Source organism: Amia ocellicauda, chromosome 15 (genome assembly GCF_036373705.1).
Source record: "Amia ocellicauda isolate fAmiCal2 chromosome 15, fAmiCal2.hap1, whole genome shotgun sequence".
NCBI classification, from domain to species: Eukaryota; Metazoa; Chordata; class Actinopteri; order Amiiformes; family Amiidae; genus Amia; species Amia ocellicauda.
This window is the reverse complement of record NC_089864.1, coordinates 11,787,780-11,859,868: the sequence shown is the minus strand read 5'-3', so window position 1 is coordinate 11,859,868 and position 72,089 is coordinate 11,787,780. Positions and strand designations below refer to the sequence as shown.

Here is a 72,089-nt window from a genome sequence, read left to right as displayed (position 1 = left end):
AATACTTCCCATTATTTATTTGTTTCAAGTGTTTGTCTATTTGTTTTTATGAACTACATGCAATTTACATAGCTTAAACTAAATGCAGCTAGGTTGTCCTCATATTCCAAATCCCATTAAAGTGCATCAAACACTCCAATTGTAATCCCTTTGAAATGAATTAATCTTCAACATAGATACCCATATAGAGCTCCAATCTATGAATGCTATTGAAAATAGTATCAGCGTTTGCAGGGACATTCCACTCATTCACCTCTAATTATTTTAGATTCAGTTCGGCCTTACATGTCATACCATTCACTGTAGGTGTCATGCTCAGTTTCATTTCTAAATTGTTAAACTTTTTTAGTCGATTATATTAGTTGAGGTCTCAAATTAAGCTTTTTAAAGGTAGTTGCCCTTTTTGTACCTATTACTAATTGTCTTTAACAATTGTGCCTGAAGTTACACAGTTAGAGTGTCCTTGCACCCAAGTCATTTGTAACACAGTAGGACCTTTTGGGTAATTCCAAATAAATTGTCAGTGGCATTTTGTCATCCCAGTATAATACAGAAAGAAATGGCCAGTCTAATTTAATAATTAAATAAAACACATTTTTCTTCACTAATTACATTTTTAGAAATGTTAATTCAGTTAATATAGTAAGAATTGAATTGATCATGATGTCTGTGTTCCTAAATATGTTTAAATATATTTTCCCCAAAAAATTGACAGGATTAATTGCCTAACTTGAAGGTGCTATCGATACAATAATTACTTCCCAGCCAAATTACATTAAGGTAGGCTATTGTAAACAACTATGGCATTAAAATAGATATTATCATTTTCTCAATACTATAAACACATTTATTTTCAATTATCAATTATTATTATTATTTATATGTTCTTATGTGTTCAAAGGAGTGTATGTGTCAAATACCTGTGATTTTTCACAGTTTTTCGTCACAGTTGGTTGAATAATATAGATACAGAACAGGAACATGAGTTATGGAAAGACATGGTTTCACAGTGTGGTCAAACATTATTCTTATACTGTTACTGAAATTCAAGTTTTGATCAGCTTGACTGGTTCCTGCTGATTTCACTGTAAAATATGTGTTTCTTGTTTTTCTAGTTATTAATTGAATATTTTGGCTTTTATTCAGGATAACATAATTACAGCTAATCTATGTCAAACGGTGTCTATGTATGAATTTATTGTGTGATCCTTAAACAGGTAAAATCCTCCATTATGAAACACAAATAAGAAACAGTTATAAGCTCAACTGTTTGAGTGAATAGCATAGTGTGGGAAATCATGGTTTATTTAAATTATTTAGCTGAAATAAATGTAAATCAGAGGACTGTGGCATATTGTCATGTTCTTTTTGGTGCAGGTAATGGCACTTAGGATAACCATTTGTATCATAAGAATTAATTACCCGTTTCAATGTACTTTCAAACCTATCAATAATGGCCATGCAATGAAGTATCAGGGTCATTATTCTGCCTTAATTTAACTTTCATGAAGATAACCGTAGCAAAGAAAAATGACTGTTCATCTCCAACAAAAAAACTTACTTTTTTTTAAGACCAAACCGTAGTTCATTTTGATCATACCAACCACTGACTGGCATTTTCTCGAATAGAGGGAAATGTATTGTATTCTCTCTCCGTGATGAGAGGAGGTGGGCTAAAGGTTATCACTGCCCACTGCAGGTGAATGCTCAGTCTTAATTTACTAAGGAAAGAACTGGAGACAAAGAAAAAAAAAAGAACAGTGTGAGACCTAAATCTTTTGCAAGTGTCAAATTACTTCAACTCACCTTTTAACTATAAATAGTCGGTGCTGTAATTTAATTCCTTCTTTAAGTAAAAAATAATTGATTAAATAACATACTATGGGTTTTGACAGAAAGGAGAAAGAGCACCTTTCAAATTCCGTCCTCTATTATCCCCATGTTTCCATGAAAATACAATTATTCTCTCATAATCTTAGAACTACTATGACTTAGATCATCAGCACATGTAATTTATAATGTTACACAAGGATTTCATTAATGCAAATGAAATTACAACACGTTTTCTAAGTGAAAAGCAGATGAAATTAGCAAAATCTGCTCCTGAGCAATTCTGACCTTGGGCTGGATTTAATGAATACAGTGAATTGTTGGCATTACTTGCTGTCCAGTGTGGAAGAACCTTTAAATGGAAATATATTTGAACTATGTGGAAAGAAAGAAAGAAAGAAAGACAGAAAGAAAGAAAGAAAGAAAGAAAGAAAGAAAGAAAGAAAGAAAGAAAGAAAAACAGTTTGCAGATTCTAGGCTTTTCTATCCCAGTGGTCCTCAAAGTCGTGCCTAAGGCCAAATCTGTACCCATGAAGCTGTGCTCCTGGCAGCAGTGTAATTGGCCAGAGTGGTTATTCTTTCCCCACAAATGTGTATGTTTAGTCAGTGTAGCATGTCCTTGTTATTTTTGTTCTTTGTTGGTACCTGTTTTGTCAGGAAGATTACTAACAGTTTCCATATTTCTAGATATAATAAGTTACTATACAAGATTTCTTTCCCACTCTCCAAAACTCACAGAAAGATAAATATGAGCTTGCAGAGAAGTTCTTTAAGGACAATTGGAAGAGGATAAAAAGTGTTAAGTTTGCTGAATGTGAATGTTGAGTAGACCTTAATCCTGCCAGACTATACAAACAATGTGCATTGAAAAATATAAAGTATATTATTTTATTTAGTTTTTCACCAGTTCTATCAGCTATAGATTATGTCCAATATTCTATTAATTATTGATTAATTGCATTAAATATTAATTAATTGTATTGGATATGTGGCTTTTTATTAAACATCTGTTACATTTGATGATCTTTAAAAAATAATAAACATTGAGTACTGTACAAACCTGCAAGATAGTTAGCAAGACAGTAGATTTATATCTTGGACAACATTGTAATTGTAGTAATACTATTTTATAACTAGAATTTAAAGTGACAGTACAGGAGTAAGGAGGATCTTATATAATGTGATGCATATAGACTTCCAAGCACTCCTTTATATTTATTTTATCAACACAATGGTTACTCTGCGTCAAAGACACTGTGAAGAAACTTTGATTCTTATTTTCTGTAAACTTTCTGCTACAATACTGTGTCTCTTAACATGGGGGTGTATTGAACTTTAGGATTACTTTAGACTTTTGTTAGGGTTGTTAACTTATTTTCTAATTATCTTGTGATCATATTAGTTATGGTATATTTTCGGTATTGTAAGTGATTTTAAATTAGTTCTAATTTTAGCTAGCTTTCCACTCCTATTTGTGGTCATTGATGCAAACTTCTTGCTCTGCATTTTATAGACACATATCATGTTTCATAGACACATTTAATTATGAATTAAAATAAACTGTATTTTTATATCCCTGAATCTGTTGGGGGTGTCTGAGATCTGGTCGAACTTGTGTAGGGGCGGGTGATTAGAGGTTCCTGGCATCTAGAATAGATATATTTGGGGTGGCATAGTCGGATCTGGGTTATAATCACCACCGCCCAGGTCACATGGTGCAAATAATTATTTTATTGTGTATTTTCTCCAGATCAATAATGCTATTCTATTGGTAAATTAAAATAATATGACTGTAATCTGAATATGTATCAGTTATTCATATTTCATACAAAGTAAACCATTTTACTTGTCCTTTAAGCTGCCAGAGGCTTTCCCATTAGTTAAAAATGCTGTATATGTTGAAAACAGAGCTGAGGGTTTTGCCTACAGGCTGTATCTGTTGCTGTGGATTTTATTTTATTTTTATTTTTTTACATAACTGGATTTCTCTGATCCAATCCCTGCAGATTTTTAACAACTTCCCTATCCTTTAATGAACTATGTTAGAACAACATATCCACCTGCACACACAAAAATAAATGTCAATCTGTTTATTGCAGTTAGGCTTTGCACAAAATACTGAAAGGAGGAAGTGTTATTGGATTTTCACTTATTTTACATGTCAACAGATGAGAAGTATTACAGTCTAAAATGGCAATGCAATAGGTATCACTTGTTGTTATTGACATTACAAATTCATCCAGAAATCTGTACAAAATTTGAAAGGAAGAAAACACACTGCAAATGTTGTTTTGGTTTTCATAGTAACCTCAAAGGATCAGTCTGTTACATTGTATATATAAACTGGAGAAGTTACACAGCAATTCCAAAATACATCAATCGAGGAATGCCTAAGATAAACATATAGGCCTACATGTTTGTGAAAGCAAAGTTTGTATTTCCACAGATGTTTTATATTGCGGTGTTGCAACACTAGTTATGTTTCATGTTAGTGCTATTTTTACTTGCATCAATGCTTAAATATCTTGATATATTTGACATATAAATTATACACATTTTTGTAGTTTGAAATTGAAAAATATGCTGTCAAGGCAATTTCAAGTTTTATGAAAGACAAATTAAATGAGAAAAATACTAAGGAGGATATCTGACCTGATAGAGCTAATTTGTTTAAATCAAATCACAAACACAATCTCTTCAATGGAGATTAGTATGGTTAAAATATTATTGTTGTTGTTGTTATTATTATTATTATTAGTAGTAGTAGAAAATATGTAAACCAATAGGCATGTTTTTACATTGCCCTTGTTTTCTTCTATATATATATATATATGAGAGAGAGAGAGAGAGAGAAAGAGAGAGAGAGAGTTCTGTTTCATCATTTCTTATCAGTTAAAAATGGATTCTGTGAGCCCTGTTTGTTGTAAATGGAAGGATGGAGTCACCCTGACTTTTGATAAAAGCAGCCTCGGCTAAGTCTCTTGGGAGATCTTTAACCAGGAGTAATGGCGGTTATCCCCACTGCAGATTGAATGAAAGTAGTTTCTCTGTCTCTGGGGGTTCTGGTCAGCCTTTCTCATTTTATCTAGATTTACTACTTTGAAAGTGCAACTTGCAGTGAAGGAAAGAGTGGATCTTTCAAAAACAGGCATTTTGATTGATTGTAAAATAAGCAAAAATATGTGTATTCCTGAGAAGAAGGAGTATACTTTATGAATATTTTAAACTACTGTTTTATAGTTGTTGTTTTTAACATTTTAACTAAATTAAAAAATAAATACACCTTTTTCCATGTGCACATACAAGTCCTTTATTTACTATCAATTATGAATTAAAACTCTGAGACACATGGTAAATTAAAGTTGACGTTCATATTTATGCTTCACCACACTGTGGACGTTTCACATTCTGTCTGGAGCAGCCTTGGTCATTTGTATGCACCTTTAGGCAATAGTTTTGATTTGGATCATGATTAATTTCCTGCTTTACACTTCCATCAGTTTTCAGTAGCTATTGCCTTGAAGATTGAAACAAATAGCAGACAAAACATACTGTTGATGGCATTGAAGCTACCAGTTCAATATAGAGCTCATGCTACCAAATGCTTCATTGAAGTGTGTGGGTGATGCAGTCAAATATGCAATGCCTCATGAAAATATATTTAGTTGTCTTGCCAAAATAACATCAAATATGTATTTTGTTACAGGAACAATCCCAATGAAAGGTGAAAAGAGAATAGACTACACATGAAAATAAACATTAGGCTGTGCAAACTTAACATTTTTATAAAGGTTTCCTCAGTGCCAACTTAGGTTTTGTGTATCTGCTGGTCCACACATATTGAAGTGTCTCATTTACCAGCCCTGCCAGATGGGAAGAGTGTACAGCAATAAAAGTGATAGCTTGTGAGCTAATTAAAATTGTCACAAGAATCCTGAGACTAAAACCTCTTAATTGAGCCTGGAACACAAAGTTATTAAAATCTATCGAGTTAATGGTAATATGATGTTGTTTGTGTGTAGTGCTATTGTATAGTAAGAGTTGGTTTTCTCCAATTAAATAACTCTTGTAAGACATTTGACTAGTAGAGACACAATGCAAGTTTAAAAGCTACAAAAAAAAACCTTATTCTAACACAAAGGTTTGCCGATTATGCTGAATAAATACAAACAAAATAGATAAAATGGGCAGTTAGATAAATTGTAAGACAAAGGGATCAAAGTTGCTTTCAATATTGATTATAACAGTGAAACTATCCTGCTTAAGAGGAAATATGCTCTTAATATTCAGTATTGGGTAACACTTTACAATAATGGGCATTAATTCCGATAGTACAACACAGGAAAAACACATGAATACATAACGTAGTTCTTGTGAACTCAGATGAAATTCATTTGTAATTCAATTATGTTAATTCGTAATGATTTAAAGGCTCTTATTCATATGGAATTCATTTTAATAAATTAAGTAGATCATATATATATATATATATATATATATATATATATATATATATATATATATATCATGTCTTCACACACTATCGGAATTCATGAGGAATTAATGCCCATTATTGTAAAGTGTTACCCAGTATTGTTACTCCAGTCCTTAGTTCATATGTAAGTGTTGGTCAGTTATTTCCAACTGCATTACATATAGATCAGATATTAATCCACTATATCATTAGCTAATACTGAATTTGGTCTCAAATAGCTAATGTTTAATAATTAAAATGTAAGAAAGTAACATTTCTAGGTAGTCAACATGGTATTACACATATTTATATATTTAGATTTAATGAGAACCTAAGTTAACTTTTGTGTGGTAAACCACGGAATTATTCCTACATGGGGAAGTGATCAAATACCTATTCAAATGTTTCAAAGCTACATGAATTTATCAAAGCGATAAAGGATTCAAAGAATAGCCAGGATATGAGTAGATTGTGAATTAATGCTTACAGTATACACAAACACACACACACACACACACATATATATATATATATATATATAATACCCCTTACAGGGCAGTAACTGTTTTTGCTGCTGGGATACATATTTTCTTATTAGCAATGACCCCTTTGGTGGATTTGATGAACAGCCATATAAAGGGCAGCTTCTTATGGGTTTCATTTTCAAAAGAAATTAGCATATCTAAAGGTCAATGCCAGTTTTATTACAAAGCTCTCCAAAAAGCAAATTAATCTTTGGAAGTTTGTCATAAAGGAGAAATACCTTAAAGATTTTATTGTACTTTTTTTTCTCTTTTTTATTTTATTAAACTGTGAGCAACTAATGAAGGTGGTCAAAGAATGGCAGCATTTACATGCAAGATGAAACTTTCTTACTATCGGTCATGCATGAATGATGCTGATTGGGCACATTACGTGAATGCATGGTGGTAAAAACTGTGTGACTTGAAAGTCAACACACTTTGATAAAGCATAATAGAAATCAGCACCAATCGACAACATGAGTGTGTGTCATAACAAACACAGACGATACATTTATTACAAAAATATTATACTTTGTTTCGTCCACAGTTGCTTTAAACTTTTCCAGCATAACACCTCATACACAGCCCTGTTATTTGAACAGAAACATTTATCATGCCTGACTAGCTAGAGTACCTTTTTTTATTTAGTATGTTTTGTCATTTGCATTAGGAAGGCCAATTTTTCTCCCTCAAATAAACTTGCTTGTAAACAGGGGTGCAGAACTGTTAGGACCAAAAACATGCAAGAGATCTGTTAATATTATTATTATTTTTATTTCTTGGCAGACGCCCTTATCCAGGGCGACTGCTGTCATGCTTTTCAGTTTTTGCAGGTCAACACCATCAATGTGAGTCTTTTTCTGCATCTCGTAAATCACTGTGACTAATATCTGAGTGCTAACTTTGATTTTCATCTGAACATCTCTACCTCCATAGGTTAGACAGACACAGACGGTTAGACAGGATAGACAAAGTACGTGGGAATACGTGGGCTTGTGCTGGCAGTCAGCTCGGCAACAGCTATTAGGACAAGAAAAAAAATGGGAAAAAAATATTTCTATTAATTAGACAAGATTTATGGCTGGCTGTGCTCCAATCCCCAATACTCATTTAAAACTCAATTAGGATTTTTCTGAACTCCAATTTGAGCCCTTGTAATCTTGATTTGGCTCAGGAACATTGAACAAAGCAATCTTTCTTTTATAAACTGTACCAGGGACATTCAACAATAATGTCAATCTTTATATGGTACAGTTCATTGGGACTTGTCCTCAAAGCCTTCCACAGAAGTCTGTAATCCATCCTTATGTTGCAAAAAGTGAAGAAATTGCACTTAAACAACACAGTAAAGAGATTTTTTAAGTGATGTTCTTTTTGTTCTACAGGAGTATTTTATAATGTACATCATTAAAATGTTATTATTAACACAGAATGGGCCTGGATCTTTGTTTAGGATAAGAAGCCAACACCCTGACATATGACATTTCAAAAGAAATAGTTAACAGTAAATTGACCAGTCAGACAATACATAGTGATTGGCTAGTGGGTGTAAAGCCATGATTAAAACGCCACATTTTTAGATTCAGAAAGAATTCAGTTTGAAGCAGTGATTCAAGATCAGGACCAGTAATTAAACACATCCATCTCTCTTTGTATTGATCTGAGAAATCCTAATATAGATTACGGATATAGATTACCTAATTAAGATCAATAAATGGTTCTCTTAGTCTAATGACTTATGACTTTTCCCAGTGTAATACTTCTGAACCTTGGGTAAAGTACACACACACATTGATTCAGTCTGCATGTATCAAAAAATGCTTGAATCTTCCTAAAAGTTAATTAGCACCATATTTTGTCCCCCCTCCCCACAGGCCAGCATTACATTTGACACAAAATTAAATAGTTCATGTCAAGAGGAACATCATAACCACTGAGAAGCATGTAAGCAGTCCTGTACTGCTGTACTGTGGTTTTTCCATCATCCAGTCATGCTTCCCTTGTTAGAATCTCAAGCCTGGTTGCACATGGACTTTGTAGCACAATCTGATTGAACTGAAAAAGGCAACTCACAGCTATGAGTGCTTGATTATCCCTCCTGAGAAGCTGAATATATTAAAAGGCCAGAGCAGCTGTCACAGGTGGTAATGACACTCAATTCCTTAAATCTCCAACTACGCCACCCCAAGGTTTATCAAGGATGTATGAGCCTCAAAACTACACTTATGCCCCTCGAGCAGGTTCCAACCGGATCTCGGTGCCCCCAAATCCACAGACATCAGGTAAGTATAAAAGTATTTTATTTATCTGTGAATAGAGATCTCTATACAGGGAGGCAGGGAAAGAAGTCTGAGCTCTACTGTTACACAAGGGGAAACTACTGAAAACTAGACATTTCTAATACAAAAATCACCTTTAATATGGTAAAAACCTCTAAATCACTAAAGAGAAAAACAAGAAAATAATAAATCACTAAATCTAAGTCTTTCAGTCTGTAACTTGGCTCAGACAAAGAAAATGTGCAACACCCAATAAAGCAATAAACTGAATGCAATAATCAATAACATAATTTATAAAATCTAAAAACCTAAATAAATCATTAAGAAACACAATATGAACAGTAAGTAAGTAAAATTAGGACTGAGCCTTGTCACTTCACATGACATTAGCTCCTCTTCCAAGGTGCCAGAAGGCGTATTTGCAAAGTACTTATTTGCAAGGGTATAAATACATTTGAACATTGTCTATCTGGTTTTTATGCATATGCTGGCCATACAGTATTTTTAGTTATTAATTTCTTAACTTTTTAGTTTTCTTACTAAATCATCTTTTAGTTACTCTTCGTCCCACTGTTCATCAGTAATGTATGTATTTCTTGTCAGGACAACATTCTAATAATATGTTTTACTGAAGAACTTGTAATAGTATGTCATTGAATGTTTGTTACAGTGAAACCATTCACCATATCCCCCAAGTATCCTTGATTTTGAATGAATTTATTAAGCCTAAATGACTACTCTGAGTAATTTCTGTGACAAACTTTTAGCCCAGATTATGGAATTAGTGCTAATAACCCTCTTTCACTCCTGCACTGCTACGACTACTACTCACACAACGTATTTCAAAAGTAAGAGTAGTATTACCAATACTCTTCTCTGTAAAATGTGAAAAAATGGCTATTACTCACATTGTGTCATTTAAGGATTATTGGTTGAAATTTCTATGCAGATTCTATCCTCTCATCCTCAAAACCAAAACAGGAAACCTAAAGAGTCTCTTTATCTTGACAACTCTGTGCTAAAAGACCTCTAATGCTCCTTGGGAAACAACCTTGACTACCTTTGAAAGTGCTTTTCTAAGCGTGAGCAGGCTCCTGGGTTATCTATGTCTGTTGCGGCATACATTTATTTAACGAAAAGAGCCCGGGCTGTCGAAGGCAGTATTGCATTGTAAAGGCATAAAGAGCACAATTTCTACAGCGCCGACCTCATATCTGCATGGTATTAATTGATTTTATTCATCTGAACTGTAATATGTATTCCCCGTGTTTTCACTAATCTCTTTTGTGTTACATCTCCCTAGAGAAATATTAGAACCAGTAAACAATTTAAATAATAATGATTTGCATGCAGTTAATGGCACGCTCACACAGAAGACCTGATCCAATTAGTATGTGATTAATCACAGGCTGCTGTAGGACTCAGTCTGATCACATCAATGGCTAACTGAGTAGAGTACCACTGGGAACAAATACTTCTAAACACAAGGCAACAGGGAATAGTAGCAGTGAAGAAAATACATTTGGGCAGGACAGGGCAGAGTAATATTTATTTAGTTAATTCTTATTGTCATTCCACAACAGAGTGCTGCAAAGTAATATTAATTACTTGCACTGCCTGTTTATTACTTTGTCACTTTCTTTTAAATGAATGGATATTTTAATGAACACACATAACATTAGGTATTTGATATGCATAGGAATGTTTGCACTCAGATTCACTAATCAGAAGTCTTTAGTTTCTGTGAGAAGGAGGGAAAGCAGCAGCTAAAGCAACAGCAGTCGGTTTTATCTTTAATCAGCACAATGGCTCCTTGCGGAAGTCATATCAATGAAACTTTCCATCTTATTTTTAATATAGCAGACAGCACAGATGAGGTGAGTGCTAAAAACACATTCTTCCACTTTCATGGCACTCCAATTGATAGAAAAATATAACATTGTGGTGTTCAATAATAGAAAATACATTGTTTACAGAAAAACAATGTAAGGTTTAGCTGATAGTTCATTACAATCAGATATTGTCTCGTTATTTGTTAGGAAATCTGAATTGATAGCATTTTGTTTAATATATGCATTTATTTTATCATCAATTTAATCAACTTGGAGGATGACACCCTACTAATTAAAGGACATGCAAAGGCTGTGATTCATGCCTGATAGGATGTATCTGTGCCTCTTGACTTGACACCTTAAACAGTAGTCAGTCACCAAAATTCCCAACACACGTATTCAAATTTTTACCTGTAAAGCCATGAAATCTGCGGTTGGATTTCATAAATGGGATATTGGCAAGGTATGGGACATTTATATCCCAAATACTAAATGAAAGCCTAAATTAGTTTGACACCATTTGTGTTTCTCAAATTATATGTACTCTAAGAGATGTGTTTAGAAATAGGGGAAAAGGTCTTTATATAGATGTAGTCTCAGAGGAAACCATTAATCACACGAGTATTTGGATGTAAGACAAAGGAATTGCATGGAATATTGACATTGCTGTCGATTAAAATAGTTTCCAAGAAAATCCTTTCAGCAGTGCAAGATAAATGAAGTGCCCATTAACCATTCTGAATATAGTGCACATCAAACCTGTATGCCATTAATATTGTGATCATCTTGCACATTAATGAGGTAATAGTTAAAGTATTGTTAACTGCATGGCAAAGGCTTATGTTTAACTGACATCTGGTGGTTGTATGACTCAATTACATTTTTGTTCTGCCCCAGCAAACCAAATACAAAATATGAACGTATGTGTGCCACCTAAATCAATAATCAATGCGGAATAAACCGTGCTTGTCTATAGTGATACTACACAAATCCATTCCTAAAACGTAATAATAATAATAACTATGTGATACATTTGTCATCCAGTGATCAGCTACACATACATACTTAAGCTCTGAAATGTATATCCTTCAAAGAATTAGCTTAAGCTTGAGAGCAGGGATCTATGCATTGACCCCAGTTATCACACCAATCACCCAATCACTCAATTAATTAATGTACCCAGAAAGGATTATGCTAACTTTGCATACCTCTACATCATGCATTGGGAAACTTGTCTCCCTCTCTTTCACACCACCTTTTCCATCATTCTTCCAGTAAAAAATTAAATGAAAACAAAACAACAACCCTATGCACCCTTGACTAAAGACTCAAGTTTCTTGAATCAGCGCACCACAAATCTGTGGCAAAGTTTGGAAATACAGAAAATGAATAACCTTGCAAACTATCAACATATTAAAATGATGTATTTCTAATCTTTGACACACTGCATGCATATCTTACAAAATAAATATATGCACATGTTCTTATTTCTGAGACAATTTCTGTTAACAATTATCTAAACATAGAGGCTATATTAAATGCTTTATGTGCTTAGCTAGTTCTATAAATAAATAAATAAATAACAGAAGCTACACTGTTGAAATGCAGACGTAGAAAAAATCTAATTGGGATAGAATGCATGATAGAAGCTGATAAAGGATTTTAGCTCACAGGCTGTCAAACCATCTCATAAATCATCCTCAGAAAAATAACCTTTATAACAATGCCACTAAATATGGTTTTCTAATTAAAATTCTGTTCTGTTTTTCTACAAATGCTAATTCCACCAACCCACCTTCCCCCCTCAACTGCCCCACCACAAACAAACATAAAACAAAACAAAAGAAAAGGCGATTTTATAGAAGAGTTCATTAGCTTTCTTTCCCTTAAGCTCCTCTGTGGAGATTTACAAAGCCTTCCAAGTGCGGCGCTTTCCCCCAGTGCAGCTGCATTTATTTCACACCAGTTTTCCTTTACATGAAAATAGCCTTCCATGTGATAAGGTTTGCCCATACACAGCTGAACGCCTCCGTCTATCCTGCTAACCTGGTTCAAGCCTCTGTCACTTCTCGGAGATGCTTTTTTTTCTGCATTATCTACTTAAAAAAGCTTGATTCAGAACAATGGAGCAGAAAGTCAAGCATGACACCTGACATACCCCCCCCCCCTTTCACCCCTTATTTGGTATCTTTGGCATTGGTGACTCATTTAGGGGGAATGAAAGGAAACTAAGAGGCATCTTGCTGTCTGTTTCAGAAATAATATGAGACTAAAAGGGCAATCTTATTGTGATCCATTTTGTTATTCTAAATGCAATTCTAATTTGGGTTCATGGAGGTGCTGGGAGGGCTTTCACAGAGGCTTACTTCCATTGATCATTTAAAGCCAGCGCAGACCAAGATTAGCTTAGAGGTGATTTGGTTTAAATTACAGAACCTTGACGGATGCAATATTATATTTACTATTTCTATAATTAACAAATCAGCTTTCGGTCCAAAACGACCCTTTTTAAGATGATTGATTTATTTTTAGGTGTGATCACTCTATGTACATTCTGTAAATTATTTACAAAAGTGGTACTTCTCAACTAAAATCGTGGAACAAGCATTATATGCATCTATACTGCCCTCTGTTGTCTGAAAGTGAATATACAAGTGATGTTTTACCTCTAGGCAGTATAAGCTCTGGCAGTGCTGTTTTTTTTTTGTTTTTTTGTATGCAAACAAACAAAATATGCAGTTATTTCTGGAGAAGCTGTCATTAGTCATTGAGAAGCTTTCAGAGTTTTATAAACAGGCAACAGACATTTAAGGTGATGCTATAATTAAGATTAAGATTTTGTTTTTGTATATTTCCTTGAAAAAAACAAGAAATACAGGCTTTTTTTTCCTCCGTGTTACAGATTTTTGTGCAAAAGAGAGGATATGAACTTTCCTTTAGGCAACATAATGATATTCTAGTTTATCATTCTGACATCTGTTGCTGATTTAATTAAACTGCTCATGCTATGATGATACACTAGCTTGGATATACTTGCTAGTATATCAGTGGAAATGAAGAATTGAGTTTTCACACTAATCTGTAGGAGAAGCTCCACCAAAATTAAATTTAATATATTTTTTTCCTTACTACAAAATCATAAAAAGAAGACACACTTACAAAAAGATGGAGGCTTGCCCTTGAATGCTCAAAGGTTATTGGGTTGCTTCCTCCAATTGTGTTTTTCATGCCTGGGTCTGTAGATCTGTGTATGTAATGCTAGAGGCAATAGTTTTCTCAGAATTGTGGCAAAAGAACCAATTAATAGTGAAAAGTAATGTTTCTGGTAATGGACAAAATCATTACCAACCAGACTGGGTTCAGCAATTCATTTTCTGTCCAAGTAATGTCAGTCACAAATGAACAAAGAATATCCTCTGTCTTCTATTTTGCCCAGGCCTTCAAAAAACATAAAGATCATGTGGTCAGAAAGGTGTGATTTATTCATATTGTTGTTGTTGTTTTTGTCATTATACACCGATCAGCCATAACATTATGACCACTGACAGATGAAGTGAATAACACTGATAATCTCGTTATCATGGCACCTGTCAGTGGGTGGATATATTAGGCAGCAAGTGAACATTTTGTCCTCAAAGTTGATGTGTTAGAAGCAGGAAAAATGGGCAAGCATAAGGATCTGAGCAACTTTGACAAGGGCCAAATTGTGATGGCTAGACGACTGGGTCAGAGCATCTCCAAAACTGCAGTTCATGTGGGGTCTGCAGTGGTCAGTACCTATCAAAAGTGGTCCAAGGAAGGAGAAGCGGTGAACCGGCGACAGGGTCATGGGTGGCCAAGGCTTATTGATGCACGTGGGGAGCGAAGGCTGGCCCGTGTGGTCCGATCCAACAGACGAGCTACTGTGGCTCAAATTGCTGAAAAAGTGAATGCTGGTTCTGATAGAAAGGTGTCAGAACACACAGTGCATCGCAGTTTGTTACGTATGGGGCTGCGTAGCTGCAGACCAGTCAGGGTGCCCATGCTGACCCCTGTCCACTGCCGAAAGCGCCTACAATGGGCACGTGAGCATCAGAACTGGACCACGGCGCAATGGAAGAAGGTGGCCTGGTCTGATGAATCAGTAGTTAAAGGTGTTGACTTGGCCTCCAAATTCTCCAGATCTCAATCCAATCGAGCATCTGTGGGATGTGCTGGACAAACAAGTCCCATCCATGGAGGCCCCACCTCGCAACCTTCAGAGGTCTAGTGGAGTCCATGCCTCGGCGGATCAGGGCTGTTTTGGCGGCAAAAGGGGGACCTACACCATATTAGGCAGGTGGTCATAATGTTATGGCTAATCGGTGTACATGGAAGTAGCAGAAGAAAATAAACAATACAGGTCTAAGATATTTTATTTAGATCTAATGTAATAGCAAAGATGAAAAGCTCAAATCTTGTGACAATATTTGCAACCAGCATACTTCTGCTAACAAATTATTTCCTTGTCCTTCTAAGAGTCAAAGGATTCTTGAATATTTCACCATTTCCAGTTGGAATTGCATTTCACATACATTGTTTTTAATTTCTATTCATGGAACGTGACAAAATACTTACAAACAGTATCTTTTGCTCTGTCAACTACATTGCTCTTACCCTCTCAGATTGAACAAATTATTCTTGTCTCCCAATCTCCACATGATGTCCACTCATCTTGTGTAATTTCACCACATGGAGCCATTTTCTATAATGTCTTGGAAAATGCTTTCAGAAAGGGAAAGGCATGTTTTAGGATTATTATTTCTTTTAGCTGATAATATAAAACACAAGATTCCTTGGGTTTTCCACGACCTTTAACCTTTCTAGACCCATAACACATTTTCTATAATACTGTGACTGCCTGCACTTTCAACAGCAAGGTGATCCAGGTGAGGTGGATTTTAGACAAAAGACATTTGGAAAAGTAAAAACCCTTAAAGATATTATGGAAAATAAAAATGACTTTAAGGCAGAAAATTAAGATTAATTGGAAACAACAGAGTTTATCTTTTGTTTTCCTAAATTTATATGTTTTTTATTTTCTATGTACACTCACCTAAAGGATTATTAGGAACACCATACTAATACTGTGTTTGACCCCCTTTCGCCTTCAGAACTGCCTTAATTCTACGTGGCATTGATTCAACAAGGTGCTGAAAGCATTCTTTAGAAATGTTGGCCCATATTGATAGGATAGCATCTTGCAGTTGATGGAGATTTGTGGGATGCACATCCAGGGCACGAAGCTCCCGTTCCACCACATCCCAAAGATGCTCTATTGGGTTGAGATCTGGTGACTATGGGGGCCAGTTTAGTACAGTGAACTCATTGTCATGTTCAAGAAACCAATTTGAAATGATTCGACCTTTGTGACATGGTGCATTATCCTGCTGGAAGTAGCCATCAGAGGATGGGTACATGGTGGTCATAAAGGGATGGACATGGTCAGAAACAATGCTCAGGTAGGCCGTGGCATTTAAACGATGCCCAATTGGCACTAAGGGGCCTAAAGTGTGCCAAGAAAACATCCCCCACACCATTACACCATCACCACCAGCCTGCACAGTGGTAACAAGGCATGATGGATCCATGTTCTCATTCTGTTTACGCCAAATTCTGACTCTACCATCTGAATGTCTCAACAGAAATCGAGACTCATCAGACCAGGCAACATTTTTCCAGTCTTCAACTGTCCAATTTTGGTGAGCTTGTGCAAATTGTAGCCTCTTTTTCCTATTTGTAGTGGAGATGAGTGGTACCCGGTGGGGTCTTCTGCTGTTGTAACCCATCCGCCTCAAGGTTGTACGTGTTGTGGTTTCACAAATGCTTTTCTGCATACCTCGGTTGTAACGAGTGGTTATTTCAGTCAAAGTTGCTCTTCTATCAGCTTGAATCAGTCGGCCCTGACCTCTCCTCTGACCTCTAGCATCAACAAGGCATTTTCGCCCACAGGACTGCCGCATACTGGATGTTTTTCCCTTTTCACACCATTCTTTGTAAACCCTAGAAATGGTTGTGCGTGAAAATCCCATTTCCCATTCAGACATTCAGTTTGGAGTTCAGGAGATTGTCTTGACCAGGACCACACCCCTAAATGCATTGAAGCAACTGCCATGTGATTGGTTGGTTAGATAATTGCATTAATGAGAAATTGAACAGGTGTTCCTAATAATCCTTTAGGTGAGTGTACAATGCAGTAAAGAAAAAGGTTATATACCCAAGTTGCATGTAAAGAGGTGAGAGGATTATAAATATATACAAATTACATAAATATTTATTTAGTAGTATCATATATAAAATAATAAATAATATTTATATACACTCACCTAAAGGATTATTAGGAACACCTGTTCAATTTCTCATTAATGCAATTATCTAACCAACCAATCACATGGCAGTTGCTTCAATGCATTTAGGGGTGTGGTCCTGGTCAAGACAATCTCATGAACTCCAAACTGAATGTCTGAATGGGAAAGAAAGGTGATTTAAGCAATTTTGAGCGTGGCATGGTTGTTGGTGCCAGACGGGCCGGTCTGAGTATTTCACAATCTGCTCAGTTACTGGGATTTTCACGCACAACCATTTCTAGGGTTTACAAAGAATGGTGTGAAAAGGGAAAAACATCCAGTATGCGGCAGTCCTGTGGGCGAAAATGCCTTGTTGATGCTAGAGGTCAGAGGAGAATGGGCCGACTGATTCAAGCTGACAGAAGAGCAACTTTGACTGAAATAACCACTCGTTACAACCGAGGTATGCAGCAAAGCATTTGTGAAGCCACAACACGTACAACCTTGAGGCGGATGGGCTACAACAGCAGAAGACCCCACCGGGTACCACTCATCTCCACTACAAATAGGAAAAAGAGGCTACAATTTGCACAAGCTCACCAAAATTGGACAGTTGAAGACTGGAAAAATGTTGCCTGGTCTGATGAGTCTCGATTTCTGTTGAGACATTCAGATGGTAGAGTCAGAATTTGGCGTAAACAGAATGAGAACATGGATCCATCATGCCTTGTTACCACTGTGCAGGCTGGTGGTGGTGGTGTAATGGTATGGGGGATGTTTTCTTGGCACACTTTAGGCCCCTTAGTGCCAATTGGGCATCGTTTAAATGCCACAGCCTACCTGAGCATTGTTTCTGATCATGTCCATCCCTTTATGACCACCATGTACCCATCCTCTGATGGCTACTTCCAGCAGGATAATGCACCATGTCACAAAGGTCAAATAATTTCAAATTGGTTTCTTGAACATGACAATGAGTTCACTGTACTAAACTGGCCCCCACAGTCACCAGATCTCAACCCAATAGAGCATCTTTGGGATGTGGTGGAACGGGAGCTTCGTGCCCTGGATGTGCATCCCACAAATCTCCATCAACTGCAAGATGCTATCCTATCAATATGGGCCAACATTTCTAAAGAATGCTTTCAGCACCTTGTTGAATCAATGCCACGTAGAATTAAGGCAGTTCTGAAGGCGAAAGGGGGTCAAACACAGTATTAGTATGGTGTTCCTAATAATCCTTTCGGTGAGTGTATGTTGAAGTAAAATACATATTAAAAAGAAAATGTGTAATCTCAAAGGAATAATCACCTTATTCTGTCAGAAGACATATGTATTACAGAGGCTGATATACATGTAAAAGGAAAAGCTGTAAGGGACAATTGCCTTATGTCATCATTAGTATTAACCAGCACATTGAAGAACACAGAGGCGGACAAGTTATTTGATGTTTATGATTATGAATTACATTTAGAAAACAAAACCTATAGGCTGCTTGTCATCAGGAAGAGACAATATGAATGTATTGTTTATTGATTTGTAGCACACAAATCACAATCACAGGCAGCTGGAGAAATCATTAGTATTTCAGATTCTTAATTAGTATGCTTGTGTACAGACCAATATTCAATTATTAGTTAGAATCCTCAGAATACAGAGTTTGCATTTCAATCGTGTAAGCAGTTTACTCATATTGCAGTCAACAGTATGGCATTTGGATTACAGAAACCCCTTGTTGAAACACAATTAAGTGAGATACAGTGCTAAACTGTGGCTGGAATAATAATGTTATGACTAAAAGAGAACATGTCACAAAGCAGGAGGCACCAGTCGCATGCATTATTAATTGTTAATTATTAATTGCTTCTCCATTGTTGTGCCACTTCAAAATGAAGAATAACAATAATAAAAACCTTGTTTGACTAAAGTGTAGTAGTAAGTCACACAGCATTAATTTCCAATTACTTGTTCTTCCTCAAAGGCTTTAGAATATTTATTTATTTATGTATGTATGTATGTATGTATGTATGTATGTATGTATGTATGTATTTATTTATTTATTTATGTTCTTGACTAGTCCATTTAGCCTCCAGAGGGAGCCAGTGAGGTTGCTCTCCCTTGGGTTGATCGGTGTTGTAACACAAATTCTTCTTAAAAGCAATTTAAAAAAATGAAGTGTGTCTATAATGAAAATAGAATAATTGAAAATTATGTTAATATATGCATATTTATGTATACGTGAAAAGAAAAAACACATTGATTTCCTGTCAGGGCACCTTGACAGCTTTCAAAAACAATGCAATGAAAACCGCATCTATTGTATGATCAAAATACTTTGAATACCCCGATCCTACATAATAAAAAAATGACAATTTAAAACATGAACCTGGATAAAAATGTAATACATGTGGATTGGAGGTCAGTGCTTTAACTAATGGTTTATTGATTTCATATTCATTAACATTTTATTGGCTGAAAAAAACACAATGTATCAGGAGCATGACTCTTTGGAACAATTTTTACAAACACAAGTCATTAAATTTCTGCCTCACAGAAGCTAGTTGTTTGTGACTTGTTTATCATGATACAAAGTCCCATTTTCTAGTAATAATCCAGCCACTTGATTATCAACCGTCATGCTATATGTTATCAAATCAACACAACCACACTACCTGTCTGTCCCTAGGATTTATTCTGCCACCTCAAGTCATGCCTCATAAATTAAAGATCAGTAGCTGATGTGGCTGGAAATTGACACTAGTTATTCAGCTAAAATGCCCCCTTTGAGTGTCAGGTATTGCTGTCCAATGATAAAACATGAACAGGTCTAAATAAATGACCTCAGCCTGGAGCTCCCATCTGGATTATCCAGTAAAAGTGATTATTCAGATTACTGGCTGTGTCGTATGTCCTGGAAGATGCTAATTTAAATCTAAACTGTATCACTTGTTGATTGGTCCAAAGCTCCCAGAGAACATTGCATAACTGGCCAAGCCTCTTTAGGTTGGGGTGGATGGAGTCATGTTGGATCTATGGATCACCAGGCATGAACAGCCCCCATCCCTCATCAGCGGTCTGATTATGGCATATGTGACTTCTTGTGGACAAAAAATCCCCCTGTTTACATTTTGGGCTGGCAGTGAGAAAAGACACAGATAGTATGACAGTACATGTTTTGAAGGATGGTTGATGCATCCCAAAATGAGGGAGTGATTGTATTGACGGGGCAGGTTGAATAATAGCCGGTTATTCAAAATCAGAGTGGAGAAGCGGGGGGTACACTAAGTTTATATTAAAGAGATGAATCATCGCCGAATTGTAGGCAAATGCAATTCACATTTTACTTGAACTATCCCTTGTATACAACAATTTTTCAGGCAAGGATCCATTCCCTATTTTTATGTATACATTTTGCAATTAAAAAGTTACTTAATTAACAAATCCGTAAACAGAGGTGACAGGTATTACAGCAGAACAATTATGTATTGTTATCTTGGATACTTATTACAAATAAATAATTGTATCTTCGCAACACTCAGATTTCATGTAATTGAATAATAAGAGCTGTCTGTATCTGTTGATGTGATGCATTTGAACATTTTAACAGACGTTGTTCAGACAGATGTCATCTGTAATATTAATTTAAACAGAATAATAATTAAAAAATATATCCAGCATATTCATAACAGCAGCATTGATGCATGTCAGAGCTGTGTTACTGCTGAAAAAATTACAGCAAAGACATGATAAGAATATTTGAATACGCTTCATGAACTGATATTAAACAAATCAAATTGTTGAGCCAATCAGATAACAAACAAATGTTCATAATATTTCTTATCCACTAGAAAACTTTTTTTTGCTGTGTATTATTTCTCAACAATAGTTCAGAATGATTTGTTTTCCACATGTTTTATTCTTTGCCAAGTATGACTAGTCACTCAATATAATAATGCATTCTTCTTCTCCCTCATTTAAATGTTACCTGAAAGAAATAATGAAAGAAAAAGAAAGAAAGATAGAATATCTAGGAAATGTCCATGTAAACTTGAACTTCATTTTCATTAATGCCAAAACTTTTTAAAGTGGTGGCAATTAGCACCCAGGAGAGAGTATGAATTTGTCACTAAAACCCCCGTTAGAAGCTGTAGCTGGAAAACCTACACGGGACCACAGGGGGGCTTCCTCCACAATGTTTGAGCTTTAGGGGGCAAGAGAGACACCCAGCACCAAGACACAGCAAATTGCGGCCCCTTCCCCCCGTAGGGCCCACAACCTTTCTCTCCCCACTTCCTCTTTGACAGATCCTTCCTTGTGTTTGTTCTTTGCACCTCCCATGAATAGCAAATAATTGACTAATTTGGAACTGTTATTGCTAAGGTGGCCGGCAAGGCAGGGTAAACAAAACCTCTGCTTGAAAGCGACTAAACAAAAGCCTGACAAGGGAGGCCTGGTGATTCGGTCTCTGCTGGTGTTTTCACAGGTGTTGACTGTGAAATGAGGCTTTCTTCTCAGAGTCTTAAAGGATTGTAAAGGGCTCATGAAAGGAGGAGGGGGGTCCTTTTGTCTTTGCGGTGCTCCTGCTTTTTCTTATGCAGTCTCATTCTTCTGCTCCTGTTGAAAAGATACTGAATTGAAGGTGGCAACAGAACCATGCACTGTCAGAGATCTTCATTTACTGGAATCACATAATTGTAAAAAAAAAATGCCTCATGAAAGTCTGACCAAAGCGTTCTGTATTTTCCACCTAGAATGACATCAGTTGCATGTATTAAATGCATTTAATTCTTTACTCTGCACCCGTGTGTCCTAATACCAGCAGCAGCAGTTTCAATAGGCAATTATCTTTTATCATGACAATGATTTAGCTTCAGACTTATTTTGTCTTAGAAACCCCCCTAGTGGGATCTTCAGACGACCGCCTGGAGAGGTCAGCCTCTGGAGCAAGCACAGGTTAATGTAATTAATAAATCAATGTGCACAATAATGAGGCTCTTGAATTCTCAATAACGGTAAACCGTAATACAATTGGATATTTTAATTGAAAAAGACTACTAAAAGTCAGCGTTTAATTTGTTCTGCAGTTCTCATATAGAGTTTTCCAAGAACAGGAGTCTAAGAGGTGTTAGAAGAAAAACACGCTTTTAATGGGAGATACAATTGGTTTTCCAATGTTTTGATTTGTAATATCATATTCATGTTAGACTGCAGATTGGAGGATTTGCTTTAGTGACTTAAGTACCTTAATAAGTACCATGATTATCTAGTGTAAATGTGATAAAGAATAAATATTACTTCTTAGTCAGCATTTTACTTTGCAAATACTATTGATGATCATTGAAAGATATGTTTTTTAAGTTCATATAATTTATTTCTAATGAGGTTTAACCATAGTATTAATGAGCTAATATGTTGTATAATCTTTTTGCTTTATTCATTTAACATCAACCTTTTTATCCTCCTTATGGAAGGTAACCTGAGATTTGAATTGCATTCCGTTCATTTTTATTACTTTCTTTCACTTCAGTGGAAGTCGCCTATAGTTAGGCAATCTCAGTGGCTTATGTCTACTTTAATTTTCCATGATCTCTTTAAAGATGGATTACTTGACAGATTCTAAGATACAAACTGGACTAGCAGATTCTGGTCAAAAACTGAGCTAAATCTCTCTTTAGGGACTTTAACTCAGGGATGCTCCTGGTGACTAAGGTTTTGTGTCAAGACAGAGAGAAAGCTCTTGGGGAAAATTTGACATGAATTAATGTTTTCTTTCCCAGCAACCTACAGCCAGCTGGAGATGCAGTTGATCCATCGTCAGTTTTCAGGTTCCCTGAGGAATTTAACATTAAAGACCTATTTTAGAGGCCTTGCTCAACACAAGAGGAATCTCAGCCAGTTGGAAAAAAGTAAAAGAAAAGAACAACAATTGGAGAGGTGAGTTTCCTGTTTTTTATATGTGGGTCTGTCGTTACAACCCTTGTTTTCCAACTGTGGTGAAATGTTTTCTAATTTTAAAATTGCAGAGGATGTGTATGTTTATCAATCTGAAATGCTGTTTTAATTAATTGAAAAATCATACTTGAGGACTTAAAACAAAGCAGAAAAAATAAGTACCATAATTTATGTAGCTTGTCCTCAATTGATCTTATTTCCAATGCCAAAAAAATTAAGTTTTCCTACTCTTCATGTAAGAGCTCAGAGAGATATTTGTGAGGTTTTGCTCTGTTCCATGCAATACTTAGATACCTAATTAGATAGTATCGTTAACTAACTTTACTCCTGTCTGTTTTTTCTCTGTAGATGATCTCTACGCTGACAGTGCAATAGTGAAACATTCGGAAAAAGGGTGATTGTTTTAACAGCTGCCATTTCTTTATCATCCAGTTTGACTCCAGATCTGATTTCTCCCTGTAGGGGTAGGTTCCTTCTGTGCCAGAAAGCCAGCAGGGGAATGTTGACTCTAAGTTACTGAGGGATGTTTCCTTTTTCTCTGAACACTTTTTTAAATAGAGGCCCTTCGTCTCTTCTAGAGTGCAAATATATCATTTAACACCATCTTAATTGCTTCAAGCTCTCTTCAGTATCCCCCTGGCTCAAATTGTAGTAGTATCGGCCTGTGAGGTTCATTGGGATTATCTACTGTTTTCATGCTACATAGCAATGCGCGATAATCACATTTTGGAAAAGTTAATGTCAATTAAGGAACTGAGTGTTTGGCCTGGTTTTGCTAGTTAATCATACACTTTAAGGCAGCTGTAGATAATCAATTAACAGGCCTTACTTAATACACCAAATTAAAAACATAAACCTAAACACATAATCAACAGCAATTGCTTGAGAATGTATTACAATTGAAGGTTGCATTTCTATGACATTTGATAGACTCTTAGCCATGCATTTCAATGTGTAATGCTCATTTAGAAAGTCTTCTAGCTTTCAGGAACATTTCACAGGTATCACTGCACCCAAAAGCTGTCATCCTTAGTTACTGTAAAACTGGACAAGTTGAACAATTAAGTTTAATGACCCGGTGTAGTTTGACAGCTTTGTTTTATTATTTTCTGTAGAAGACGTGCATCTCTGGCACATTTAGATCGTTACACATTGGTTTACATTAACAATTAAACTCCACTGAAAATCTAAATGTTTGTTTCATGTCTTAAAAGTTAGGGACCTTTCTGTAACTGGGGGAATTTCACGAATCACCCCACTTGTTTAGAGCTCTTTCTTACTGGGGTGGTGATATTCTGTCCTTCCAGCAATGCTGCTACTCTTCCACTTCAGTGACAATGAAGTCAGAGCCATGAGTCGAAAATTACAATATGCTCTCGCTCCAGAAAATAATGTTTCAAGTTGTATCATATCAAACACATTGATTGATGTGTTCGTCTGTCACATCGTTCACGTGCAGAAACAATGGGGCACGGAAAATCACTGAAATATTGACCTAACCCAGATTAAACATTTCAGGTCAAGTAATATAAAAATATAGATTTTCAAAGGATGGCAATGGTTATTTATTTCTGTTGGTGATTTCAAATCATGTTGGAGGCCTATTTACACTGCACTGTCCTTTGCCTTACAGATACATTGTATTGAGCCTTTTAACTCAAGGTCATTAACGTCAGAGAAACATCCCTGAGGACAATGCCAATTGTTCATACACCAAATTCAATTATGTTTTTGTCATAACTAGAGGCAAAGTTCTGCATAAAATGTTAGTCAAATCAGGCAAATTGTATTTAGGCATTTAGCTGTTTGCTGTTTTCACCAACACTATATATATAAAGGATTTGACATTCTTGACATGGTACAAAATTTCGCTTTGACACAAATGTTATCAGTTTCACACTAAATGTTGGGATTTTTTTTCCCTGTAGCACCTTAGTGTTAAAATTAACCAACAAAGAAATAAATCCAAACTAGATTATGTATTCAACAGAAGGGGATTAGGGGTATATCTCCCTGCGGCATCCTTTCCTTTGCCTCATGAAGGTCTGTCCAATGAGATTAGCCTTTTCTTAAAAAAAAAAGGATCAAAGCTCAATTTCCTTGTGGGCATCATGTATTAAAAGTCAAGGCTAAGCTAAACTCTCATCACTTCTGATCAGCTCTGTGGTGAGTGTGTAGCTAACTGTTCAAGGCTGAATGGAAAACTGCACATGATGAGTTTGCTGAACAATAAATACTGTTCCCTTCACCTAGTGACGATTGAAAAAAAGAAACATTCAATGTCATGTGATACGGTGACTGATGATATTACACCTTGTATGTATGTGGCCGGCAATATGTGAAGCTGCTTATTAATACCACAATACAAAAAACAAATATCAGAATATGATTATTTTTGCAACAATGAAGGACATACAGCTCTGGAAAAAATTAAAAGACCACTTAACATTGATTTCTGAACTTGGAGTGGAATTTTTTCCAGAGCTGTATATGGCTCCACTAAATATCCAACATACAGGTTTCACTTGAGAGAACATTTTAAATGATTAAAACAGCAGCATTGATTTAACTATATTAACAATTTAGCAACACTGAAACCTTATAAATGCAAACCCATGTAATAATGTGGTCAATGTGGTCAGCCAATGGGGAAGGAACTCAACTCCCAAACACCAAACAACTGAAGGCAAAAAACAAATGTTTCGTGCTAGAGATGATCAACAAACAAACTTGCACATTCAGCATGTATATGAATGTTTTCCCATTTGTAACTTACTGTTCTTTATTTTGAAATAGCAACTGTTCTAAAACATCATTATCAGTGCAATTAATTACATTGCTTAATCAGGGCTGAGACTTATTATTATTATTATTATTATTATTATTATTATTATTATTATTATTATTATATATTTTTCCATAAATATATTCTATATTTCATTCCAGCTGAAGTAATATATGCAGTCTATTTATATTTGCTTTAAATTTTTATGCAACACTGCTGATGCCTGTCAGCGTTTACAAATTACATTATTGTATTTTTTGAAATATGTAACTACAGGATACAGGAAGCCATACATACGTGGATTAAGAACAAAAGGCAATGAGAGAGAGGCTGGCGTTCTCAGACTGAACACTAGCTCATAACTGGTTTATGGTTGCCATGACTACAACATATAAAGTTACATATATCAAGGATCAGCAGTTCCCAGAAGAATTGTGCAGTGTCTGCCTAGAAGACTCGGATTCACAATCCAAATTAGTGAGTTGTGCCCATACTTGTCTCGTGGCTTAATGTTGAAAGCAAGAGCTTACACGTGTATTTTGTGGTTTCAATAAATTATGTTTACATTTTTACAGAATTTACCTCCAAAGTATTTTTTAAACCAATTATGTATTTGAAGGTTTAATACCAGAGGTTGGATTTTTTTTTTGTAATTATTATTTTATGGTGGGGGGGGATGTTTACATATATATATATATATATATATATATATATATATCAGCAGCAACAGCTTTGTGAATCCACTGCCTGTATATATTCCATGTTTGATAATGTAATATGAAGAATGAAGAGTACTTTCTGTTAGATATGAATGATAAAACCTGAACTAAATAAATACATTAACACGCACAATGGGGTGAGCTTCATAAACCAGTATAGCCAAAATTAAGTTGGTGACATAGCTTTAATTACTACTTTGGGCTGTTAAGTGTAATTAAAGTGAAGTTAATTACTATTGGAAGTGTCAACTTGGAAGTTTAGCAATTATGAAGTACTGATTAGGATAGGTGTAAGTATTTGGCTTTTGTATGAATGGGGAAGCAATACTGTGAACAATGTAAAATTGTTTCACTTTGTCACTGACCATAATTCAAAGATATTGATCCATTTGGAAATATTATGGTTTTGAACTTCATTTAATTGATTTTAATTAAGGAACACATTAATTAGATTTTCCATACTCAATGATACCATGAAACAGGTTTCTGAGTGTGTTTGACCCAGATACTGCCCAGTAGATAGACATGTGTTTAAATGACTAGTGTAGTTGAAAGTTAAATGACCTAAAAAGCCTCATCACCTCATCATTTTATTTTTAAATTAATTTGGAGAGCTGCAAAGCTAAAATCAGTAATGATATATATGTATTTTTCTTATTTTACTCCCAGTCTCTTTCTGTATTATGGCGGTTGAACAGACAGCAATATTTCTACAGCTTCTTGTCACTTAGCATGTAATTCTCAAACCACCATTGTTGTACTTCACACCGTTAGAAGCTGGCAAACTGTTATATGAACACTTTGGAATACAAATGGTAAGCAAGTTGTGGCAAGGGATATTTTGAGTAGTCTGCTTATTAAGATTTCGCAAACAGTAAAAAAAACAAGAATTGTGGACACATTCACATAAAACTTAAATGTTAATTTGACAAGTATTCTTGTCTTTGTTTTAAGAACAATGCTGTTGATCTGTCAGTGCAACGTGTCTGAACCCAGTTAAAGGAATGAAGACTGTACCTTCTTCACATGCATATACTTGGTTCCCATGAGTTGTATGACATGGTTTTCTAAAAGTCGTGAGAATCGTTGCATTAAAAAAGCAATGATAGCAAAATAATTCTTAATGTGATGGCTTACTCTAATGATACCTTGTAGCACAATCTCTTGTGAAAAAGGAAAGAGCGTAACTCCTAATGGCTCGTTCACATACTTTTTGGACAACTCTCTTGAAACCACATTTAAAAACAAACAAACTTAAAACCACATTTCATCCCCGTTCTTGCCAGATTTTATTGTATCTCCCACATAGAAAATATAGGTTGCAATACTGAGGCAAAATGTCACAGATTTATATTTTTATAAATGCTGCACTTGAATTTTTCTTTCTAGGTGATGTCGGAAAGATGACGATGGAAGTAAAAGATTAATCTGTGCTGTTACATGAAATATTATTGTAAATAGAAGTTCCGAGATTTCAAATACTTCACTGCAGACCAACTATTCTAGTGGATGAATGCAATAGAAAATTTGGATGAAATTAGATTAGCAGTAAAGTAGGTGGTCACTAGAGAGCTATATCCTTCTTAACTTCATTATGCCTATCACTCAGCCCATTAATCACCAACAACAAACATCATAGCAATGAAAATGTATTTAACACTGACTTCTTTATATGAAGCTTCTTAGAGCTCAGTGTGAGTTTGTTTTGGGTAAATGGGACATATATTACAAGGAGACCAAACACAAAAGCATTTTTATGCCCACATAGCATCCCTAAATTAGGTGTGAATGAATACTAATACACTTTGTGCTCACATGTTATTTAGCATATGAGCTTCTGTGTTCTCCTGGGTTATCTGACTGATGTCACCTCAGGGGAGGGGTTTAATTTATATATGATCTAGAGTGACTTGGCCAACCAGACAAAGAAACACCTAATTTTAATTAGAAATAAGATATTAGCAATAGTTGTCATTCAGTATTCTATATCCTGATAGACATTTTTCTTTATTTCACTCTTACTTAATCTAAAATAAAGATACCAAATCAACTGTTTATCCTACAGGCATAACACTATTACCAATTTACTAATGTTTGACCTATATTTCATGTTATATTTCAGAATCTATACAATCAACTAAACATCTCTGTATTATTAGGCTGTTAAATGGGTGGCCAGAATACTTTTTCTGTTTATGTTCTACATGTTTAACTTATTATTAATTTAAATGAAATAGTAACAAGATCATTTAAAATCTTAAGAAATTATTTTTTTTCATGAGTAAAATTTTCTAACACACTTTGAAAGAAAATGCCCTTTATCCTAGTTTGGACTGGTACAGTATTTTATATAAACAGTCTTTGCCTGCCATTGCCTGAAGTAAAATTTCCCTCCCTGTGTTTTTACTGGCTGAATAATACCTGAAGTTAGACATGCTGGGACTACATTTTTTATGGCTGTTACTATTCTGAGTTTAATGGCTGGAACTCAGCCAGAATGAGTATTACTAGGGAAAGTGGTGTCAGCACTAATCTCAGTTACTTCTCCATAGAACCTTACTGGTTCAATTACAGCCATTTTTGCATAGCGATTTTGATATTAACAATTTGAATGTTATAGAACTTTCCTGGCATTAGAGCCTGAAGGTTCTGCAGTAGTTAGAAGGAGCTATGCGGTTCGCAAACAATTTTCCAGTCATCACAAGGTGCCAAATGTAAGGCAGTTTTAAAATATGATCTAAGTTGCTGTGCAATATAAAGTAAAAGTAAATCCTTATTTGAAATTGTAGACAGAACAACTATATCTGTTTTAACACCAATATATGAGTACACTTATTTACACTTACTTACTCTCATTCTGAAACCTATAGGCTTATACAGTGCCTTGCAAAAGTATTCAGACCCTTCCTATGGTGTCCCATTTTGTGAAGTTATGAAATGCTGCATACACCATTTATAGAGAAAGATAGAAAATAAATAAATATGTTGATTGCATACATATTCACACCCCTTGACTCAATATTTGGTGGCAGCACCTTTGGCAGCAATTACAGCTCCAAGTCTTGTTGGGTAAGTTTCTACCAACTTTGCACACCGGCTGGGGGACATTTTTAGCCCATTATTCTTTGCACGATTTGCTCAAGCTCTTTTAAGTTGTTCGAGGATCGCTTAAAGAGAGCGTGTCTCATGTCTTTCTACAAATTCACCATAGAATTCACGTCAGGACTTGACTGGCCACTCAAGGACGTTCATGTTCTTATTCTTTAGCCGATCCAGAGTAGGTTTGGCCTGGTGTTTTGCACCACTGTCCACACAAGTCTTTAGCAGACAGAAACAGCTTATCCTCTAGTATTTGCCTATACTTTCTCTTTATTTTTCCTTCAATCCTAACAAGCTTTCCGGTCCCTGCTGAGGAGAAGCATTCCCATGGCATGATGCTGCACCACCATGCTTGACTGGGAAATGTGCTGTGTTGTGTCTGCATCAAATGTTACGCTTGGCATTCAGACCATAAAGTTCCAATCTGGTCTATTCTGACCACAAAAGCTTTTGCCACATTTTTGCTGCATCACTCAGGTGCTTTGAGATGGCTTATTTTACCATCTCCTGACCTGTGCTTTTCAATGACTTAATCCCTGAAATCTCCTTGGTCTTCATGGTCGAGTCTATACTTGAACAAAGGGTTTTATTCTGAAATCACAAGAACCACTATTACTGCACACAGACAGATGCCATTCAGCTAATTATTTGGCTTGTTAAGATATTTTTTTTCCATCTGAATTAATTTAGGTTTGCCACACCAAACGGTTTGAAAACTTATACAATCATGACTTTTCCATTTTTATTTCATATTCATTCTCTATTAACTTATTTCTTCTTGTTTTTGCTTTGAATGTGTGGAGTAAAAAGCACTGTGTTATGCTTAAAGGGGAACCAAAAATGATGGTTTTATGTGTCTAGTATGTAAGTAAGATACATACATAAGTCTATCATTTCAGCAACTTTTAAAAATGTAAAATGTAAAACTTACCAAATGATGGCAGATATCAAACTCCGAATGTGTCATGCCATAACATCCTGGATGGCAGAAAATGTATGGAATCACCAGGTTTGTCTTCCCTATGGCAACTGTCATTCTACATTATTGACGGTATGTCATGCATTTTTTATAATTTATCACTTAAAGATTATAACAGACACAAACGGATTTCCACAATGAAGGGAATGTTTTCCGCTTTCCATTAGTTAGATTAAAAAAGTATTAAATCAAAAGAGAAGCGACATCATTTATCAAGCTTGTAATTCTCAAATTGTTTGCTATATGTTGAGATTTGAATGTAATTAATTCACATGAAGGCTTACTATATAATATATTTGAAAACCACCCCGATTCTTTATCAACACGGCTAACTGCTATAACCTTTACATCAGCATGGCACAGGTGGGGACAAATCTTCCTAAACAAACACTCCAGGCTTATCACACATCAGGCCCCCAGACACGCTATTTAGTATGCTATTCAATTGAGGAAACAGGCACATGTATTTAAAAATTGACAGTTTAATCATCAAGTATTCCCCTTCATAATTATTCCCAGCTCCTATGGATGCAAGTGTATGTTCAGAATACAACTGAGGATCCAGGGAGGAGTTTTATTTTTAGAGTCTGACCTTCCACTATACATTGGGCCTGTAAAAGCTACCAGCAAAACATGAGGAAGCAATCAAATGATCAGGAATTTACTTCCTTGCTCCTCTAGGACATTATTCACCTCAGGGTTAACTAATTCAGCCAAGCAGACAGAAATGGACTGCATCTGTTTTGTGCTGCACCATATGAAGAGGATTGTACTGGGAGCAAGTCAAACATGACTATACATACGGATGATATTGAACACATTCAGCAGCGTGTATGCACATATTTATGTGCAGCCATCTTTCAATATGTCTGTCTCTTGCTTCTTGTCCTTCTGTCTATCTTTCTCCCTCTCTCTCTCTCTTACCTTCTCGCTCTGTATGTGTAGAGAGATAGATCATTGCCAATATTGATGATGTACATAAAAAGGAAAATCTAGGATAGTATGAAAATGTATCAATTTCCCTTTAGTTAGTCATGTTTTAGTCTACCACTCTTGACAAGATAGTTTACTGCTAATAATGACTATATGTGTTTGCAGTTCAATAGGAAGCTGCAAATCCATTGACAGCAATAGAAAGTAATGTAGAGTAAAATGCCATAATCACTGTTTCACACCTGAAAATGAGCTGTTAAGCTGATGCACCGTTGTTGCGAGGTTCATTCGAATGTGAATGCCAGTCAGTGTTTGTAGTAGGTGTGAAAGGAAAATGCTTTGAATGGCCAAATGGAGAAACATTTTTTACAGGCTAGAATATACAATGAAACATTTTGCATCTAAAAAGAAAATAGTTGTAAGAAACAGCTTCCATGATAAAGTTCTTAGTAAAAGCCTGTATCTCAAAGATTAGAACAGCATTCTCTGCAAACAATATACAACTATAGTCTAAGGTGCTCATCAGCCTTTATTTGCAACAATGTTATTTGTTGATTAATTAAGTTTAGTACATATTTTTCCTTTATTTCTACATATATTTAAATTATATATTTTCAGAATGTATTAAAAAATCATTTTAGTTCTCTATAAGCATGAGTGCGGGGGGCGCACATTTAAGAAATAATAATGGTCAATAATAATACATCCCTTCTCCAGATAAAGTTTAAGAAAGACTTTAATTAAAGACTTTAATTAAATGGATCCATTATCTGACACATTAATCTAGACCTCACATGTATCAGGGAGTGGGCTCTAACTCAAACATGTTTGTACTGCCATAGGTCTTAATGGCTGCTTCCACATGACAAGGCGTACTTTACACAGCTTGTTGCTGTAATCAGGGATATGTATTTTCCATTGTTGTTTTATATATTCCAGTTAATGTGTTATAATTGAATGTGCTGATATGCAGCCAAACTCCACAGCTGTAGGTACACATTTGTTAGTGCTAAACAGTTTAAGGTAGTGGGTGCAATGTGACAGAGAGCATAGTCTTCACGGAAAAGTGTATTTTGGCAGCGATCCCAGGAACACTGCCATGGCCACAGGAATGTATTCTTCCAGGATTACCTGATTGCTGGTGGCATTCATCCATGTTGGTTCTTCAGAACCCAGGGTTCCTTCAGTGTGACATTTAGGTACTCCTGGTTGTATTTCTCTTTCAACCATCACAAAAGCTACACTCAGTCAACACTTTACCTTGTAATCTAGCTGATGCAAATGTCTAGAAAAATAATTTGCTTTAAAAAAGACTGGTGCTGTTTCACTTTTGAAGTCTGTTGAAGTGTGGAAAACTTAATTCTATATCTGAAGAAATGCTAAAACGTGTAGTAGTACCCAGATAAATACCTAATAAATCAACAACCAGTGGAAGGTCACTTGACCCTCAGAGCTCACACTTGACATCAGCTGCTCAGAGCTCACAGATCTGCACTAGTATGTTTTGCTCGGGTGCAAGCAGTGGGCTAAGCTGGAGGCCACAACCACCAGGGCAACACTAACAATAACTAGACAATAAATAACTGTGGCTGCCATTGGTACACAAGTCTGCATAAAGGTTATACATGTTTGCCGTTTTTATCAGCCATTTTATCAGTTGTATTCTGGCAGCAGCACACAATACGAGAGGTTTAAGATAAAGCAAGATAAACCAAATATAGTCCCACAGTTCACTTGTATAATGCAGATCAAACACTGTTCAGGAATTGATTTAGCCCTTTATTTAATATTATACAATTCTCATTATTGTATGACCTGTTGGTTGCAACAAGCAGTCACATATTGAAGATAAAATGAACAAAATAAAACAGTGAAATCTGAATGTGCAAACAATCCAGATCTCTTGTTTCTAATACTGTGGTATTCTCTTTGGAAACACAGCTTTAAACAATGTTTAATATGGTGCACCTCCCCCACTAACCATATTCAAAAGCAAACTTTTTTTAAAGCTGTGTTTCCAAAGAGAATACAATTCTCTCCCATTTCTGTATAGTTAGCCATCTAAAATAAACATTCTTCAAAATGTACTCTCAAACTTCTAGGTGAAAGTGTTTAAAACAGACCTGGAAATCTGAAGAGTAAGCAAAACTCCTTAGAAGGCCTTAGACACCAATTATCAAGAAACTCTTCAAAAGGATTAATACACTGCAGCATGCTGATTGCTTAAACAACTTTCAGCTTGAAGTGCTTATACATGTGGTATTTAACACAGAGAAAATAAGGAACAAATTTAGATGGAATAAAAAACAGGAAAACAGATCCATTCTGCAGCTGCCACATGTGTCACAGTTGGACTTTGTTATGGAAATCACTGGAGTGTTTTTCTTTTTTTTGTTTTTGTTTGCAGCATCAAACACTATGAACAACACCAAATAATAAAAATACTTCTTGGAAAAGATAACATTCTGGAATAAAATGTATGCTTCCTGCATCATTTTATTTGTGGATATGAGGTTTCTCTACTTTCTCTACAGACTTTGTCATACTGAGCTACCATCAAATTATCTATCTAACTATCTATATAACATCTAATTAGTATTGAAATACATTGAAAAGGACTGCTTGAATATTCAATATGAAAATCTTGAATCTCTCAGTAGTTATCAGTAGAAATCCTCAGTATCTTGCAACTATAGTGCCTTATTCACCCCCCTGCAAAGTTCTCACATTATGTTGCCAACCGAGTTTGCAATTATGAAACTTTTAAATAGGACCTTATATTTATAATCTTCACGATCTACTCCAAATACAGCTAAAAACATGCTGATATTTTTAAATAAACTTAGAAGATTCTCTATTGCATAAATATTAAACTCCATTTACTACAGTAACACTAAGTCAGTTCAGGTGGAAACAATTATTTTGAAAGATTTTAAAATGTGTGTTATGGTCTCTGTCTCAGTGTAATCAAAGTGGTTTAACTAGACTTCAGAGTCAAGGAATTGGTTTCTCTAAGCTTCCTAAGTTAAATATTGAATTTCAAGCCACAACACACATATTGATATGACAAACTAACTGTGAAGACCAAGGAGTTTTCTAAACAAGTCAGGGAAAAAGTGATGGAGAAGCACAGATCAGGAGAAGGTTACAATAATGTTTTTAAGTCACTGAATATGGTGAAGATCATCATTAAGAAGTGGAATGTGCTTCATACCACCCAGTCACTACCCAGATGAGGCCTCTCTTCCAAACTGAGCAGCTGGGCAAGCAGGAAATGGGTTAGGGATGCCAGTATGAAGCCAATAGTGACTTTGAGGGATTTGCAGAGTTCTGTGTCTGAGTTGGGAGTCAGTGTTCATACATCAACAATATCCAAGTCCCTACACAAAGCTGGCCTGTGTGGGCGAGTGGCAAGAAAGCAGCCATTTCTGAAAAAGATGCATCTTAAATCTAATATGGGGTTCATCACAAAGCATGTCAGTTATATTGCAGACATATGGCAGCAGGCTTTGTGGTTAGATGAGACAAAAAAGAAAACATAATAGTAGGACAATCACCTGAAATACAATGCCAAAGCCACACTGGAATGGGTTAAATGAAAAATAGCAGTCCGTCAATGATCCCCAACGAACTTATCAGACCTGGAGCAAGTTTATAAGGAGGAATGGGCAAACATTACTTCATCCCACTGTGCAAAGCTGGTAGAAACCTATCCAAAGAGACTGACAGCAGTAATTGCTGCCCAAGTTTTTCCACGAAGTTCTGACTTATGGGCCTTAAGATTTATACAATCAATACATTTCAATTGATATATTTCCTTTGCATCTTTACAAAAGCCCTGTGTATATAACATGATCCTTTTGAATATTTTAGAAATTTCAATTTTATGATTTTTTTTACATACAGTATATTTTAAGATTTTATTAAAACAATGTAAATATTATGTATTATACATAATATTGTAATTGTTTTAATAAAATATTCTTGCAAATAACTCCACTAATAACATAATAAAGTATTTTGTTGCAGAAACGTGATTAAACTAAACATGCTCTGTGAAATGGAGGTTGATGTTTGGCCTGCAGTATTATAAATAGATTTTTTCATTTGCTATAATTTGATTCTACATTGTAGTCTTTCATCTGACCTTATGGCCGACAGATTGTTGTGGAACATCTATAAAATTGTTAGTCACACCTTTTTTGACAAAGAAAAGGCATTATAATTGTTTTGAGCATTCAATTAAACAGTTCTAACTACTGTTATAAACAACAACAACAACAAGAATACTATGATTCAAGTCATAATCATCTAAACTGTGAGCTTTGAATCAAACAATTCATGTTTGTTTTTACCCACGATCATCCACACATGACATGCCTGGAATAGGTTTAATTGTTTCTTAATGTGAATTGCTGCAGGATGTGCAATTTTCATTTATAATGAAGGGGAAGAATTCTGAAGCTGGATGAAATCTAAAAAAAAAAACTGAACTATTTATGCTTTAGGCAAACCTTGTCAGGAGAGTTCATCTGTTTCTGCTACAAACAATCAGAGCTCTCAAATTATGCATAATTTAGTTTCCATGGTTTCAGTCTTGGATCACATAAAGTCAACTATAATTACTACCAAAAGTGCAGACTTCTACACGCACCTTGGGACATTTACCATGTATTTATAACACAGCAGAAAAAGATGTGAAATTAGTAGGAAATTGTTTAAATATACTTTATTGTTTCCAATTCCTGAAGGTATATTCTGCTGCAACAAATTATACAATGTATGGTTTGGGTAGAGCTACACCTCTATTTCCCCAGTTGGCTTGTTTTATACAGATTTGTACATATCCAGTGCCTGTTGTTCTTCAAGCATATTCAGACATCATAAAATTAAGATAAAACAATTGATTGAAATTATACGTTCAGATTAATTAAATACTGATGTTTAACTCTAAATCAGCTTTTTTTTTTTTTTTTTTTTCCAAATGAACAGCATTGCCTTTTATGAACTAAAATAGAAAGGGTATATTTCCCACCCTTAGGGTGGTATGCAGATTATAAAACAGAAAATGTGAAATTAACAGACAGATAACAATTAAATGAAGCGCTCTACTGTGCTGCATCCTCGTATTAATTAAACCAATCTTGATTTAGAGGTATAACTACGTTTGACTACGTTTCCCAGACGCCTCTGCTTCTCCCCCAGGTGACGTATAGGTGTGACGTACCTTAGCTGCCGGGCCAATAGGAGCGCTCGCCCCGGGGAGTCTGGCTCGGAGTTGCAGCCGCCGCGTCGAGGCGAAGTCCCGCAGAAAGAAAAGTTTTGTGGAGGGCTGCGCGGAGGTGCTGCTGTCGGGCTTTCCGTCCTTTCAACTTTTCAACAAGAATGAGCCAGGACTGACTGGAATATAAACCGCCGCCTTTCGCTTTCGAGGTTCCCGCACAAACTGGGCTTCAACTTGGATGGGATTTGGGGCGCATGAAGGAAAGTGAGTGAGTCAGAGGGGGGATTGCAGCCAAAGTCAAACATGTCCGCGGCCAGGCAGCCGCTCCGCGCTGGCCGGCTCTCCGTCATCCTGCTGCTGCTCTGGGCCCTGGAGACCTGCTCTCTGGGGATGTACGAGCGGCTCAAGTGCCCGTCGCCCTGCACATGTGTGGAGCAGCTGCTGGACTGCAGCAAGAGGAGACTGGAGAAAGTCCCCGAAAACATCCCTCCCTGGACCGTGCACTTGTGAGTACATTTAACACGGGTCCCGCTGCTGGGCTGGGATTTGTGTGGGAAAGGATCTGGTTTATTTAGCTTCTGAACTGTATTTCTTTAAGAACCAGCAATACATAAATATAGCTGTTTTCTGTTGTCGTTTGACTTGAGATTGATATCTTCGAAATGGTGGAGTTTGTGGAAAACAATAGCAATCTTGCATTTGTAGTAATAAACTAATACATTACATGGCTAACACTAATGCATTATATTTCCACTATATTTCAAAGTCACCCAACATGTAGTACTTGTATTAATTAATTAATTTCAACCACTTGTAATATAGGGCAGTTAAAGAGTGTGTAGGTTACCCGCATTATGTTGTTTAACAGAGTTTATTGTGGGCCATTCAAGGTGTGATCACAAGATGCTGTACTAATATAATTAAAATCAAAACACTGACTTATTGCTAAATTGGTAACTTAATTCGTTATTTGAGTTCATAAGTTTGATTTATAATAATTCCCAGGCAGGTGCATCAGGAATGGAAGTAATGGAAAGCATAGTCTGATTGAATGATCTTTCTCCCTCTCTATAGACTTTAGCTATTCAAAGTAAGAGGGTTTTAGTGGTGGGTCTGCATCCCTATATAATATTCCAATAAGCTGCCCCCCTCCATAAAACACACGCACACCCTTGCAAAATGCAGGAAGGCTTTCAATTAGTTGTGGCTAATTCTGCTCAGGATCCTCCTCTGGGGTCATGCTGCCTTATTCATGCAACGTGAATGCCAGCATTGACAGCATCTGGGGCTCAACATTTGAATGACTGTAGGGAGCCCCTGTCACATGAATACCCCAGAAGAATGACGTTTTCATTTTAAAGAGCATTCACCTTGCAGCTTTTTGACATGCATTGCTCTGCTCATATTTATTCTGCGTTTGGAAACAATGCGAAACCCCCGACCATTTGTAATCCAGCAATAAAGTAGCATAAGTAATACACTGGCACTGGAAACTAAGTCAATACATTTGAAATAACATCTGCAATATTGTCTAAACGTACAGCTTGGATTTTGATTTGCAATGTTAAAAAGTAGCCTTTGCATCTTTTGTATGTATTTGTAAAGTTTCATAAACAAACCCCTGCAGTGGGGGGTGCATCTGCACGTTTTTTTATTTCTCTAACAGGGTTTCTTCTTGGGTTGCCGATGTTATTTACTTTGGGGAGGCTGAGGTCAGGGGGGTAATTGCTGGTGATAATACATCGCCTCCATCAATGACAATGTAAACAATGCTGTGCAGTGAAGTGACCTGAATGTAAATAACGTCACTGCAAACCCGACAACTGCAGGGGGGGCTGGGGATACTTCATCTCATACTTCATCACGGCTGCAGTGTAGAGTGTAAATCGTGTTAAATCTTTTTGTTTTGGTTGATCAAACATTTAATATGTGTATTTAGACTTCCTATCTTCTATTGATTTAATTTAATTTATGTTTTCTTTGAAACAGTGTATGCATTGTTACAATTTAATTTTCCACTTATTAAAAATAAATGACAATGCATCCCTTTGGTGTCTTGGTGACTTTAAAACTACAATCTTTGCAGTCTGGCATCCCAATTTACATACTCTTGAGTGTGTACTCTTACACCCTTCAAAGCTCAGCCTTTTGTTTTTCAAACTCTCTCAATTTTTGCTGAATTAGCAGCTGCAGAAACCCTGATGGAAATGATTAAGAAGCTGTTGCTGGTTTGCATTGGAGGCAAACTATATATATATATAAAAAAAAAAAACTCTACTTAAGCTTCGCATTTCTGTATGTTTGAAATAATCAGACAAAGATGGTGGAGAAAAAAACGTTTTATAATCCTTTGAGAAATGTATCTGGCTGAAGCCTGCAGTAGTGTACTAGAACTCCATTTTGCCTATTTGCCAGAGGTGTGAAGTGTTTAACTCTTCATTCGACCCTTTTTGTTCTTGCTAACGAAAAAAATGATCCTTTTATTGTTGGTTTACACTGGTATGTTGCATGATGGGAGCATTGTCTTGTAGGGACGGGGACTGTTTCCTCCCTCTTCTGTTCACACCTCACAAGAAACAGATGTTATTGAAAAGAGGCCATTTAAATTGCATTTTATATTCACAGTTAAAAATACACACGTATATATATGTGTGTGTTTGTGTGTGAGTACAAATGTACACAAGTTAACCTGAGCACATGTGTTTAAGCAATTTGAAATCCTATGAAAGAAAACAGAGTATTGGCTTTTAACTGAGCCTGAAGAGTGTCCTTTTGTTGGGGGAGGGGATGCTCTTTTAAATGCTAAGTAATTGCAGTGCAAAAGGATTTTCTTTTTCTGCTAATATACATTACAATCCTGTAATTAGTGATTCAACTATCTGAATTCCCATTTTAAAGGCATTATCCACTTATACATACAAACAACATGTTACATTTAACATACATGATAATATATACCCTTGTCTAGAATGTGCTCCTCAGTTTTATCAGATGCACAGTGACCAGGATTTCTTAAAGGAACTAGAGGTGTGAAACCTTCAGCTTATCTGTGGGATCTTGATTTATTTTTTAAATAAGACATGCCAGGTATTTCTAGGAGAGCTCTGGTGGCCTTTGTGAATGTTGTACAGTGAAGGACACTGCTATTGTGTGAACCGAGACATGTATCAGTCATTACATCTCTAGAAAGTTAAATGCACTGTAAAAATACATTGCTTAGATGAAAATAAAAAGGATCTTACTTCTCCGTCAGTTTGTTAATAGACTGTAAGTTGTTTTGCTCATAGTTTTTTTTGATAGATTCCAGATGGGCGCAAGCTGAACTGCCGGGCGAAAGTGTCTGGCTCCACAGTGTTGATCATGCACAGCAGCGTCAATAATTGGAGAGCTTTATAGTTGGAGGCCTTTGCCAAGTTTCGTGCATGTTTCAACTCCCACCAAAACATATCTGCTCATGCCTGGTTCTGTCTGGTGGCCTGTTTGGCAACATGTTTCACAAAAGATCGTTTAATGGTTTCAAGAATCATTTTATTTAGAAGAACTCAAGGTTTTGAAGGGTGTTTAGACCAAAACATACCACATTCATCCCAACTTCAATGTGTAGGTCTTTGTTTTGCCTCTTATAAGAAGCCTATTCTGTATTTTAACAAAAGTACTAAATACAATTATATTTAAAAGTAATACAATTGTATTTATTGAATTAAGATATGTTTTTTCCTGAACTGATTTTTTTTTTTTTTTTTTAATGTGTTTTTACAGGGATTTGAGCCATAACAAATTAAAATCACTTGATGGAACCCCATTTAGAAAAAGTCACAAACTCCAAGAAATGTAAGTATGAATTAAGTGCTAATTTAATATAAAATAAATGTTATATTTTATTTAAGATTTTAAGATATTAATAAGTGCTTCTTCTTTTTTCTTTTAGAAAATTAAACGATAATGAATTGGATTCTGTACCAGATTTGGGGCCTCTTTCACAAAACATTACATTTCTCAACTTGTAAGTGCATTTCTCTACATATATACATGAACTAATTTAATTGTGTACAGATTTTATTGTACGGGCTTTGGATTTCAATAATTTGTTTTGCATTACATTTTTTTGTTGAAATGTATTTTCACTGGCATGGCTGGACACAGGAGTTGCATCACAGTGTATGCAGGCTAAGTCCCAGAATGGGTGTATCTGCAAAATATTACCAGTCATATTTCTGTTCATCTCCTTGACAACTAAATCTACAGCGTCTCATGCATGGAGTCATTTTGTACGCCAGTTTGCAACTTTTTTTTTGTGCTGGCAAAGCACTCATTGAGAATGCGTGTGTGTGTGGTATTTCCTATTGGAAAAAGAACAGAGTTTCTAAAAGCCATCATACGACTCTCTTTTATGCTGTGGCGCCTTTAATGAAAACCAGGGATTGCTTTGCTTTGGAAACTGGAGGTTCAACTGCTGGAAAGAGCATGTGAAGCAGCAGCAAAGCAGATAAGATGGCCTGTTTGTACATATATAATTTTATCTATGGCCTCTTTTTATTATTTAGTTTTTTGAGGGGGAAAAAAAACTAAACTAAACAAAAAAAAAACTAAACAAACCTACAACGGCTTAAAACCAACCACTCTTTACTTCTGAATTAGCCCTGGAGGTTTTGGCTAATTCTGTGTGACTGCCAGAGAAAGAAAATAGAATTTAGTTTGAAAAGCATTGAAAATATGAACAGTTAAACCCCATACATTCCTGGGAAATTGTTCAATTAATTAAAATGATCACGACTCAATTACTTACATCTGGCGAGTTATTAGGGTTTGTTTTTACTCTGGGTCTGGGTCAGCAAAGTCAGTTGGAGCTGCCGCTGTGTCTGCTTGGCTGTTTAAATAAGAACTAAGTGACATTCAATACCTCAGTGCTTTTTTTTCCTTCAGTGCCAGAAATGAAAAACTAAAGAGCACAGAAAGGGAAAAGTTTAGTCAGTCCTGAATGCATGAGGGCTTCAGGCAGACTTCATTGTGTTTGCCATGTTATTAATTATATACAGAAGGGTTTCTTACAGCATCAGAAAAGTATTTTGAAATTTTATTTACTCATGAGTAGCTAATGGTTTTCAATGATGCATTTCCTTGTTGGGTTAAGAGAATTTTGATTTCAGTTGCTCTTGACTCTTTTTAAGGGTGTTTTTAAGAACTTGTTTTGTGCAGTTTTGGCTTCTGTTGTTCATAAACAGTTCAAGCCCTGATTATACTTATTTTGGCTGATTTCTGCAGATAAACTACTTCCAAATGTGACTTCAAGTTAATAGTTATTTTATTTTTCTCATACTTGGCATATATGGTTCCTTTAAAAAAGAAAAACTATTTTGGCAGAGATTTTGACAAGCAGTGTAAAGCACATAACGCATTGACCCAAAGCAGATCAAAAAACTGGCTCAACCGCCAATCAGAAATCCCAATTCCAGTACTTGATGGGGACTTTTTGTTTGACAGAGGGATCTATGATATGCAAACCTACCCTTAAATAGCGTGTTATGGTTAAGGTAAAAAAATATATATTAATCTATTTTGAAGAATAATATTTTCTTCAATTTACCCAATTCATCATTTATATTAAATATTTGGGAAAATGCAAGCTGTTTTAAAAATAAAAAAATCTATTATCCATCAGAGTTGGGGTCAATTCCTTTTGTCAGGGGCAATTCCAGTACCACTCTCATTTCATTCTGTTCAATTGCAGTTACACTCCTAAATATCAATTAAATAAATTCCACTTCCAATCTAGAAAACCAATAAATTGTGTAGTTAAATAAAATAACTTGAATTCATATGATGTGTAGACTACATCTTTCCTCCTTTTCTGCAACTTTTTAAATCTAGAAATTATAATTTACAGTAGCATTATTGTATGCATACATGTAAATGTACATATCCAAAACATACTAGGGAAAATGTTAATGAATGGAACAGTCATGAACATGTTTTCTAAAGATCCATACCTTTCTAATAATGTACAAATCAAAAACATAAATTTGTCAGTGCCAGGTTTACCATGAACATTGTACAGATGTGTTCACCTGACTCCTGAATCCTACTAAGTCAGGCTTCATCAGGAATATCATGTCACTTGAACTTTTCATAATGAAAATGCACAGATCTTTGTCAGTGTAACTGTCATGCTGTAATACTTTATAATGGATATAAATAGCATACAAATGTATTCAGATTAGTGCAGTAAATGTTGATATGAAAATAGGTGCCATATGTATTTTTATTATCTGGCAGTTTTCAATTGAGTTGTTTGTAAATGAGAAATTGAACAATGGAATTCATTAATTGATTTTAGTTCTGATTTAAAAATATAAAATCCAATTGAAAGCTGTAACTATTTATCAAATTCAGAATTGAATTGGAATTGACCAAACAAATTGAGACCAACATTTTTAGAAACTGACTAGTGTTTAATATTGAATGGGACTGAACTTCTCCTAAAATACTTGTAGGTTATTTTCTCTGTGCACCAAGAAGAGATACCATAATCATGTGATGTATTATTTGGAGAATTTTGATCTTTTATTACTGTTACTTGCAAACTCACTGTTAAATTCAATGTTTGTACCAGCACTCGGTCTTACTTTGTTTTATGTATTCACAATCACAACTTGGGTAACACTTCTATGAAGCTTTCGAAGTTGTTACATTTCTTTGAGCATAACAAAGTACTGTCTGAACATCTGTTACATAGTACATCATAAGTTCCAGAACTGGAAAGAGATACATTTGACGGAGATCATATCATATATTTTGCTTGTTAGTGTGTTTGTTCACTACAACTGTAAAACAATGATATCACAGTTTATTTTGGAGATTCCTGAACATGTTATCCAGAGGATGTTATTCTTGTGTGTGTGTGTATATAACGTATACAGATAGATAGATAGACTGTGTCTATCTATAAATACAGTAGTGCAGGTAATGACACCGGAAAATTGTATTTGTTAGAAACTTTATTGAACAAATTTGTGGTATTCAGTTAGATGTACAATGCTGTGCTTGTTTGTCTCAGTCTGGCCTGAATGACTGAAGATCAATTGATAGTGTTTACTCTACAAAACATTTTTTGTTTTCTAAGCATGTCATTAAACTTCACAGTCTAAATGCATGTCAAAGAAATACATGTTTTGGGTGTTAAAACTTAATTTATTATATTGTAATTTAAACTTCTAAATGACATCGAGATGAAAAATGATAATACGCATTAAATACATTGGTCTCATACGTTTTTGTGAGTCTTTGACCACAACTGGAAAAATGTTGAAAGCGAAGAGCTGTATCTTAAAGGGGCTTTGCATGCAACCTAACTTTGACAAAATCTGGAGCACGCAATTCTTATAGCCTCATATAGCAACCTATAGGCTAGTATTCTGTGTCAAATTCTGTATACTTAGGATGGATATTGTCTAGCTTGGTTCTGACCTTGCAAATGCTGTTAAATACTAAAGTAAATCTATAATATAATGTGTGTACCCCTTTGGTGTTCTCCTTGAGTAAGTGTAACACTGTTTTTGTATGTGCTTGATTGTTGCCTCTACAGCACTCCAGCCTATTGAGAAAAGTTTGAATTAGCCTAGATTTTGTTTGTCTGAAAAGAGAGGTGTCTGCCATTTCACTTTCTAACCTTGAGGTATGGATACATAAGTGGAAGTGAATCTGTCCAATCCTTTCCCTGACTGTGAATATAATCTTGTACTTTGTTACTTAGGCCTACATACCTATTTTACATATTTTTTTTCAGTGGGCTAAACTTAAACCACAGTAAGCAATGGGAGATGTTGGGAGACAGAATTCCCTTGTTTCACATGGTGTTTTTTTTTTTTTTTTGGGGCCTAGTCTTGCCAAGTACACATTTGGCCAGGTGTATTTGTACCTGGAAGGTAGCAAGGCAAGCAAGCACACAAAATCGCACTGAAGACCAGTTTCCACATCACAGCTGAAAAGCCCTGGGCTGAATCTTGTGTGAAAGGCATGAGGCAGTTAAGAGTGTTGACAGTTACTTTTTGCTCTGAAGCAGCTCAAAATCTTATAGGTTATGTTTCTTTCATGAAACTGGAAATTCAGGTTTCCTGCAAAGAACTTTTTAGTCTAGGGAACATGAAAAATAAAACCCAGGTAGCGTGTTCCTCCTTTGTCTGTTCGCAGTAACCCAGCACCCTATCAAAGGGTTTTGTAAATCCATCCACAAAAGACAATCTTGTACCTTTTAATTGGTCAGTTATTATTCTAGGCATAGCTGATAACTTTTACTTTACATTTAGTAAGGTATTTTATATTGCTTCCTGGGAGTGAGTTAAAATAATTGATGTAGGCCTAGGATTGTATATGCCAGTGCCTTGTTGGAATCATGTATTAATACTGACATTGTTTTCAGTTCTTTCTTAAATTTAATTAGGATACCATTATTACTATAGAATGTTTGAGTCTCAGATAATTTATACAGTCCATAGCATAAGTAAACAGCACTTGCATATCTTTTCATAGAAATGTATAGAACGTTTTAGTTTGCATATAGATATGTTATTTTGTATATAAAAATGAATGCATTGCAGTTTGTTTTCTCTGCAAGATTTCCTTCATTCCACAGCAGCCTATATATTTTTAATTTGGGTCATTTTCATGAGAAGTCTGTTCAAACTTAAATTCAATTTAAAACACAAAATTAAAGAAGCATAAATATAAAGGTTCTGTTAACACGGCCATGAATACTGAAACGGGCTCTAGTGTCCAGCAGATTATAAGGAATTGCTGTTTTATGTAGCAGCCTCTGTACAAAGGGTGTACTGTGCAAGTCATGTTTATAACCGAACAGCTTTGCACTGCAATTTAGGAGGCGTGCAGTACAGGAAATTGCTGGCTGCTGCTGCGGCATGCTTTCACTAAGGGAATGTTATTCATCACTAAAGTAATTGCCAGTTTTTAATATCTTGTTAGTAATTACCTTATAAACAAAATAACACAGTATAAACCGGTGGCTGTATGACCTGGTACCTAACTTGATAACTTTAATTAGCTAAAATATCACTGTATTGACACCTGAATACCATTTGTTTTTAAGTTGCATAAGTATCTATTTTATAAATGGATATTACAGTGTTGAAGTTGAAGAAAATCAGTGTTGTGAAGCACTGTGATTATGTGCTATCTGTTCTCTGAGTCGAATGCTTATTTATTAATTTTTTAAATGACAGAGCAAACAACAGGATTTCAAAGTTAGTCCCAGAACAGCTGAAGCACTACAGATCCCTGGAAACCTTGGACATCAGCAGCAATAACATTGTGGAACTCAGAGCAACGTCTTTTCCTGATCTGCAATTAAAATATTTGTAAGTGTATACATCTTATATTAATACAAACTAAAATGCGTCCAATTTTAAATAAACTAAAGATGGATTTCATTTCCATCCGATTAAAATGTCCAGATTATTAAATCGAGTTTTTGTTTTCTTCATTTCAGATTTATGAGCAACAACAAGATCTCTTTAATGGAGCCAGGCAGTTTTGACCATTTGTCAGGCACTCTGCAGATTTTGAAGCTCAATAGAAACCGCATTTCAGCCGTTCCTTCCAAGATGTTTCAGCTTCCCCACCTGCAACACCTGTACGTTCTCAGTTTCATATGCTAAGTCAACATGCCTTTTATTTATTGCAGTGTTTTCTGTATTTTCACTTGTGGTGTTATTTATTTTACAGAGAACTAAATAGAAACCGAATCAAGAAGGTGGACGGCCTGTCGTTTCATGGGTTACAAGCCCTTAAGTCATTGAAAATGCAGAGAAATGGCCTCAATAAGCTTATGGATGGTGCTTTTTGGGGACTAAGCAACATGGAAGTTTTGTAAGTATGAACAATGACTGATTATAAATGTAAATGAGTTTTGTTTGTACTGTGCCTGTGTGGCTCACCTGACTTCGCTAGGTGTTATTACCTTCACTGGTTAAGTGTGATTTTTATTTTATTTACACTTATAGACAACTGGATCATAACAATTTGACGGAAGTGAGCAAAGGCTGGCTGTATGGGCTGTTGATGTTACAGCAGCTCCACCTCAGGCAGAATGCCGTCAGCAGGATCAGACCTGATGCCTGGGAGTTCTGCCAAAAACTCAGCGAGCTGTGAGTTGCTTTTATTCTCTTCCAGCTTGAGTGCAGAGTTCATGCCAAAACATGAGCCCCGTACCAGTGATCTGTGAGTTTTTCATAACACAGTTTCCAAGGTGACAACTGTGACAGTGGGTGGTGGGGGGGAAACAGGTTCTGATGATCCACAGATTTTGAAGACCAGAGTGTCTATTCTGGTCTAGTCGAGTTCTGAAGACGTTCCAATCCACTAGACATGAGTAGTCTTTGAACTTCTTAACGAAGTACGCAAACCGCATTCGGTGTTTGATGAGAATATGTTGTACACATGTTTACGTAAGACCGCATACAATGAAATAAGGAAAATAATATTTTTGTGGCTCATAAAGGCAATACGTGTCTTAAGAGACTAATACTGAAATGAAATGAAACAATGTGGACCTTTGAAGACACTCGGCTAGCACAAAGATCTAATTCCACCTCTTTCAAATGGCAAAGTTAATTTTTCAGAACTTTGAAAGCTTGGTAGGTCTTTTCTTTTGCTTTGGTTCTGCCTTTAATTGCTTTATTGCTCTGTTCACAGAGATCTCACCTCAAACCAATTAACACGACTGGATGAATCCAGCTTTGTTGGCCTGAGTCTGCTTGGTGAGCTCCACTTAGGAAATAACAAAGTGAGCTTCATTGCTGATGGCGCCTTCCGGGGTCTATCCCATTTGCATACTTTGTAAGTTTCCCAATTATACTCATGTGAACTATTTGCGCTTTCTAGTTTGTTGCATTTTGTTTCCTGTTTCATAAAGGAAAGCAATTTTAATAAAGTAGATGATCGTGTAGTATATTGTGATTCTGTATTCGTAAAACACGCTCTTCCTATGTTTATTTGTGCATGAACTCTTTGTTTAGTTTTTTTTTGTAAGTTCAGTTAGTTAATGCTGATTAAATAGGATTGAACAAAGTCACAGAAAACAAGGCTTTATCTCTAAGAAGCCAATACAACACACCCCAAATGTGACTCCAAAGTTTGAAAACAATTTAAATAGATAAAAGTGTCAGGTCAACAAAGGGCAGGTCTGTGGGTAAGGGATGGTGATGATTATCCAGGCAGAAGACATTTGTCTTTAACCAAGCATGCCAAAAAGGAAACTAGTATTTTGGAAGAGTTAGAAAAATAAAATAAAAGGGGGACGGGGGGTAGGCAAGGAAAGTGAAATTCCTGTCAAAACAAATTTTGAGAGTCTTTTATTCTTAATACTTTTTCCCTGAACATTGGCAAGGAACAAGAATCGTTGCTTAATCTAAGGAGGACCTGTTGCTTAGGGGCCTGTTTTGTTAACTTTGTTTTGGAATGGCAATGTTTGTTTGTTTATTTATTAGTACCCACTCTTGCCCTTTAAAAAATAAACCACATATATTCGTGTGTGACCTGAGAAGCAACTCTTAACATTTAATGGTCTGCGAAGCCAGCAGGAGACTGCCTTGAGTTACGCAGTTGGGGCCCACATAAACCAAAGGGAGCTTTACATATTTTTATCTTTCTTCCTTTACCAGAATATAAAAACACATAAGCCCATACAAAGTTTAGGAAGAGTACATGTTTCATGCTCTAGGTGTGGACTTAAACAACTTTTTTTACCCCCACATTTAGGGATCTGAAAAACAATGAGATCTCGTGGACTATTGAAGACATGAATGGAGCCTTTTCTGCTTTGGACAAACTTAAAAAACTGTAAGCATTTTGTTGGTTTTTTTGCAAAGAAAACTGTGTAAATTGAAATTATTTACAGAAAGAAACAATTTGTAATATATGTGAGAGGTCTATTAAAAAAAAAAAAATTAGCAGCAGAATATTGTCTTGCATTATACAGTCCCAAGTGAAAGTGAGTATTTATTGTTTAGTTTAACTTAGACTACTAAGATGTAGGTCTTCTTAGGGCTTGTTAACATTTTAAAGAATGCTTGTGTAAGAATGACTTTAATCCAAATTTAAAATACTTATCACAAACCTATATATAATGTAATGCAGCGACAGTTTCTTTTGAACACGTAACTCAACAAGTATAATCCTCTATTGTAGGCTTCTTCAGGGAAATCGAATCAGATCCATCACCAAGAAATCCTTTTCTGGTCTAGACACTCTTGGATACCTGTAAGTATTTCTGTTCATTTTAGCCTTGGGTGTTTAGAAATGTTTAAACCAGTTAAATCAAAATTTGTGAAATGCAATACTGCAGAAAACTGAACCAGCTGCTGAAGATCAGATAGTTCCCTTTCTTCTTTTTGTTTCATAAATCAGCTCAGACAGGCAAGCAGGCTGTCTGTAAGAGTCAGACTTTCCATCTGCTGGAATTTGTATCGATCACTGTATGTGTGGGTGTAGGCAAGGGCTGTGCAACTCCGAGCCAGTAACATATGACTTAAATTAGATTTTCACAGCCATGTTGGATTTTAGAGGAGTTAAAGCTAGGCACTGCTTGATTAACCAAATATGGCGCAGCCCACATTTAATTGCCTCTAAGCTTAGTCTTTTCTCTGCTTTGATAATTGAAGTGTTTGCAGGCCTTCAGCTTTCCAGATATTTTAAATTAGGCAGCAGTTTTATTCAGGCCTGTTTTTGTTTTCCTCTTAAAGCTGTAGTTTAAACAAATGCACTTTCTTAATCCCCCTACCTCCATTTTGTCTTCTTAGAGACCTGAGCAACAATGCAATAATGTCTATTCAAGGGAACGCCTTTTCACAAATGAAACAACTTGAGGAATTGTAAGTATAGCCTAATAGCTATTCTGTTCATTTAAAAATCTTAAGAGTGATTTAAACTTTCTGGGTTTACTTTGAAAGTGTTCCTCTTGCCTGTCTCAGTGTTTGTAGTTTTTGCCTTTCAAGCCTTGCCTGTTGTGATCTCAATTGTCTATAATTGCTTTCAATAGGCACTTGAACACGTCCAGCCTGTTATGTGATTGCCAGCTAAAATGGCTGCCACAGTGGGTGGCAGAACACAAGTTTCTGCCCTTCATTAATGCCAGCTGTGCCCATCCCCAGTTGTTGAAAGGAAAAAGCATATTTAACGTGATCCAAGAGGATTTCGTGTGTGGTGAGTTTTAATCTTATTATAACTTTTGGATGATAAATAATAGTTGCTCAATGTTTGCAAAGATTAACTAACCCAGTTTAGTAAATTTTGAATAATTGATGAATTTATTTCCAAGTACACAAATAAATAAAACATTTTAGCTTTTGTATGTCTTTGTGGTTAGATAATTGAACATGTCTTTGAAGGAGGCTGGTGATACTTTGATCAAAAGTGCAATACACTTCTGTCATGAGGACAGTCATTGCTGTACATTTCATGAGTGACGTGAAATACTTACAATTTACATGTGTGTTCAAAACAAATAAAGAAATGCTATGCAGACCCAGATGTCACTGGTATGAGTGTGTGGACCTAAGCTTTCTGTTTTGAGTGGCAATATTTAAAATAAATTTGCTTGATATATACTTACACACACACAGGGACGTGTGATTTTTCTTTTTTTTTTTTTTTTGGTCAAATGTTTATTCAAGGCCTCCTCTCTTACTGATAAAATCAATGTTTTACTTTACAGATGATTTCCCCAAACCTCAGATTAGAGTGCAGCCTGAAACTCAGTCTGTCATAAAGGGATCCAATGTGAGTTTTGTGTGCTCCGCTGCCAGTTCAAGCGACTCGCCAATGACAATCGCGTGGAAGAAAGACAATGAGGCCCTGGACGATGCCGAGATCGAGAACCAGGCCCATGTTCGGGTTCAGGAGGGTGAAGTCATGGAATACAATTCTACCCTGTGGTTGCGCAGTGTGGAATTCAACAGTGAAGGCAAATATCAGTGTGTGATCTCCAATCAGTTCGGCTCGTCCTACTCCACGAAAGCCAAGCTCACTGTGAACAGTAAGTGCCTTTATGGATTATCTGTGAATGAAGTGAGAAAGTATAATGCTAGTATTTGCTCTGGCTTTTTTTCCCCTTGCAAGTTACATTCCCTTAATATACGAATACTTGACATTTGTTGTTTTTAAGGGTTGCCCAATAAATAGAGATACAGCTGATAGGATTTCAGTAGAGTTTATGGAACACCTGCATTTATTTTAATATATTTTTGTATATTATAGTGCTTCCATCATTTACTAAAATGCCCATGGACCTCACAATAAGGGCAGGCGCCATGGCCCGTCTGGAGTGTGCGGCCGTCGGGCACCCCACCCCGCAGATCGCCTGGCAGAAAGACGGTGGCACGGATTTTCCTGCCGCCCGGGAGAGACGCATGCATGTGATGCCAGAGGACGATGTTTTCTTCATAGGGGACGTCAAGACCGAGGACATTGGAGTCTATAGCTGTACAGCTCAGAACACGGCTGGGACCATATCTGCTAACGCGACTTTAACTGTTCTAGGTAACAACCAATCATAACATTTTAGCAGAACTGGGTTGTAAAGCATCGCCATTTTCAAACAGTATACTGCGCTTATGTAGATGTAAAAAGATTCAATGCTGATTGGAATATACTGAAATGTATATTAAAGCAATGTTTTTGCTTTCTCTTTCATGTAGAAACGCCCTCTTTCCTGCGTCCTCTGATGGATCGAACTGTCGCAAAAGGTGAAACGGCAGTTCTCCAGTGTATTGCCGGTGGAAGTCCTCCCCCGAAACTGAACTGGACCAAAGACGACAACCCTTTAGTTGTGACAGAAAGACACTTTTTTGCTGCTGAAAACCAGCTTCTTATTATTGTCGACACGGACGAGGAGGATGCCGGGAAATACACTTGTGAAATGTCTAATACGCTGGGCACGGAAAGGGGAAATATCAGACTGAACGTCCTCCCGAACCCGAACTGTGACTCCACTCAGAATGCTGTCCAGGCGGCAGAGGAGGACGGCTGGACGACGGTTGGCATCGTGATCATTGCGGTTGTGTGCTGTGTGGTAGGAACGTCGCTTGTTTGGGTGGTCATCATATACCACACACGGCGGCGCAATGAGGACTGCAGCGTGACAAACACAGGTGTGTGAACGATCTCTGCATTTTGTCCTCCCTTCCGCAGACATTTATGCAACCCCTCCTGCCGTGCCCCCAGACATTTGTTTGGTCACAAGAACAACATCATGTCATACTCAGTGCTGTTTTTATAGCTGTCTGTAGGGGTTTATTTATTTTAAGCTTGTGTGTTGGACATGCAAGCTGTGAATGGGGGATGAGACAGACTTAAACTGTTGTACGTTTTGTTACAATAAATTGGTTTCTTTCTTCGTAGATGAGACGAATCTGCCAGCAGACATTCCCAGTTATTTGTCATCGCAGGGAACGCTGGCTGACAGACAGGATGGCTACGTTCCATCAGAAAATGGCAGTAACCACCAGTTCATGGCATCTTCGATTAGTGGGTTTTATTTGCAGCAAAGAGATTTAAATGGTAAGTTAAGCTTTAAAATACATGTATGTTGGTTCCTCTATTTTCTTTCAGAACCTTGATTGTGTTTTGCTTACAGTGAATTTGACAAAAATGTAGGTGTAAATGTGTCTTGTATCTTATCTTATTAGTAGCATATTATTAAAAAAAATTGCACAAACTTTACAATGAACTGCAAGAGCTTGTATTGATTAATCAATGTATAGGGAGAAACGAATTTACTCACAGGGTTAATTGTCCCAATACAATTAAAAATGTAGCTTTTTGGACACATCAGTAAATTAGGTTTATGTCAAGAATATAATTTTGTGTATGTGTATAAATATGTATGTGTGTGTGTATATATATAAATGTGTTTGGCGGAGACTTAATGATGGTTTTTTTGTTTTGTTTTTTTTTTTCCTCTCAGGCATGTGTCACCTGGATAATGGCAGCGAGGCAGACCTGGAAGCAGTAATGGACCCTCTTCTCTGTCATTACCAAGGAACCACAGGATCTATGCACACCAGAGAAAATATTTACAGCAGTGACTCATCTGAAGGCTTCACAGGTTAGGGCTTTTATCCCCTCCCCCACTATAGTTAGGTTACATATGTCAGGTTGAATGGGTTTACAATAAGGTTTACTTTATTTATAAAATGACATCTCTGTAGCACCTTCTCTTAGTCTGTCACTGTATTACACTTTTTCGAATAATGCAAAACTCCCCTTGAGGACATTGCTCTCAATTTATAATTCGTGTTGACAGGTTGTGCGGCTGATCAGAGAGCGCTGTGCATCGATTCTTACAACGGCAGTCTGACGTACTCCAAGAAGGACTACTATCCATGTGGAAACCTTCTGGAGGATCCGTTTGACCCTGCGCCCACCAGCGTCTTAATGCAGCTGCCCAACGGGAGCCTCCACAGCTCCATTCTCGCTGCCAATGAAGGATTATCCCCAGACATGGACTGTCAAGACTGTAACCGGACGCGAGAGAGAGTGCCATCGAACACGTTCATGGGTAGGTGAAAGGACACATACTGCTTTGCATTTGATCACCAGCAGTTTTAATTTGAATGTGTCAGGTTGTGTGGTGATGTCTGGGAAGTCTGAATTGTGGTTGATTTCTGTTCCAGGGACATTTGGGAAGACTCTATGGAGGCCGCAGACAGATTTCTATCCCAACTACAACCAGGCTGCTCCGTACAACCCAATGACGTTACATGAAAACCCGTACACCGCAGTGGACACGGACGCCGAGCCCGGGGAGCGTCGGCCCACGCAGCCCGTGCAGTCGAAGCCTGAGCAGAGCACAGACATCTATGAGCAGCCGTTTGATAATGACGGGGAGACGACCTTCACGCCTCGCCGGACAAGCACATAGCGGCGTGTCCGTCCGCGCGTCTCCAGGAACTGAATTTTTTTTTTTTTTAAGAAAATTAAGCCAAAAAAACTACCTCAGTACTGAACAATGTGTGCATCGTTTGAATGTCATTCGGAGAAAACACAGTTACTTATGAACTTTGCAAAAGAGAACAGCTTGGACTGTTTGAACAATGTTAAAAGAGTTTATGCATTTTATACAAATTATATAATTTTGTAAATTAATAGTGTAAATAGGACCCTAAGTATTTTGCTTTTTTTTTTTATAATTAAAAAATGTTTTAATGAAATGTCTATGTTTAAGAAACTTTTACAATTTTAAGCTTCTGATAAATGTTAGGCACCTTTTGCACATAAATATTAACAATAAAACATCTTTCCTTGTGCTGCTATAAACATAAAAATGACATGCTGTGACTTTAAAATATTTAATTTCAATTTTAATTATATATGTAGTCACAACCATCTACTGTTCCTCCTCCTTTTCAAACTCGTTTATTCAACCATAGCCAATGTTATACCCTTAACTGGCCTGGAAGAACCAGCTACCCCATGCACACATCTTCTGCTCCTGGCTCACCGGCCCAGTGCCCTTCCATCGAACCCGGACTCGCAACGGTGTCTGATGAGGAACAAACTTGCCATCAAACTCGGATTAATCCTTATTGTCCGTACGGTTGCAGAAAACTGTTGACTGCAAAATTAGATTACTCTCATCACTGCATCTCTACTTCATTGATTTTCACCTTATTCCCAATTAACTTCAGGTTAAACGTATTATGATTGGTTTGAGACATCAAGTCAAAGTTGGTGTTGTCCGTGGATGTATTGGCAGAGTACGAGAGTTTTCAGTAGGAAGCAGAGTGAGTATTAGAGAATGATGGGTGATTCTAGGAAAACGATAAAAATTACGTTGGATTTTGGAAAGAATCTGACAATGGAGTACATAACGTTCCTATTTTCATGCATTTCTAGTTTTCATAGATGGCCTCTTACATGTTGTATGAAGTCATCAGCAGATGTAGAAATATCTTTTATGTCTTCTTGGATTTTAATGGTTACTTCATTCTCTCAATAAATTGTTCACATTCGTCGCCACTTGCATTGAAGAATATCAGTTGTATGAAATGTAGAAATGGTGTGTTCAGAGTTTTCTTGGACAAATGAGGTGTCCTGTAAGACGTACAGTGGAACATTCATCTTGGATGAACCTAAAAATATTCTAGCATTAAAATAATTTGGTTCTACAATAAATTCTTCCTCCCTAGAAAATGCTGTTTTATATACGCTTAAGAAAACATGTATTTTAGGAGAGAATTTATATTTTAAGGGTAATTGATCAAGCTGAAACCAATTATTGCTTTATTGTGGTGCATTTAGAAAACAATTAGAATCCCTAATGGTTCATAAGAAGAAGGTTAGAAAGAAAAATGTTCTCGGCAGCAAAGGCTGAAATAAAGGTTTGCCTACAGGGTCAGAACTAGTGAAGGCCTTTCACTTTTCAGCCAGAAAAAACTACCCAGATTGCAGTATAATTTCCCCCCTTTGATTTGGGCGCCAGAGAGTGAGACAGGAAGTCGATCATTCCTCAGACCACCAGTGACTAAGCACAGAAAATGAATTTTGCATGCTTAGGCTTATCTTCTTGCCAGATTTTCTACATTTTGTAGCTAATTTGTCTTCATTGTTGCCAGATGTGGTGATGTGGAGACAGATGTTGATAATACGTATTGGATACTTATGAACTCTTTAGAATGGTATTTTTCATTACAAGGTACAATCACTCAGTCTTGATTGAGGGAAAGTATTTGTGTCTGTGTATTTTCATGAGGACTATAATTCTCATATATTCATTTGATATAGTCTTATTAATGGATGTCTTTAGAAGCACATACAATGTATGTGTGTGTGTGTGTGTATATGTATATATATATATATATATATATATATATATATATATATATATATATATTAAAATAAAAGTATATAGTTAGGTATTCCGATGCCTCAGAGGCAGATACATCTTGGAAATCAAATGGCAAAATTAACTAATTCATGCATTAATATTCAACAGTTCAAGTGAAAAGTTGTTTCTTTTTAAATTAAAAATCATATTAATTCAGTCAAGGAAATTAATTTGCTTTTGATTTAATTCATGCTCGGTTCTTGTATTATAGTACCTTGTTTACTGGGATTTAGAGTTTTAGTTTTTGCTCTGGCTATATGCCATGAGTCTGACATGATGATTTCTCTCTCTCAGATACACACATATGTATGTGTGTTTATTATATATATATATATATATATATATATATATATATATATATATATATATATATTGAGAGAGAGAGAGACTTTAAAAGTGAAACTTTAGAGTGAGAACTACTTATCCAGGGTATTTTCCAATAGCATTTTGTTGGGATCATGATCATGATTTACGCAACCACTTTTCCCCTATAATATCTGACCCACTGTTCACTTTATCAGTGAGATATTTGTGCTTAGACGCTATTAACAACACAAGCTTTGTATCTTTAGATTATCTCTATGAAAAGATTATTATATTTTGTTAGTCTTTGGCTATGTGCAAGATAACTTGAGCCAACTGCTGTTTTAAACAAACTGAAACTTGTCAAACAGTGACTTGTAAATGAGCATTAGACCCCCTAGATAATCTACTGTGATTCTTTCACATATCTAAACAAGCATGGAGTAACTTGCCCACTTCTTTGTTGCCTGCATGCTGAGTAAGTGTCTAAATAGTTAAAAGCAGATACAGGCATTTTTTAACTTGCAGATGTTGCAATAAATCATTTGCCGCACTGCCATGGCAATTGGCTGTTTGACAAATGTTCCACAATAATGCAGACCCGTAAAATGTGGAATTTCAGAGGCATGGCTTGTAACTCTTTCAGGACAATTGTAAATTCCCAACCGTGTCAGCACAGGTGGAAACAGTGCCATAAATAAATTGCATGTTTTCATTATTAATTTATTTTTATTTCCCTCTCTAAAACCTCACCCATGACTAATTCTACAGCAGTTTCTGTGACTAAACCCCAAGGACTCAGCATTTTGTAATGTAACCACATCAGATGTAGTGCAAGAATGGAGATACAAGAATCAGGTTCTTCAGTCTGTTCCATAAAACACTTTTCTGAAGTTGCATACATTGCAATTTCCAATAGCTCTGCAATGTGGCTGTGAGCAATTTTTAATAAAAAAATTTCACAGGTGACTATTTTTCAAACACTGCTCTTAATTTTGTCTTGTAAAGTCAGACTGATAATATTACTTTCTGGGAAACAAGCTTGTACACTATTTGTAGTACATGGGTCATGCAACCTTTTCACACAAACACATTTGTGTAATGTAAATGTGGCTGTTTAAAATGTGTAAACATTTGCTGGTTTTCAGTGGTTTGTGTTTAAATTGAATTAATGAGAAAACAATATCTGTCAGAGTTGTTATTATTAAATGCTGTACAAATGCAAACCCAAGCATTCCCAAAGCAGATGGTTAATTAAAATACATAGTTACATAAAAGAGAAATGTACATGTTACCAGAGATTTAAAATGATGTGCATAACATCTTTTTGTAGTCCACATACTTCATCAAGGCAGTAAGGACTTCCCCCTTATCACTTGGTCAATATTCGTTATTTTAGCTGAAATCTAAAAAGTTCCAATTGCTGAACTTCGGTCAGATTTGACTCCTCAGTGCATCTCCTCTACTGAGTATCTGCGAGGCTTAGTTATAACTAGTTTCCAGACGCTACTAATGGTCAGTCTATGTCCCTGAAATCAGACCAAGCCATCTGTTAGCAGCAGTCTTAAAACAACAGGAAGAGAAATGCGAAAAATGTTTGTTTAAAGGGAATAAATACACCGAAACACATTCTCTGTGCTTCTCAGGTGCATCTGAGAGTAACGTTACATTTTCTTTGATATCTGCAAATCTAAAGCTCGTATTGTTATGTTCACTGGGGGTGAGTAGATAACCACTTTAAAGTGTGACTACAGAAACATGATTGATGCTGAAGTATTTTCATGGTGTTATTGGACCAAATCAAAACTTTGATCTATCCATCATTTAAAAACAGCATCTCATGGGGGGTTTCATGAGGTAGAAGAAGTCTATGGGCCGGATTAAATCAAACTTTGACCCACCCGCTAATAGAAAACTACAAAACTGTACTCAGTTGCAGTTTCATTTTTAGTAAGATGACACTTTCTTCTAATCATAAATGTAACTGCTATGATGTACAGGTTTGTAGTTTGCTATTAGCGGATGGGTCAAAGTTTTGATTTAATCCGGCCCTGTGTCAATCAAAAAGTCTAATGTTTTGTAATTGTAATCTGTGATTGACATGTGAGTAAAGGTTTTGAGTTTGTCCAGGTCTCAGTGTACCTTTTCAATGCACATACAAGACAAGACAGAATGATACCATGAGGATAAAATAGTCTGACCTTCATCAGTAATGATTTAAATTAAAATACTCTCTTGTGAGATTCACCATAACTTTAAATAATTTCAATATGTTGTGTTTCTGTAAATTAACATTACAAAAATCAACATGTAGAAAACTGGAAAAGCTCAAATATCTTCAAAGAAACTGATTCATAGTATTGTTAAGAACGAATGCCCTATAAATGTCACTTATCTTTATTCCATAGGGGGGATTTTGACATTCTCTTATTTATGATGTTCGAGGTAGGAGTGTGTGAAGAGCTGAGACAAGTGATATAAGAGAGCTACAGGCTAGACTTGGATGTTGCACCTGGGCTGTTTCAGACATTAAGTCTTGTATTTTTTTACAGCCGAGTGGTAGACTAATCTAAAATTATACTTAACAAGAAAACTGACATGCTTTTGAAGCTTCTCATAAATGCTAGTGGAACCAGACACGTTTCCAGCAGTCGACTTGTTAGAGAATGACTCCAAATAGAAATGGATTTTATTTTATGTAAATCAGTACACCTTTTCTTTTCAAATTACAACATAACACATTGCAAGAGCATCATCAATGTAGCACTTCCTGAATAGTTCCTGTAAACATATTTCTGGGTTCACAAATACATAAGACACGTTATGAGTAACAGCATGAGAATGACCAGCCAGCCCATGTGCAATTGATGTCATGGAATAGACGGTTCCATTCCATTAAGCTGGCTTCACAGTTTGTTTGTAAAATAATGTTTCTGTTTAGTCTAAAATGATGGACACCATAGTATTTTGAAAGTGACCATAACAAATTAATGGTAAATATTTCCTGTGACAATCCAACCTGTAGATTATACTATTATTGTAGAATTTAGGCGTTTTAAACATATTATTTTTAATTATCCTCGTAGAAGTACGACACCATAAAAAAGCACATTAGACCAACATCATCTATATCAGAAACAATCCCATAATAGCAACTGGCTGTGCTTGGCTTGTCAAAAATTACGGCTGTGAACTGAATCAGACTGGTTCCGTCTATTGCTTCAAGGCATCTTTTTTTTTTAAGTAAAGAATAAAGCAGAGAAAGGTGACCTTCCATGTTTAGTTTAACCTGAGGGAATTTACTGCTCACTGAGTTACCACAGTTGACACCAGTTTGGAGCTGCTTTGTGACATGCACAACCAATCTCATATGTGGTCTATGCATACATAAAAATACAATAGAAGACTTAACACAAGTAAATACACACATATGTTGGGAAAGACCACATTTTGTAACCTGACAAATTAGTTAGCAGTATTTTCAGTTTTCTCTTTGCCTTATGAATTAATGATACCCCTCACATGCCGGGGGGGATTCATGTGCAGTGACTGGCTAAGCCATGCTACAGCTGGTGGAACCGCGCAGAACTGCGGATCTCTGCACTACATGGACGCGAGCATATATCTGTGATAAAGTCTCTCTAGTTTGTCCGGATGTGTCGTATCTAACTTCCTCAACAGCAGAAAAACTACGAACCACCAGATGTGTATTATCAAGTAAATCCCATCAATTAAGTTTATTATTAATTCAGGAAATTGAGTTGAACACATACACATATACATTTGTATCATAGGTTGTGTTTCTGTTCTGTTTGGGTAGCTATAAAAGTTAATGTTTTAATTTCAGTTCGTTCATTAATAATATCTACAAGCAATCATATTGATGTTGTTGTAGTTAAAAACATAATTGATGGAATTTATTTGATATTATTTCCCATTGGGAAGACAAATCTGGTGACACATCCGGACTAACTCAGGAGACGTACACAGTTACATGATGAACATTGACATATTTGGTAAGTTTTACATGTTACATTGTTCAAACCCTGCTCATATGATGCAATCAATCAGGAAGAGAGATATATGTATCTTACTTCACAACAGTACACTATAACAGGGGTTCCCCATGTCTGATGATGGAGGGCCAATTTCCCGAGGTTAGGGAACATTTATTAACTTTAATTGTTGTTTTATTATTTTCCCGCAAGTTACATGTGCAATTTGTAACAGAAAATGTTCATGAAGTGTAAAAATTGTGTAAATCTTCAGAAAAGGGGTGGTTGAAGGTTGGCTTTGGGGGGCCGCACTTTGGGAACCCCTGCACTATAGCAACACAAAGATGCCCAAAACCATGATTTTAGAACTAATGGGACCTTTCTTTAAATCATTTGGCATGAGGGGCTGTAGTGCCTTATAGTTTGTGTTTCAGTCCAGCATGGATTACATCATTGAACTGATGATTTGCTGAAATGAACCAGTTAAATCAATGTTTCTAGGCATTGAAGTGTTGGTGATTCAAGAAGACCTATAGACATGACAGGACTGTGGCACTTGAGTGGATCCACTGCCCTAAATTACGGTGTGGTAAGTTACTTCAGTTACTTTATATTCATTACAAATTACAAAAAAATAATAACAAGAAGCAGAATCATAATAACATTCAGTAAGGGGACAGCTGGGTAGCCCTGGTACTTCCAACTGCAGGGAAACAACAGGTAATCAGAGAATTGTGGATACAAATTCAAAAGCCAAGCAAAAAATAAAATAAAAGAGAATGAGGCCCTGAACAACTTTCACAGACCAAATCAAAATGTGCCAGCAGTCAATCTTCAAGAATAATAAATAAATTGTTTTAGAAAATCATTTGTCAGTTTTCTGTCTCCCCTGTAAAAATGTGTTCACACACATATATACTTGTCTATATTTGAAATGACCAGCTCCAACACATCCTTCCTGTTTTAACCCACACATGATTCGAGAAGAATACAGGCAGTTCGGTTTCACTGCCCGCACTGAGCGTCTTCACCTGACAGACATAATCAGCTAAGATTGCCGAGCTACTGAACCTGGAGGAAAGAGCTTAACCTTACCGGGCGCCATCTCATTAGGGGAGCTGTGCTGCTATGAAGCAAATCAAGCCAAGCTGATTTTCCACACTGGCCTCTGGGAGCACAGATCCAATTTATGCTAACAAAGGGAGTAGACTGGCAAGCCTGGGACTCGATCAGCCTTTATTGGGAACCGTGAGGAACTGACACCTTATGCTAGATGCAGGTTGCAATGATAGCGGACTGGCTGACACTGAAACTTTTCATCATTTGTTTTTCATCTTTAGATATATCAAAATAAGTGGCTATTTTCACAACATAATTTGACTAATTGTCTATATGAGCCCTGTTGTGGTGACATAACTCCCCTTGATCCTCACAAGGCATAGGCCAAGGGACCAGTCTTTTCTCGTGGTGGGCTTTATCATTGTTAGTAATATGTGACTTGGGTGCTTCGTGGTGCACCCTTGATGGTGACTTGAATCTGAGGTTTGAAAGTATAACAGTATATTATTATTCATGGTTATTTAAAGTCTTGATCACCCCTGAACAACAACAGCAGCACCAAGAAATGCAATTTATTTATGGGATTTATAAACATGCAAATATGTTTCTCTGCTGCAATATTAGGGAAGAGTATTGTATTCATGTATTGTGTTCAAATGTACTTAAATGGAGGAGCATTCATTTAAAGCTGCAGTCTCTATGTAGTAGCACTGTTCCCACACTAGTTGTGGTTTTATCACAGTGCCTATTATGAGACTAAAGCATGTGTTTAAATGCCATTTGCATGTCTTTTGTCTTTTGATTTATTTTTGGCTGTATTACTCAAGCAATCGTGTTGTCCTTAAGCTAGCCACATCAAATTAATAAAATTGATTGTTTTATTCTTCGTAGATTCAGTACAATTTAATGTTTATAAATTAACTACATTTGTGTGTTATTGTATATATGAATAAAACAAAAAGAAATGGTTTCATTTTAAAGCTCAAAATGATGTCATGTGACAATAATATAAATGTAAAATATGAACAAGGGTTTAGTATACCTCCTTATTTTCTAACTGTGATATGTTATCTCAGATCATGTATGATACGGTACTGATTCATTATCTGTGTACAGTGTTCTGATAGTGTTCTGATTTGCTTAATTAACAGCCTCTCTTTCATGAGTCACAGTTCTGCTTGCTGATACTTGTCTCGTCCTTTTTCCATTTCCACTTGTTGGATCATCCTGCTGGATATCTCTTGTCGATCATCTGACATTCAACACTGGATCCTACTGATATGCCCAGCACAGAATAACATAGATTCTTGTAGTTTTTCACGCTATCAAATTCATAATAATACCATTTTCTTCCATTCACTATAGCTGTATGTACACCAAAAAGAGTGATTTTCAAAGCTTTTTGCTCAGCTGCACAATATCCTTCATATTGTCTAAAATGAACTATAATTATTTAGAAATGTGAGCATAGGTAAAGAAAATGGGAGTAATGGAATACATTTATAAATATTTTGGACATTTTGCTAGATTTTATTTGAAGACACTACATTTTGCACTGGAGTAAAAGCTTTGAAAGATGTCTTGTTAACTGTGATAACAGAGCCAAGATATTTTGTGGGCTGGTGAGTATTCTCTCCTTTTATAAAACCAGTGAAGCTTACATTTAAGCATTCTTTGGTGTGAAACACCTCAGTGAATATGTGTCTGTGCTTCTAAACTTGTAGCATCTTTTGCATTCAGTTGTGCAACAGCAGGGTGGGGAGCCCGCTGCGATGCTTCAGTATTTGAAATGAATAGTGATGTTTTCAAAAGGTGTAAGTAATGTATTGAAAAGAATGAGTGGGAGTGATTTGCAGCAGCATGTCAGACATTTGTTGACATGAGAAAAGAACTGCAATCCTCAACGAGTGAACAAAACAGCTCAAATAACACAACGTTTGCAGATGAGAAAAGTGCATTTGAGTATGAACGTGTATAGGATTTCTTTGAGCCCCTAGCCCCCTTTCCCTGCTCTAAGAACCCTTTGTGAGATGCAAATCTTACAAAATATGTATGTATATAAAAAAATAGAAAGTGGCACCAGAGAGAGAGCTATTTTACCATGTTGCATCATCTTCATTAGTTTCAAATATTTGTGTTACATTTGAAGATGCCAAAGATTAAACTGCAAAGTTAAAGTCATAGTGTGTTCTACTAATATCTCTGGTCATAAAGTAATTGATAGTGACATTTAAGGAGAAGATCATTAGATCATGTTTTCAATTACACTCCATTTTGTAATATTGCAGTGTACTGTAAGATTCTCTTGTTTCAGCTTTGCTTGCTATGTGCAGTTTTTTCCCATTTTCTGTCGATTTCTTAAGACTACAGGGATCAAAAACAATTTGTGGGTGTCTGCGATTTCTGACACTGTCAAAGATAAAAGTCACAAAACTTAAAGTAACGGGAAAAGAGTGAATGTGGATATTAATATTCTTAATGTGTTGCACAAATAAAATGAAAAACATGTTTTTTCCAACGTTCTCCACAGCAAGCAGTTTAGTATTAAAATGCACATATATTTATCTAAGTAATAATAATAACAATATTATCTAACAAGATGTGAACGAAGAGTTAAAGAAATGAGACTGCTAAAATGTGTTGCAGATTTACGTAGCCATCACACTCTTTTTATAATACAGATTCCTAATGTTTTCCAGACTGGATGAAAAACAGTTGTGGCACCATCAGTGTGTTAGATAATGTCTTGGCACTGTCTGGTGGATTTCTTAAAATATAAATAAGATTATTAAAAGAGGGTGTTGTTTGAACATGTAAAGCTTTCGCTTCTCTTCCAAGACAGGATTGCTCCACCTACTGGCAGGAGGGTTTTCAACAAATCTCATTCTCTTCAGAAGATTGAGGCTGGGATCAAATTGACTTAATTCCACCTGCCAATTAGATATAAACAAATAGAAATGGGATTCAGGTATTCAGGTAAAGGCAAAGACCCTCAAAGTAGACAGGAAAAGTGGACACAAAGACCCATATCATTTAAATAATTCATTATTAATTTTGAAAAAGTAAATAAACAGATTGTCTATTTCATGCATTGTCTGATTAATCAACCGACAATCACTATTACTGGTCAACTGATCAACAATCGCCATCACCTACAATCAAAAATCTGCTCACGTCTCATGAAATTACGACAATCTATGATAGTCAATAGCATATTAGCTGTGATGGTGTGCAATGCTAATCCACGGGTGGTTATTGCAACTAGTATTGAAAACCCTGCAGCCTTGAAGGATGAGAATTACACAATAATTATACAGATTTTGAGATTAGAATGTACTCTTTTCTCCACTTGGCCTAGATTAATAAAGGACACAAAGATAGAGGTCCAAGTCCAAGTCCTATGGCAGTCTTTTGAAAATACAAGTGGGACAGTGAGTGTGTGTTCAGATCACAGTCTCATGTGCAAGTGGAAGTGGGGTATTAGATTGCACACACAAAATAACCCTAACCACCAAGCCTTATGGCAAAAAAAGCCTCAGTTTTTTACTGTAATGTTTGTAATAAGCATACAAAACCCCCATTTTGACCTTTGAATTGTCATGCTGTGTTATTTCCAGGGCCTCACTGCTTCAGAGTTCATTAAACCGGTCATTAAAATACATGAATCCTTAAATTGTGGTATGTTTGGGTTAGTCTGAAAAGATGGATGTGGAACAAGACAAAAGAAAAGCTGTATACAAATGACATTTTTCATCTCAGTCACTCAAAGTGATTTTGAAATGGATTGAATCTGAAAAACATCTTGTTCCAAGATTCCAAAAAGTCAACTTCTTTTCTGGTGTTTGATGCACATCTTTTCATTCCAGATGGTTTTCCGCATCCCGTTCTTCAAAGTCGGCACAAGCGCACATCAAAAGCAGATTCTGCAACTTTCAAAGTGTTGTAATTACTCCGATCACATATGTAAAACATATTACTTCAATCGAATGTAATGCACACTTTAATCACTTCTTCACGGTGAACATGGTTATTTTGACACCCACAGGCCGGTTCGACCTTTCTGTGAAAAATAAATGAATAAAAAGAACAACAAAAACACTATGGTTTTCACCCAGTATGTTATCTTCAGTAGGGTGACTAAGAATAAGAACAGACAACTCAGTGGGTGAATTACACAGACTTTGATTAGTGGTTAGCAAGACAAAAGTTACAGGTACGGCTTTGTACAACACAGATACTCAGGAATTGTAACTCAGCCACTTGGAATGGTAAACAGATCAAGCTCTTTAGTTTTCAGTAATCCATCATCGTTATTTGTACATTTCTTACACCCTTATGCAAACATTTAAGAGATGAAGAAAGTTTACTCATTTTCTCTGGAACAAACTGACAGGATAACCATTTTTGTGTCAAGCACAGTGAGTTTATAGCAAAAATAGCAGAGCGATAGCCTTGTAGGAAGGATGAGTAAAGGAGATACCATTGCACAGCAAGCCTAGCCATAGTAAGCCTGTCAAACTTCTCCTGGATAATGGTATGCTGTGCCTTGGCAAATCCTGGTCATAGTCATGTGATTTGAACCAGTAACAAAGTAGAAATTACTTGATTTATGTATTTTCTATAATTATTATTATTGTATTTATGTAGTTCTCAGATCAAAATATAAGAATGGGCTTGTGCACTTATAATTTTCTGTCCTTACTGATGTAAAGCAAGAGCATAAATTAAGATTAATTGTAAAGGTTTTGGTTCAATGTAGGCTATCAGTCAAATTTCAGTCTTTCTTCCTTTGCACTTGATTTTGCTTTCCCCCCTTCCCTGTAAAAATGTCCTTCCTTACAATACATAAGAGCACAGGACTGAAATGCCTTTGAAATCATTTCCATGTACTTTTAAAACAATCTTGCTAACAGCTGCATTTTCCATTAGAAGTGGTTTCAAATGTTAGGAAAAAAATCAAAGCTGGAAAAGGCAATGTTTTAAGTGAGAAAACATATGCAGAACATTTGACTGAGGAGGCACCACTTCTCAGAGGAGAATTAGACCTTAAATAACATTTCCAAACTGTGGGAACATTCAGTCCCATTAAAAAATCAAGGAGGCATATAAAAGCCCTGGACTTGTTTCTAAAATTTAACTACATCAAAGACTAAACACATGCAGAATATTAGGTACCTCTATGTATAATATCTTTTGGCAGGAGAGTTCAGTGGGTGTAGAAACTGTAGTCCAACCACAGTTACACAATCCATTGTCTTTCAACTGGCATGATATTGTTATTCTCTTTGTAAGGTGTAAATATGGTTGTTGACAAATGTTTTTAAAGCCTTTGTAAATACCGATGCAGGTTAACATTGTGCCTTAAAATCGAAGAATTGAAATTACTAGTGTGGTAGATATTTTTGTGAGCCAGTATTATATAAATACAGCAGATAAGTGTGCATCATATTTTGTCAAATTTTCAATTGATTAACATTCAACGTGATCGTTTTTAAACTTGTCGTCTACAACTCATTATTTCCCTTCCTAGTTCTTGAATATAGATGGTTATAGTATATAAAGAAACACACTACACACTACATTGTGGTTAATGAGGTAGTGAGCAAACAATATGAACAGGGATTTTTAAAGAATAGCTCATTGCAATGTGCAAATTGACTTACTAAAGCATTGCAGTAGTAATTGTCTTTATTAAAATAAAACCTTTTTAAAAAGCTAATTTAGTCCTGTTCTACTCACAGATATTTAACAACACGTGTAGGTACCCAGAGTACCCAGAAAACTGAATTTTACGTTGCAACAAGTCTTAACTGGTTACAGAATATCCAAATATGGGTAACCTTTACTTTCTGTTTATAGTAAACTCCCTTTATCCTGCTTCAATGGAGATGGTTTTCAGGGATTGTGTCATATGCTTCATGGCTGCCCAGTTTCCCAGGGAAAGTCCTTAGTTTTCTTTTTAATGTTTGTCTTTGTGAAGCTATCAATACAAGTAATCTGTATCTCTAATGTAAATAACTGCCTGCCATTTTGATCTCGTTAAGATTGACATGTTCTATATTTTGATATAATCGTTTTATTTTTCCTAACTGTAATACATGTCTTCCGCAGGAATCATTTTTTCTTCCCTAAATTACCATTTTCAGTTGAGCTGGAATAAACTACCTTCTGAAATTTTGCAGACTGATCATAAAGAAGTGTCATTGGGGTGCAATATACACATTCCATTTGTGAAGCTCTTTACAGTATAAGAAAAGCAGTCACATTGCCACATGTCGCTTTCATGCAGTCTATTAGTTTTACTAGAATATTAAATGAATGTGGCAAATAGCAATCAGGGTAGAACCTATTGTAAGCTGTCTTTCAAACTGTAATCAAGCTCTGCAGAAAGATGTATTTATGGAAACATTTGAAGTTAAATGTTGTATTTTTATGGCATTAAACTACAGTGCTTAAGAAAAGAAAACCGTTTCAAACATGGAAGTTGAAAAAAAACATAAATGTCAACGTCTTCATAAAAGGAGCTTTGCACTATTAAATTAATTGCTTTGTATTGTACTATGTGATTGTATCATAATATTACAAGGTGTGTTTTTAGGAGTCACTACAGTTGTTTTATCCCATGCTTTCCTTAAATCTTCTGTTTTCTTTTTCTTTTTTTTGCCCTTGTTCTCTGAAATGTATTCAGGAGTTGGCTGCGATATACTGTTCATGGTCTGTGGGTTATCACCCTTGCACACAATATCTATAAATCTTCTGAGATAAAATATAGTCTACCAAACATTAAGTGAACAGTAGAGGACTTTGTGGATATTTTAACACAATTGTTTTTTTTTTCTCTGAGTATGTGTACCACAGCAAAAGGCATTTATTCTTAAGAAAATGTACCCTCCTTAAGTGACTTCTAATAAGCCAAAAATATTCAAAATAATGAGGTTCCAATCTTGTTTAACTACTCATCCTGCAGTTAATTTGGTTTAAGGAAGTGCAGGTCTACACAGTTTACTATGGAATACATAATAATTAATGTATGATATCTGCATCATACAAACTACATATAGCATTTAGAAAACAGGTTAAGTTTAGTTAGTTTTTGAAAAGCATTTTATGCATGGTTAAGACATATTACCCTGTGTCTGTGTAACATGTGTGGTCAGAGCCCCTGCTCGGATTTCAACTGTAATCCCAGGCACACCTCCAGGCACCCAGTTCCACACAGCCCCACCAGCAGGGCAACAAACCTGCTACGCCAGAAGACTGTTCCTCTGATGTGGGTAGTTTATATGCTCTGCCACGTTCAGATAGGGATTACATCATTGTAACAAACTCAAATACTGTGAGCCCCATTACATCTGGAAATATCCATAGCAGTGTTTCATTTCTAACCTCTGATATGCAAAGGCATTGTGAGATGACATCCCTAGTCTGTGAAAACAGTGACCTGTTTGCAGAGACACCATCATTATGCAGATAAATATACACTTTGTTCTCTTACCCATTGTGGAATGTGTTTATCTTGCAGGTGTTTCTATTTGTAACACTCCTACACTAACGCAAGATGTGTTCAAGTTTCAGTCTGAAGCACTTTTTCAGTTAAACAGGTTTTACCAAAATACGTAGAGAAGAGGAATAAAACGTATTGAGGCATATTGCATCAGTCAATAAATAACACAGCAAGGGTCCTTCAATGGCCAAAAAGCTTTCTGAGGAGCAGCCTTGTCCCTTATCCTACATGAACTACTGCTGTCCTCTAGTGGCTGGAGGCTCCACCCCCCAAGTCAGTCCTCTCATTGTTTAGGCAACATTTACATAAGAACATAAGAAAGTTTACAAATGAGAGGAGGCCATTCGCCCCATCGTGCTTGTTTGGTGTCCATTAATAACTGAGTGATCCAAGGATCCTATCCAGTCTATTTTTAAATGTTCCCAAACTTTAAGCTTCTACCACATTGTTGGGGAGTTTGTTCCAGATTGTGGCGACTCTCTGTGTGAAGAAGTGTCTCCTGTTTTCTGTCTTGAATGCCTTGAAGCCCAATTTCCATTTGTGTCCCGGGTGCGTGTGTCCCTGCTGATCTGGAAAAGCTCCTCTGGTTTGAGGTGGTCGATGCCTTTCATGATTTTGAAGACTTGAATCAAGTCCCGACGTAGTCTCCTCTGTTCCAGGGTGAAAAGGTTCAGGTCCCTCAGTCTCTCAGTAGGACATTCCCTTCAGACCTGGAATAAGTCTGGTTGCTCTCCTCTGAACTGCCTCTAGAGCAGCGATATCTTTCTTGAAGTGTGGAGCCCAGAACTGTCCACAGTATCCAGATGAGCTCTAACTAGTGCATTGTACAGTCTGAACATCACTGCCCTTGTTCTCAATTCTACACTTTTGACAATATACCCTAACATTGTGTTTGCCTTTTTTATTGCTTCCCCAAATTGTTTGGATGGAGAAAGTGAGGAGTCCACATAGACTCCTAGGTCTTTCTCATGCGTTACTTCATCTAGTTCTATTCCTCCCATAGTGTAATTATAGTGGACATTTTTGTTACCTGCATGTAATATCTTGCACTTGTCCACATTGAATTGCATCTGCCAGGTGTCGGCCCACAATTGAATATTATCTAAGTCCCTTTGAATAGCCTGTGCTGCCAAGATTGTATCTGCTGAGCCGCCTATTTTAATATCAGCTGCAAATTTGACAAGTTTGCTAACTATCCCAGAGTCCAGATCATTAATATAGATTAGAAAAAGCAAAGGCCCTAGTACTGATCCCTGTGGAACTCCACTAACAACCTCACTCCAGTTAGAAGCGGCGACTCTAATCGACACCCTCTGTTTCCTATACATCAACCAGTTCATAATCCATCTACTTACATTACCCTGAATGCCTACAGCTTCAAATTTGAGGATCAGTCTTTGGTGTGGAACCTTATCAAAAGCTTTTTGAAAATCTAAGTATATCATATCATATCATTTGCTTTCACATGATCTACAGCTGCAGTTGCATGTTCAAAAAAGTCCAATAAATGTATAAGTCATGATCCGCCTCGTCTAAACCCATGTTGACTATCTCCAAGAATATGGTTTTCATTGAGATGTTCCTCTATTTTCTGTCTAATAACTTTTTCCAACATTTTACAGGTGATGCAGATGAGACTGATTGGTCTGTAATTTCCTGGCTCAGTTTTGTCCCCTTTCTTGTGGATTGGTATGACATTTGCTGTCCTCCAGTCAGTTGGCACATCCCCTGTTCTAAGTGTCATTTGGAATATTTGACTTAGCGGCCTATAAATAATTTCCCTCATTTCTTTAAGTACTGTTGGAAATATACCATCAGTCCCAGGTGATTTGTTTGAACATCCTGTTCATTTTCCAAGTTACTTCCATTCTTGCCCTTTATCTGTTTCACTTCCTCCTTTATTGACCTCTTGCTGTTGTAATATTGAAAAAAGCTCTTTGCATTAGTTTTAGCTCCAAGAGCTGTTTCTTTCTGTTTCCCTCTTTGCTTCCTGATCCCTTTCTTAAGATCTCTTTGCAGCTCAACATATTCTTTGTATTTTGTTTTGTCTCCATCCCTTTCGTATGCACTATACAATATTTTCTTTCTCTTGATATTTTTTTGCATAATTCTATTAAACCATTTTGGCCAGTGTTTTCTGGTCCTCACTTTGCTAAGTTTTGGTACAAATTGCTCATGAGCCTCAAGTAGAATATTCTTAACATATACCCATCCATTTTCAACTGAATCTGTATCCAGTGTGCTCTAGTCTACCTCTTTTTGCTTTTGCTTTTCTAAAATTGTAGACCATTGTTTTAGAATTGGTCCTTGTGATCACAGTTTGCCATTGGTTCTCTAACTAGTGTCCCTCTGACTCTGTCTTGGTCATTTGAAAATATCAAGTCAATGCATGCACTCTCCCTGGTTGGTTCCCTAACAAATTGAGTTAGAAAGCAGTCATTTACCATCTCAACCATTTCTATTTCTGCTTCTGTTGTCCAAACTGGGCTTTCCCAGTCTGTGTTTGGGAAATTGAAATCCCCCATTATAACAGCCACATCCTTGCTACATGCAGTCCTGATTACACTGTACAATGCAACATCTTGCTGAATATCTGAGTTGGGTGGTCTGTAACACACTCCTACCACTAATCCTCTGGATCTTTTATTCAAAAGTTTGACCCAAAAAGATTCTGTTCCGTTACTGGGATCTAATTTGAGTTCTTCTGCTTCAATGTCATTTTTCACATATAGTGCTACCCCACCCCCTCTTCATGTTAAATGGGGTGTCTGGATTTCCACATTGCTACATTTTGAGTCATTCTAATGAATCTATTTAACAAAAGACTGGCTTTTGTATTACAAACATGCTTGGAAGTTTGAGCTTTTTATAAATGCATCAGCTGTTCATGTAATTGTCTTTTAATTAACTGAATGTACTTTTTACACTTTATAATTATTCTATTGTATTTTTGCTATGTCTAAGGGTTAGATCCAATCAATAATGATTCTCGCAAATTGCAAAGTACTAATCTGTATACTATCAGGGTTTAATTTATTGTTAGAAGACACTTTATACTATATATAAATAAAATCATGATAGGGAACAACATGGCAGCACCTTGTGGTTATGCTACAGCTCTCCCTTAAAAGGACCTCTATAAAATAAAACTTCCAAAGTGCCCGTTTACATGGATCTATGCTCTTTTCACATTACCCATAAAACACCTCGCAGACCATTTCAGAAGATGTTAAATCATGCCTGGCCGTCCTATGGAAGTGGTATTTGACGTTTCTTATTTAAAATACAGTCAGATCGTTGTTAAACCTAAACCTGGAGTCAATTCATTTTTAGATATTGTTGCAGGCATGTTATGGATATGTTTCTGTCATGTTGAGGCAGTGGTGCCACATAAAATC

General features: G+C 36.2%; 1 protein-coding gene across 1 annotated transcript; it reads left to right on the top strand.

Moving 5' to 3' along the window:
- The first annotated feature begins 36,985 nt into the window (after positions 1-36,985).
- lrig3 (leucine-rich repeats and immunoglobulin-like domains 3) lies at positions 36,986-54,962 on the top strand. The gene is made up of 19 exons (XM_066723609.1): positions 36,986-37,441; positions 40,695-40,766; positions 40,864-40,938; positions 46,169-46,303; positions 46,435-46,578; positions 46,671-46,814; positions 46,949-47,092; positions 47,640-47,783; positions 48,705-48,785; positions 49,134-49,205; positions 49,745-49,816; positions 49,984-50,147; positions 50,659-50,979; positions 51,201-51,482; positions 51,641-52,093; positions 52,344-52,502; positions 52,909-53,049; positions 53,248-53,502; positions 53,618-54,962. Exons 1-19 carry the CDS (start codon positions 37,239-37,241, stop codon positions 53,863-53,865), a joined length of 3,309 nt encoding a protein of 1,102 aa, XP_066579706.1. The 5' UTR covers positions 36,986-37,238; the 3' UTR covers positions 53,866-54,962.
- Positions 54,963-72,089: the final 17,127 nt, after the last annotated feature.

Excerpts from the sequence above, each read along its gene's own strand:
- lrig3 (XM_066723609.1), top strand. The coding sequence starts at position 37,239 with ATGTCCGCGGCCAGGCAGCCGCTCCGCGCTGGCCGGCTCTCCGTCATC. Across the intron at positions 48,786-49,133 it reads TTGGACAAACTTAAAAAACT|GCTTCTTCAGGGAAATCGAA; the intron begins GTAAGCATTTTG and ends CCTCTATTGTAG. Across the intron at positions 53,050-53,247 it reads CTCATCTGAAGGCTTCACAG|GTTGTGCGGCTGATCAGAGA; the intron begins GTTAGGGCTTTT and ends TCGTGTTGACAG.